The sequence below is a fragment of the Micromys minutus genome, assembly GCF_963924665.1.
Source record: "Micromys minutus genome assembly, chromosome: 7".
Lineage (NCBI taxonomy): Eukaryota > Metazoa > Chordata > Mammalia > Rodentia > Muridae > Micromys > Micromys minutus.
The window spans coordinates 48,657,672-48,718,619 of NC_137976.1; the positions used below are offsets into that span (position 1 = coordinate 48,657,672).

General features: G+C 37.5%; 1 protein-coding gene across 1 annotated transcript; it reads right to left on the reverse strand.

Moving 5' to 3' along the window:
- Nucleotides 1-31,832: 31,832 nt before the first annotated feature.
- Nucleotides 31,833-59,953, reverse strand: BTLA (B and T lymphocyte associated). The gene is made up of 7 exons (XM_080919363.1): nt 59,874-59,953; nt 59,347-59,555; nt 42,620-42,940; nt 40,229-40,264; nt 38,891-39,049; nt 36,955-37,001; nt 31,833-33,412 (listed from the first exon to the last, which is right to left on the reverse strand). Exons 2-7 carry the CDS (start codon nt 59,453-59,455, stop codon nt 33,164-33,166), a joined length of 921 nt encoding a protein of 306 aa, XP_080775489.1. The 5' UTR covers nt 59,456-59,555; nt 59,874-59,953; the 3' UTR covers nt 31,833-33,163.
- Nucleotides 59,954-60,948: the final 995 nt, after the last annotated feature.

Consider the following 60,948-nt stretch of genomic DNA (forward strand, 5'->3'; position numbering starts at 1 on the left):
ATTTCTAACCAGAACACCCACAGCAATCACATATTTCTAAAATCCAGAGAGGGCAATAAAAACCAAAGAATACACACCCAGTAAAACCAAGACTAGATATCAACACCTAAAATCACTTTAAATCATTTAAATTATCCTAACCACAGATGTCTAGACAGGAATGCAAAAATACAGTGATTAACAATCAGGATGCTAAGTCTCATGCAGAACCCAGAAACTCTACTATAGTAGATCCTGAGAAATGTAATATAACTGAAACACAAGACAAGGACTTCAAAATAAGAATTGTAAATATGTTCAAGAACCTTAAAGAGGATATAAATAAATTCCTTAACAAAGTCTGTGAAATGCAAACACTGGAATAAAATAATGAAAACAGTAAAGTGGATATAGAACCATTAAAGAACATCAAAACTGAGCAAAAACTGGAAATGAAAAATTTAGGAAAGTCAAACAAAAACCTCATGGATAAGAATCACCACAAGCTATCAGAGATGAGAGAGAAAATATTGAGTTTTGAAGACAAGATAAAAAGAAATGGAGTTCTCAGTCAAATAAAATGTTAAATTAAAAAAAAAAATCTAGTCACAAAACACCAGGAGACTTGGAACACTTTGAAATGGCCAAATTTATTAGTAATATAAATAGAGGAAGAAGAAAATCAAGTCAAAGGCATGAAAAATATTTTCATCAAAAACATATTAGAAAATTTTCCTAATTTAAAGAAAGAGGTACCAATAAAGGTATAAGAGGCATACAAGACACCAAATAGATAAAATCAGAAAAAAATTATTTCTCTATACACAAAATTATCGAAACTCTAAATATGCAGAAAAAGGGCCATTAAAAGCTTGAAGGGAGAAAAAAGAATAACTTATAAAGCAAGACCCAGTAGACTAAAACCTGACTTCTCAATGGAAAATCTAAAAGACAGAATGTCCTGGATAGATGTTTTAAAAAATCTAAGAGACCACTAATATTAGCCCAGATTACTATACTCTGCAAAAATATCAATTACATTAAGTAGAGAAAGAAAAATATTCTATGGTAAGATTGAATTTAGGCAGAGGCAGAATCTCTCTGCCAGCCCAGCTCTACAGAAGGCACTAGAAGAATAACTTCAATTTGAAAATGTTAACCATATGCAAGAAAATATAAGCAATCCCAAACCAGAAAATCAGAGGTGGCAAGTTGACCCACACAACAACAAAATAACAGCAATCCAGCAATCAATAATCATTCTTCACAGGTAACTCCCAATACTAAGGCCTTGGTTCCCCAATTTAAAAAGAGTAGAAAAACAGATTGAATTAGAAAACAGGATCAATATTTTTTCTGCATTCAAGAAACAGAGTTTAACATCAAGGATAGACATCTCCTCAAGGTAAAAGAATGAAAGACAATATTCTTATCAATATTAAAAAACAAAGAAGCAAGTATAGCAATTCTAATTCTGTCAAACTAGATTTTCAATCAAAATTAATCTGAAGAGAGAACATGCTCCTACTGCATAGTCATCAAAGAAAAACTCCACCAAAGGACACTGCAATTCTTAACATCTAGCACCAGACACATAGGCACCCAAATTGGTAAACTGCTAAACTTAAACAATATATTGACCCTCCCACAGTAATAGTAAGAGACTTCAATACCACACTCTCACTAGTAGATATATCATCAAAGTAAAAATTAAACAAATGCTGGAGCTAACTAACATCATAAGCCAAATATGCTTATGAGGTATTTACAGAACATCATTTCACCCACACACAAAAGAATATATCTTCTTTTTATCGGCTCACAGAACTTTCTCCAAAATTGACCACATACTTGGACACAAAGAAAGTCTGAATCGATATAAGAAAATTTGAATATGCTCTGCAACCAGTGGGATTACTGTGGATCAAAATTGGATATCAACAACAGAAACAACAGAAAGTTTATGAACTCATGGGAATTGAGCAGCTCAATAATTAATGAAAAGATGAGTTAATGAAGAAGCTAAGAAAGAAATGCAAAGCATTTTAGAATTGGATGAAAAGAAAAGCACAGCATATTCAAAAAGGCAACTTTGTACCATTAAAGTTCTTACACTTAAAATAAATTGGAGAGATCCCACATTAACAACTTAATGACATGCCTGAAAGACCTAGAAGAGAAACAATAGCTAAGACCCAGAAGGATATGGCAAGAAATAACCAAACTCAAGGCTGAAATCATAAAAATAGAAACAAACAACCCAAACAATACAAATGATCACTGAAACAAAGCAATGTAAACAAACCTATAACTCCTAGTTGTCTAGAAGTAGTAATGGAAAGTCTCTAAAATGAAAGAAAAGAAGAAAAAAATAGAAGTCCGGGATTTTAGTGTAGAATTCTACCACATTTTCAAAGAATAATGAATGTTAATACTCCTTAAATTATTTCACAAAAAAGAAAAAGAAGAAACATTGCCCAATTTATTTCACAAGGTCACAATTGCTCTGATACCCAAACTGTATAAAGACTAAACAAAGAGAATTGCAAATCAATATTCCTTGTAAGCATACATGCAAAAATTCTCAATAAATTACTGCCAAACCAAATCCAAGATCACATTAAAAAGATGGCCCACCATGAACAAGTGGGCTTCACCTCAGCAATGAAGAGATGGTACAACACATGTAAGTTGATAAATGTATTCTACATCATAAACAGACTGAAGTACAAAAAACGCATTACGTCGTTAGATCTCACTAGATGTAGATAAGGCCATAATAGGGGTGATTTATAGCAAGCTCATAGTTAATATTAAGTTAAACAGAAGTGCAAAGCATTGTTACTAAAATCAAGAACAGGACATGGTTGTCCATTTTCTCCATACCTATTCAATATAGTACATAAAGTTTTACTAAAGCAATAAGACAACTGAAGGAGAACAGGGAGCTTCAAATAAAAATAAAGGAAGTTAAAATATTTTCATTTGCAGATGACATGATTGTATACATAAGTGAGACTAAAAATTCTGCCAGAAAACTCCTATACCTGATAAATGCTTTGAGCAAATTAGTGGGATATAAATGCAATTTATATAAATAAATATAAGTAGCCTTCATACATACAAAAGATAGATGGACTGAGAAAGAAATCAAAGCAATAATACCCATCATTATAGCTGTAGGCTTATATTTTCCAAAACCTACTTTAATAATTGTACTTAAGTGTTGAATCCCCTGTTCTAGTCCACCCCTCACCAGAGGTAGTGGAAAGGAAAGGCCAATAGGGCAAAGAAGGATGTGGCCCTCTTTAGAAATAGTTCTTTGAGATTAATTCAAACTATGTTATCAGAATATCAGTCGTTCAGTTCATATGAATCAGCAGCAGTAGCTCTATCCACTCAAGAACACTATTCACAAATCATCATCAGCCATGCAATCCAGAAGAAACTGTGAGGCTCTGCCAATCAGCCTGAGTTTGCAAAAGTTGCAAGGGGCTTCTGAAATACCATCAGAAATTCTCTGGTACACTTCTCTCTACAAAATTACAAGTGAAGACCAGCAAAGAGTAGCAAGGAGATATCCCATAGTGTCTTCAGTGAAAACCTGAATCTGTAAAGCCCAACCAAGACCAGCAACAAGTAGAAAAGAAAACCAATACCACACAGCATCATCTAGATCCTTTCGAAACATCATATGTGCTCTCAAGCTGACTCTAGTAAAGAATTGTGTTCCCTTTTTTTTTCAGGCAGCTTCCAGAAAAATACCATGTGTTCTCAGAAAGAGGGAGAGAGATGGCGGGGGGGGGACAGACTAAGTTTGGCCAAAAGGTGATAGAAACAGAATTCCAAGAGAAGTAAACAACACACTTCCTTTTGAAATTCCAAAAGCAGAGAAGGGTTGAGACAGGCATGTAGTTAGACAGTATACTGTTTCAAATGTAGAATTCAAAACATGAAAATAGCTTTGCAAGCGTCTAGTCATGAAGAGAAAGGAGAAGAAAAACAAACATATAACTAAAATGCATCCAAAATATGAAAAATTATTTAAGGAAAAGAGTTTGGTTCAACAATGAATTCTAGAAGCATACAGAACTAGCTTCATCATTTTGAAAAGGAAAGGGAAAAGTTACTAAAGAATTTTGAATTTAGTCAAATTATATTCTACATATGAAAGAGATAAACATTCTGATACATCGCAAGTGTTTAAATGTGTGGTTTTTACATTTAAAAAAATGCCAACAGTATCATTCTAGCTGCCAGAGACAGAAATCTAAATCCACACCCAGGAGATGGGTGGTTCAGGGAAAAGGGGAAACAATGAGTAATTAAAAGAATCCCAGAAGCTTTAATATGCTCACAAGTGACTTGAATGCTTATATGTTGTTATGCACCAGTTTTGCTTCATCCCTAATAGAATTTCTGAAGTTCTTGTTTCTAGAGATTTCTAGACAAGTGTTCACCCTTAGGGAGAAATCTATTAAGTAATGAAATGATCCTAATTGCCATCAAGATTGGGAGCCAGGAGCACATGTAAGACCTTCCTAGTTCCTCCTACCCAACAGCTCTGGACACTCTAGCTTCATTGTCTACCTCTTTAACATGTACCAATATTTCCATCAGAAAAGGTCAAGGTCAATTTCTATAAGTCATTCTTCCTTAAGCTCAGGAGTTAGCTTTGTATGGTGTTCGGGCCTTCAGTGTTAAATCTCCTTGACACAAACAGCCACAAGAGTTAAGTTGTCCACTATGTACCCTCTGTATCCTATGTACTTTAGAAGGAATACCAAAGGAGGACAAAATACAGAGTTAGAGTCATCTCAACCATACAAGGCTGAACATTCTGATAGGCCTCAACATGAGAAGACTCTAACCTGACTCCTGTTGTAGCCAAAATCTGATGTGTTTATTAAATAAGCCAATGGCTTATACAGTTTGAAGGAAAATTCTCTTAATCTACTTACAAATTACTTTGAAAAAGAGACAATCTGTTTTTCTCTGTGTTTAAAAGCCTCAAAAAAAAAAAAAAAAAACTCCCTCTCCACTTACTATCCTGAAGAGGCCACCCAGAACTCTCAAGGCCCAGGAAGTGCTGCTGTTTGGGAACAGACACTTAATACCCAAGGCCAGACCTGGCCCAGTTTCTTGAAGACTGTCAGCCTGCCCATAGGTTACTGAGCACCTAGAAGAGTCACAGAAGGGCTCTTACTCATGAGCACCGGGGTGAGTCTACACTCCCTCTCCACCAACTATCCTGAAGAAGGTGCTTGAAAATCTCAGGACCCAGGTAGCTGTACTGCCTGGGAACAGACACTTCCAGCCCAAGAACAGAAAAGGCCCAGTTGCATCAGGACCCAACACTGACATTTGAACTCATAGCCTATCCAGAGAGACAAACACAAGACCAATCTTCCTCTAGAAACCACAAAACCACAAACCCACAGGAGAGACAACCTTCCATCAAAGACAACAAGATCACCTAGCAGCACTGATAACAAGATGGCAAGAGGCAAGCACAAGAATCTAAGAAATAGAAACCAAGAAAATCTGGCAACATCAGAAACCAGTTCTCCCACCACAGCAAATAGTGGATATCCCAACTCACCAGAAGAACAAGATTTATACTTAAAATCATACTTCATGATGATGATGGAGATCCTCAAGAAGTGCATAAATAACACACTTAAAGTATAGGAAAGCCAGGAGAATACATGCAAACAAGTTGATGCCCTTAAAGAGGAAAGAAAAAATTACAAAAAATCACTTAAAGAGCTACAGGAAAGCACAAACAAACAGGTGAAGAAATTGAAAACAAAAATAGAAACAATAAAGAAATTACAAAATGAGACAACCCTGAAGTTGGAAAACCTAGGAGAGACATAGGGAGATATATACACTAGCATAACCAACAGAATACAAGAGATAAAAGAGAGAATCTCAGGGACATAAGACATGGTAGAAAACATTGACACAACAGTCATAGAACATGCAAAAATCAAAAAGTTTCTAACACAAAACATCCAGAATATCAAAGACACAATGGGAAGAGCAAATATAAAGATAATAGATGTAAAAAAACAGCAAAGACTCCGAACTAAAAGGCCCAGTAAATGTCTTCAACAAAATTATAAAAAAAAGCTTCTTTAACTCACCAAACATACAAGAAGCCTACAGACCCCAAATAGATTAGACCAGAAAATAAATTTTTCCTGACACATAATAGTCAAGACAACAAATGTTCAAAACAAAGAAAGAATCCTAAAAGCAGTAAGGGGAAAAGGACAAGTAACATATAAAGGCAGACCAATCTGAATTATACCAGACTTTTCAACAGAGACTATGAAAGCTAGAAGATCCAGGACTGACATCATATAGACCCTAAGAGAAGACAAATATCAACCCAGGTTACTATATTCAGCAAAACTCTAAATTACCATGGGTGGACAAATCAAGATATTCCAGAACAAAAACAAATTTACACAGTATCTCTGCACAAATCCAGCCCTACATAATAGATGGAAAACTCTACTACAAAGGAGGAAACTTCACCATAGGAAAAGAAAGAAATTATTCTTCTTGCAAAAAAACCCAAAGAAGAAAATCACACAAACATAACTCTACTTCTAACAACAAAAATAGCAGGAAACAACAATCACTATTCCTTAATATCTCTTAATATCAATGGACTCCATTACCCAATAAAAAGACATAGACAACCAGACTGGATACATAAACAGGATTCAGCATTTTGTTGCATACAGGAAACTCATCTCAGCAACAAAGACATGCACTACCTCAATGTTGGAAAAAACTTTCCAAGCAAATGGTCCCAATAAACAAGCTGGAGTTGCCATCCTAATATCAAATAAAATAGATTTGCAACAAAAAGTCATCAAAAAAGGCAAGGAAGGACACTTTTACTCATCAAAGGAAAATTCTATCAAGAGAAACTCTCAGTCCTGAAAATCTATGCTCCAAATATAATGACACCAACATTTATAAAAGAAACTCTACTAAAACTCAAAGCATATATTGTACCACACACAATAATAGTGGGAGAATTTAACAACCCACTCTCATCAATGGACAGATCATGAAAGCAGAAACTGAACATAGACACAGTGAAACTAACAGAAGTTATGAACCATATAGATTTAACAAACATCTATAGAACATTTCATCCTAAAACAAAAGAATATACCCTCTTCTCAGAACCTCACAGCACCTTCTCCAAAATTGAACATATAGTTGGTCACAAAACAAGCATCTATAGATATAGGAAAATCGAAATAATTGTGTGCATTCTATCAGATAACCACGGACTAAAACTTGTCTTCAATAACAACAAAAACAACAAAAAGCCTACATAGAGATGGAAGCTAAACAGTGCTGTACTCAATAATAGCTTGTTCAGGAATAAATAAAGAAAAAAATCAAAGACTTATTAGAATTTAATGAAAATGAAGGCACAAAATACCTAAAATTGTGGGATACAATGAAAGTGGTGCTAAGAAGAAAACTCATAGCTCTGAGTACCTCCAAACTTGAAAGAGCATATACAGCTTGCCAACACACTTGAAAGCTCTACAACAAAAATAAGCAGATACACCAAAAATGAGTAGACAGCAAGAAATAATCAAACTCAGGGCAGAAATCAACCAAGTAGAAACAAACAAACAAACAAACAAAAAACTATACGAAGAATCAAAAAAAAATTAAGAGCTGGTCCTCATAGAAAATCAACAAGATTGATAAACCCTTAGCCAGACTAACTAGAAGGCACAGAGAGAGTATCCAAATTAACAAAATCAGAAAAGAAAGGGAAGACATAACAACAGAAACTGAAGAAATTCAAGAAATCATCAGATTCTACTACAAAAGCCTATATTCAACAAAACTGAAAAATCTAAATGAAATGGACAGTTCTCCAGACAGATATCAGGTACCAAAGTGAAATCAGGATCAGATAAACAATCTAAACAGCCCCATAACAACTAAAGAAATAGAAGCAGTCCTCAAAAGTCTCCAAAAAACAAAACAAACAACAACAACAACAACAACAAAAAAAAAAAAAAAAACAGAAAAAAACAGGACCTGATGGGTTTAGTGCAGAATTCTATCAGACTTTCATAGAAGACCTAATACCAATACTCTCCAAACTATTACACAAAATAGAAAAAGAAGGACTACCCAATGCATTCTTTGAAGCCACAATTACACTCATTCCTAAACAACACAAAAACCCTACAAAAAAAGAGAACTTCAGACCAATTTCCCTCATGAACATTGATCCAAAACTACTCAATAAAATTCTTGCAAATAGAACCCAAGAACACATCAAAATGAACATTCACCATGATCAAGTAGGCTTCATCCCAGAGATGCAAGGATGTTTCAATATATGGAAATCCATTAATATAATCCGCTATGTAAATAAATTTAAAGACAAAAACTATATAATCATTTAACTAGATGCTGAGAAAGCATTTGACAAAATTTAATACACCTTTATGTTGCAGTAAATATTAAAAAATAAATTACAGTTTATCTCTTTACCAGCCCTGAGGTTACACTCCTCAGACCCAACCCTGATACTGAGCATCACACATCTCTGGTGCCCAGTCTGAGCCAACACCATGGCCCAACTTGTCCATGCAACTTCCTTCCTTTGGAGGTTTACTACTGCCTGTTCTCTGCCTCTGTCCAGGGGTGTTTCTGTACCCCAAAATCCCACAAACGCAACTCTACAGCCTGATAGCTTTTTATACAGGTTTATATATTCAACTATGAATCTACAAAGTCTCTACACAACAAGATTGCATCAAATAGACAAAGATACAAACTACCCTTCTATATGAGATATTAGACCTGTAAAATCCTTAATGTTCATAGCTTTTTAACACCAATCATTATCACCTGAATTTGGCTGGTCCTTGGGAAGCTCCATGTTGCCAAGACCTTCCTCCTCCATCCTCTGACCACCTCAGACCTCTCAGCCCTCTTTGCCCTCCTCATCCTGCCCAGTCACTGACTTTCCTTTATTTTACTAATTAAAATGGGAAGGTTCAGTTAGAGTCATGTGACAAGGCAGCCCTTCTTGAGGAAGTGGAATTAACACTAAAATACAAACAGCTTCAGGACAATCTACAACTTTATGTTAAAAATGTTGGAAAAGTCAGGAAGTTAAGGCTCATAGTTAAACATAGTAAAAGCAATATACAGCAATCCAGTAGCCAACATTAAACTAAATGGTGAGAAACTCAAACTAATTCAACTAAAATCAGGGATGAAACAAGGCTGCCCACTCTCCCCCTACATAGTACTGAATGTATTAGCCAGAACAATAAGAAAGCAAAAAGAAGTCAAAGGGATACAAATTGGAAAGGAAGAAGTCACAATATCACTATTTGAAGATGATATAATAGTATACTTAAATGACCCCAAAAATTCCACCAGAGAACTTTTACAGCTGATAAACAACTTCAGCAAAGTGTCTGTATATAAAGTTAACTCAAACAAGTCAGTAGGCTCCCATTACACAAAGGATAAACAGGTTGAGAAATAAAATAGGGAATAGACACCTTCATAATAGTCACAAAGAATAGAAGATGTCTTGAGGTGAGCCTAACCAAAGAAGTTAAGGATCTGTATGACAGGAACTTCAAGTCTCTGAAGAAGGTGATTCAAGAAGACCTCAGAAGGTGGAAAGATCTTCAATACTCATGGATTGGAATGATCAACATTGTAAAAATGGATATCTTGCCTAAGGCAATCTACAGATTCAATGCAATCCTCATATAAGTTCCAACTCAATTCTTCATAGAGTTAGAAAGAGCAATTTGAATATTCATTTGGAATAATAATAAAAAACAGGATAGCAAAAACTATTCTCAACAATAAAAACAACTTTTGGGGTTATCACCATCCTGACCCCAAGCTGTATTACAAATCAATTGAGATTAAAAAAAAAATAACTGCATGGACTACATACATAGATAGGCAGGTAGATCAATGGAATAGAATTGAACCCAGAAATAAACCCACACAACTATGGTCACTTGATTTTTGACAAAGAAGGTAAAAATATTCAATGGAAAATGGACAGCCTCTTCAACAAATGCTGTTATTTCAACTGGCAGTCAACATGCAGAAGAATGCAAATCGATACTTTCTTGTCTCCTTTACAAAGCTCAATTCCCAGTGGACAAAATACCTTTGCATAAAACCAAGTACACTGAAACTAAGAACAGAAAATGAGAAATAGCTTAGAAGACATAGGCAGAGAGGGAATTTTACTGAAAAGAACACCATGGCTTATGCTCTAAGATCAAGGATCAACAAATGGAACCTCATGGGTTTGTAAAGCTTCTGTAAAGCTAATAACAAACCAGCAACTAACTGAGTGGGAAAAGATCTTTACCAATCCTACATCTGATAGAGGACTAGTATCTAATATATATAAAGAACTCATGAAGTTAAACTCTAGAGAATCATATAATCCTATTTTAAAATGGTATACAGAGCTAAACAAAGAATCCTCAACTGAGAAACATTGAATGGCTGAGAAGCACCTAAAGAAATGCTCACCATCCCTAGTCATCAGGGAAATGTAAATCAAAACAACCCTGAGACTCCACCTCACACCAGTCAGAATGGCTAAGATCCAAAACTCAGGTAACAGCAGATGCTGGCAAGTATGTGGAAAAAGAGGAACACTCCTCCACTGTTGGTGGGATTGTAAACTGGTATAACCACTCTGGATATTAGTCTGGATGTTCCTCAGAAAATTGGACATAATACTACCTGAGTAACCAGCTATACCACTCCTGGGCATATACTCAAAAGAAGCTTCAACATCTAGCAAGGACACATGCTCCACCACGTTCACAGCAGCCTTATTTATAATAGCCAGAACCTGAAAAGAACCCAGATGTCTTTCAACAAAAGAATGGATATGGAAATTGTGGTACATTTACACAATGGACTACTACTCAGCTATTTAAAAGCAATGAGTTCATGAAATTCCTAGGTAAATTGATGGAACTTGAAGCTATCATCCAGAGTGAGGTAATCCAATCACAAAAGAACACTCATGATATGTACTCAATTATAAGCAGATACTGACTCAAAAAGCTTGAATCTCCAAGAAACCATCCACAGAACTTAGGAAGCTCAAAGGGAAGGAATGCCATAAGGTAGATGCATACATGCATGCACACAAACACACACACACACACACACACACACACACACACACACACACACACTAATAAGTGTAACAAAAATGTTTCAAGAGAAAGCTGAGGACTGAGAGGAGTAGAGAGACATGAGCAAAACATGTTAACAAATTTCTGTCTAACAAAATTTAGGATATTGAGTAAGAATATCCTAATTAAGTAATTAATAGGAACTAGATCAACCAAAGTAGAGAAATTAATCCTGGCAAGTTTACCATCAACATGTAATCAAATCCAGTGCCAGGCAGACATGCCTATGCAAGTGATATTTCATATAAGCAAGAAGAAAAGATCCATACCTTTAAAATAAATTAGGCAGAGCTAGATGCTAGAAGAAACCTTCCACACAAGACAAAGAGATATGGGAAAAGATACCAGGGCCAAGAATATGGGCCAGACTTACCAAACTAAAACAGGAGAAGAAGCCAAGAGACTGGGCCAAGACAACAAGGCGGATCCTCTTCCTGTTAATTCCCAGGAGTAAAAGAGAAGGCTGAAAGAAAAATATTTTGTAACTAAGATGTGTAACCAGGTTGGCCTTTCAAGGCACAGAATTCTGGTGAGCTATTCTCTGTGTTCATGAACTCCTTTCTCAGACTGGAATTAGCTAAGGATGTTTTCTATTCCTCACTAGAACACAATGGGAAATTGTCTCAATATCCAGCTATTCTTGGGTCCATGTGTGCCAAGGCATGATGGGCACCAAGAATGCTTTAAAGTCCATTGTCGAAAGATGAGAAAAAGCAAAAGTATCTCAATCTTTTTTCTTGAGCCAAGACTGTTCTGCCCTTGGCTAAGGATGTATTCTCAGGCTCAAGGTCTGAGTTACCCCAACACTTTTGACCCAAAAGTTTTTCTGTCTAAAAGAAATGCAGGAACAAAGATGGGACCAAGATTGAAGAAATGACCAACCAATAACTGACCCAACTTGAAATCCATCACATGAGCAAACCCCAGTTTCTGATATTAATGATGATACTCTGTTATGCTTGCATACAGGAGCCTAGCATAACTGTCCTCTGAGAGGCTCTGCCTAGCAGCTGACTAAAACAGACATAGGTTCCCATAGCCAAACATTGGACAGAGGTCAGGGACTCATATACAAGAGTTGGGGAAAGGACTGAATGATCTGAAGGAGATGGGAACCCCACAGGAGTACCAAAAGAATCAATTAACCTGGACCCCTGGGAATTCTCAGAGACTAAGCCATCAACCAAAGAACACATACAAGCTGGAATGAGACCCATGGCACATATGTAGCAGGTATTCAGTATAGTCTCTATGTGGGCCCTCTATCAACGGGACTGAAGGCTTTCCTTAAGGCTGTAGTCTGACTGTGGTATCTGTCTCCCAACAGAGCTGACTTGTCTGGTATAGTAGGAGAGGATATGCTTACTCTGACTCAGTGTGCCAGGGTAAGGGGCTACTCAGAAGAGAGGGATCGACACCCTCTCAGAGGAGAAGGGGAGGGAGAATAGAGGGAGGGTCTCTGTGAGTGCAGGACTGGGAGGGACAGCATTTAGGATGTAAATAAATAATAAATACAGTTTTTGAAAAAGTTCTACATTTAATTATACAAGCCAGGCTGGAGAGATGGCTCAGTGGTTAAGTGCACTGACTGCTCTTCCAGAGGTCCTGAGTTCAATTCCCAGCAACCACATGGTGGCTCATAATCATCTGTAATGATATCTGATACTCTCTTCTGGTGTGTCTGAAGACAACTACAGTGTACTTATATAATAAATCATAAAAGCCTCCGTCTGGTCTCTCTGTTCATGGTTGTCATCTGAAGGGACACCACTGAGCATGGGTGTCATCGTATCACACAAACTGATGTCACCAGAAAGCCATTGCCTCCAGACATAGTTTACTCAAGAATTTAAACCAAAGGAGGAGAGAATTCTAAATTATCTGGAGCTTCACTAAGAACATCCTTCCTCTGTAACCCCATGGGAAGAACAAAATGATCAACTAACCAAACTACCACAGCTCCCAAAAACTAAAACACCAACGAATGAGTTTGCATGGAGAGACCTATGGCCCTAGGTGCATATGCAGCAGAGAATAACATTCTATAGCATCAATGGGAAGAGAGGACTTTGGTCCAGCAAAGGATCATTTTCCCAGTGCCAAGGCACTGAGGTGGGAAAGGGTGGTTGGGAGAGGGAGCACCTTCATGGAGGCAATGGGAGAGGGCTTGGGGAGGGGATTGGGGGGGGTATAACATCTGAAATGTAAATACAGATAATATCCAATAAAAGCAAAAACAAACAAACAAAAAGCCCACCCTTCCTGGTACACACATAAACCTGACTCTCCACATGGCTCTTACCCTTGGCTGTAAACATGTTAGCCATGCTAGTCTCAGATCTAAAGGCATGTTCACATTTCTGTTCATTCCCCCATCTGTCAGGAAGCATCATGGGGCTTTCTACATAGAGTACTAGCTCTTTGACCTCGTAAAATCTAGGGGAAAGTCACATTTAATCCCTGGTCACATCAAGTTCTCCCGGCAATACATCCCTAGCCTATTCTATTATAGAGGGAACATTTTTTCAGAGCACAGAACACAGGGAATTATTTTCTAAGCAGAAAGAATCATTGAAAAAAATAATTTTGGTAAACAAACTTTTTTCTGCCAATAAAAAGATACTTTAACCAGAATGTATGAAAAATGCCATGTTTTCATGCCTGAGGTTTTGGATCTCTGAGTGGGTATTTGAACTGGAATCCATTCATAAGGATACTAAAAGGACCAAGTGGTATAAGGCATAAAAAGCCTTAACAGTTTTCCTGAACTTCCACCCTTACAACTATCACTACAAATGACAAAGACTTGCATGTGATTCCTTGCTACAAATTAAGTCACCCAAAGGCAAGTCCTCTCCGAACCGGAGTGTAATACAGGACTTGCCACATCGTACAGTCACATTGTCATCATCGTTATCATCACTGTCATCATCATCTATGATGTTTTCCAAATCTGTCTATCTCTACAGAAGTCACATCTCCCTGTCATAAAACAGAATACTTCCACTCCCACACATACATACATACCCAGTATCCTAAAATTTCTTTTCGGATTCATTTTTCCTATTCTAGAACTTCCCAAAAATGAAATTACCATTGTTATGTCTACAAATCTTCCACATTGACAAATATTTTAGAACTACATCCACATAGTCTTAGGCAGTGGGAATGCACTCCTTTGTGGCCATGTGTGAGTGTAGCATGGTTCTTAAATTCACTTTTGTATTGATATAATTTTCTGTTCTGCATAAAACTGCAACAAAAGTAATATATGTGTTTTCATTGATCCTTTGTAAATGTCTAAGAAAGGAAGTTTTTATAAGATACAGGCATATTTAATTTTATAACAAAATGTGTGTTAATACAGAGACCCTCTCTTCTCTTCCACTGAAATGTCTCTATACAGTTTCTCAGTTGAAGTATTATTTATGGGATGATAACATTTCCCCCATACTCTTAATCTCTACTTTTTTTTTACCACTTTATTTTTAAAAAAAGAGGGATACATATATAGATTTTAAAAGGCATTTTGGGATAACATTATATGAATATTTTTGTCAGTACTTAATTATTTTAGAGGTTTGATAGCATGCATTGAAATCACACTAGTTACCATATGCATGAAGTACATGTAGGAAAGACTTAACATAAAAAAAGATTTCTTGTTGAGTATAGATTAAACATAATGATCTGTGAATACCAAAAAATTGCCACAAGGTTATTATCTTAGCACTTGGATTATTAAATATTTAAGGTCCAGGTGTACCACATGCTGAGAGGGTGCTATACATTTATTTTTTTCCTAAGAAGGACTGAGGCTTTCATTCTTTTTTTTTTTTTTTTTTTTTTTTTTGTCCTTTGTTTTTCTTGAGCTTCATATAGCCTGTGAGTTGTTTCTGGTGTGTTCAAAGATTTCTGATAATGGGATATTAACCCCAGAAAGCTCTGAACACCCCCAGAAAAAACTCACAGACTATGTGAAGTTTAAGAAAACAATATAACAAAGAAAAGAAGAAAAAATTATGCTCAATCCTTACAAACCAAGAAAACTTTGACTAATTCGGGGTTACATCCTGTTTCATATGTACTTTTTGTTCATTGTAACTAGTAAGACCTTAAGGCACACTATCAAACCTTTGGGGGAAAAAAAAGCCAAGCACTAACAAAAATGTATTCGTATACTTTTATGCAAAAAAATGCTTAAAATTTGTTCATTTATCTTTGTTTTTTAAAATAGAGTTGTTCAAAAAAAATAAATTACAATAAGACTAGACACAAACCTTTATATCAGGGCTGGGTGAGGCAACAATGTCAGAGAAAATAGGACCTAAGAGCGGGTAAAAGAATCAGAGACACCCTATTCCTACTGTTAGGAGTCCCACAAAAGCACCACGCTAACCATCATAGCCTATTTACACAGGACCTACCACAGACGCATGAAGACTCCTTGACTGGGGCTTTGGTCACTATGAGCCCTGCTTAGTTGATTCTTTGGGCTGTGTTCTCCTGGTGTTCTGAACCCCTCTGGTTCCTACAGTTCTTCCTTTGCCTCTTCTGTGATGTTCTCCAAGCTCTAGGGGGTTGAACCAGATGAAGATCTCAAATTTTGGTGCATTCTGCACCTAATGTTTGGTTGTGGGTCTCTATATCTGATAACATCAGCAGGCTATGGAAGTCTCTCTGATGATGACTGGTTACTTGCTGATCTATGAATGTAGCAGAATATCATTAAGAATCGTTTTATTGTTTTCTTTTTAATTTTCTTCTTATAGGTCTCTGGGCTGTCCAGCCCCCAGTTTCTGTGGTCATCCAGGCAGTTGGGCATGGGATCTCATTTGGAGAATGGTCCTCAAATTAGACCAATCATTAGTTAGCCATTCCCACAGTTTCTGAGGAAATTTCCCCACACATCTTGCAGGCAAGGTAGATTGTAGGTTGAAGGTTTTATGGCTGGGTTGATGTCCATGTCCCATCATTGGAAGTTGCCTGGTTACAGAAGACGGCCAGTTCAGGCTTCATATCCTCTATTACTAGGAGTCCTTACTAGGGCGGCCCTCACAGAATCCTGGGAGTCTCTACCAAACTGCTTCCACATTGTTCCCCACATGCTCTCCAGTTTCAGTTGTATCTTCTCATACTTCCCCCTGGCCAGCTCACTCCTGTTCCCATTCCCACCCACCACCAGTCTACCCACAAAAGTCTATTTTAGTCTTCTTCCCAGGGAGTCCCATACTTCCTTTGTTTCTTAGCCTTTCTGGATATGTGGGTTGTAGTATGATTATAATTTACTTAATAGCCAATAGCCACTTTTATGCTCATCTTTCTGAGTCTGGGTTACTTTACTCAAGATAATTTTTTTCTAGTTGAATCCATTTTATTGCAAATCATATGATATTAGTTTTTTATCACTCTATTATTTAAATTTACCACACTTTCTTAATCATTCTTCAGTTGAGAGACATCTAAGAAAGCATCTTACAAATGGTGCTGATATAATTGGATGTCTGGATGTAGAAGAATACAAATAGATTCATATTCACCACCCTGTACAAAACTCAAGTCCAAGTGGATCAAATATCTCAACATAAAATCAGATACACTGAACCTAATAGAAGAGACAGTGGCGAATAGCCTTTAATGTAATGAGGTGCAGAAGACAACTTCCTGAATACCACATACCAATACCACAGGCACTAAAATTAACAATTAATAAATGAGACCTTCTGAATCTGTAAAAGCTTCTGTAAGGCAAAAATAAACCATCAATGGGACAAAACCACAGCCTACAGAATGGGAAACGATTTTTCCCAACTCTATATCCGAAAGAGGGCTAATTTCCAAAATGTATAAAAACTTCAAGAAACTAGACTTCAACAAACCAAATAACCCAATTTAAACATAGTATATAGCTCTAAATAAAGAATTTTCAATAGAGGAATCTCAAATGGCTGAGAAACACTCAAAGAAATATTCAACATCCTTAGCCACCAGGTAATGTAAATCAATCTGTTTTGAGATTCCATTTCAGACCTGTCCAAATGGCTAAGATCAATAGCACAAGCAACAGCTCTTTCTGTCAAGGATGTGGAGGAAGGAAAACACTCTTCTGTTGCTGATGGAAATGCAAACATGTACAGCCATTGTGAAAATCAATATGGTGGTTTCACACAAAATCTACCCCAAACCCAGCTCTTTACTCTTGGGAATATACACAAAGGATACTCCATCCTACCACAGGGACACTTGCTCAACAACCTTCATAGTAGCTTTATTCCTAATATCCAGTAACTGAAAATGGCGTAGTTTTCTTTGTGCTTGCCTTCTTTGAAACATTTGAGTTGATACTTTTCACCAGAATTTAGAAGTGATTTTAATGTTATTTCCTCAGGTACATCTTGTCTGCATCAGGTTCACAGGTGTCTTTTTGAGGCTATAATTACACACACATGTATATATATATATATATATATATATATATATATATATATATATATATATATATATATATATACATGTGTGTGTGTGTGTGTGTGTGTGTGTATGTATATATATGTGTGTGTGTGTGTGTGTGTGTGTGTGTGTGTGTGTAAACTATATCGATTAGTTCTTAGGATGATTTGCTTGGTTATACTGTCTTGTTTCATAAATACCCTGTAGCTTCACATTTTGAAAAAAATTAAAGGTCGCTTATCAAAATGATATAAGAGAAATGCTCATGTTCTTTCCTTTAATTTTGTTTTGATTCAGTAGACAAATCTGGGAGTTTCTAGAAAGGAAAAGTCAGAAAGTCCACTTTTGATTCAGAATTGAATTTCAAGTTCTTATTTAAAATGATCAGTTTATGAATTCATTTTTATCACACAGAAAGGCTTTGTTTTCAACCAAACATATGCATGCAGAGTTGCTGCACCTTATATATAAATGTGTCATCCATATTTATTTTGGAGGTAAATGCATGGGCTGGCATATACCTATATGCACATTTATGTGTGCACAAACGTGCTTGTGTGTGCACACATGTAAGTGTGTGTGTGCGTGCATCCAGAGGCTGATGTTGATATCTTCTTTAGTTGCACTACATCCTTCTGTTCTGAGATTAAATCTCACTGAACTTGCAGACTACAGATTTGGTTAGGCCTACTGGCCAACAAGCCTAGGATCTTCCTGTTTCTGCCTCCCCTGTGCTAGGATTGAAGGATACCATCTTTGCACTTGTTTTTAATATAGATTCTAGGGGACTGAACTCAGAATCTCCTGGTTGTGCAGCAAATACAACAGTGACTGAACCATCTCTTAAAATCTTTATGTATTTTTTCTAAACCAAAGTAATAGTTTTACTCTGAAAAATATACACTAAATATCTTTACACTGCATTTTTTAATAATATCAGGCTAATTAATCATTTAAAATAATTATATCTATCTGGTTATGCCACCAACCCTACATGAATTTGAGATTATTTCAGTTTTTTAAATTTTAAGGATTATTTATAAGGTATTGTTATTACATGACTATGCAAAGAATTCCCGATATCAAAGTTTAACTCTACAAGATACATATTTTTAAAAACTTGTTTTCTTCTTTAGTTTTTTCTTTCTTTTTATTAGATACTCTGTATTTACATTTGAGATGTTATCCTTTTACCTCGCCCCACTCCCATCCCCCCTTCCATTTGCCTTCACAAAGATGCACCCGTCCTTATTGTCCTCTCCTCCCAATTGCCTTGGCATTCTTGAATTCTTGACAGTGTCCTTAGCCTTACAGAAGCTGTGCAATTTCAAGAGGTCCTATTTGTCAATTCTTGATCTTAGAGCATAAGCCATTGGTGTTCTGTTCTGTTCTGTTCAGGAAAATTTCCCCTGTGCCTATGTGTTCTAAGCTCTTCTCCACTTTCTCTTCTAATAGTTTCAGTGTATCTGGTTTTATGTGGACGTCTTAGATCCACTTGGACTTGAGCTTTGTACAAGAAGATAGGAAAGGATTGATGCTCATTCTTCTGCATGCTGACTGCAAGTTGAAATAATACCATTTGTTGAAGAGGCTGTCCATTTTCCATTGAATATTTTTTAGATCTTTTGTCAAAGATCAAGTGACCATAGCTGTGTGGGTTCATTTTTGGGTCTTCAATTCTGTTCCATTCATCTACCTGCCTATCTCTGTACCAATACCATGCAGTTTTTTTTTTTTATCACAATTGCTTTGTAATACAGCTTGAGATCAGGGATGGTGATTCCCCCAGAAGTGTTTTTATTTTTAAGAATAAATCTTGCTATTCTAAGTTTTTGGTTCTTCCAGATGAATTTGAAAATTGCTCTTTCCAATTCTGACTTGGAATTTTGATGGGGATTGCATTGAATCTGCAGATTGCTTTTGGCAAGATGGCCATTTTAACAATGCTGATCCTTCCAGTCCATATGCATGGGAGATCTTTCCATCTTCTGAGGTCTTCTTCAATTTCCTTCTTCAGAGTCTTGAAGTTGTCATACAGAGCCTTCTCTTGCTTAGTTAGGGTCACCCCAAGTCATTCTTTGTTACTATTCTTTGTGAATACTGTGAAGGGTGTCAATTCTCTAATTTCTTTCTCAGCTTGTTTATCATTTGAGTAGAGGAAGGTAGTTAATATGTTTTAGATAATTTTACATCCAGTCACTTTGTTGAAGTTGTTTATTAGCTGTAAAAGTGCTCTGGTGGAATTTTAGGGGTTACTTAATTATACTATCATATCATCTGCAAATAGTGATATTTTGACTTCTTCCTTTCCAATGTGAATCTCTTTGACATCTTTCTGTTGTCTAATTGCTCTGGCTAGTACTTCCAGTACTCAATAGTATTGAATAGTATTCCAGTATTGAATAGGTAGGAAGAGACTGGGCAGCTTAGTTTTGTCCCTGGTTTTAATGGGATTAGTTTAAGTTTCTCTCCATTTAGTTAGATGTTGGCTATTGATTTGATGTATATTGCTTTTATTATGTTTAGGTACGGGCCTGGATTCCTGATCTTTCTAAGACTTCTATCATGAAAGGGTGTTGAATTTTGTCAAATGCTTTTTCAGCATCTAGTGAAATGATTGTGTGTTTTTTTTCTTTCAGTTTGTTGATATGGTGGATTATGTTGATAGATTTCAATATATTAAAACATCCCTGCATTCCAGGGATGAAGCCTACTTGATCATGGTGAATGATTTTTTTGATGTGTACTTGGATTCAGTTGGCAAGAATTTTGTTGAGTATTTTTGCATCCATGCTTATGAGGGAAATTGGTCTGAAGTTCTCTTTCTCTGTAGTGTCTTTGTGTGGTTTAGGTATGAGCATAATTGTGGCTTCAAAGAATGAGTTGGGTAGTGTTCCTTCTGTTTCTATTTTGTGAAATAGTTTCGAGAGTATAGGTATTAGGTCTTCTATAAAAGTCTTATATAATTCTGCTTCTATTTCTTTAGGAGTTCTGGGATGGTTTAGATGGTTTATCTAATCATCATTTAACTTTGGTATCTGACATCTGTCTAGAAATTTATCTGTTCCCTCCAGATTTTCCAGTTTTGTTGAGAATAGGCCTTTGTAATAGGATCTGATGATTTTTTTAATTTCCTCAGTTTCTGTTCTGACTCCCCTTTCATTTCTGATTTTGTTAATTTGTATACTCTCTGTGTGTCCTCTAGTTAGTCTGGCTAAGGGTTTATAGATCTTGTTGATTTTCTCAAAGAAAAAACAGTTCTTGATTTTGTTGATTCTTTGTATAATTCTTTTTGTTTCTACTTGGTTGATTTCAGCTCTGAGTTTGATTATTTTCTGTCATCTACTCCTCTTTCATGTATCTGCTTCTTTTTGTTCTAGAGCTTTCAGGTGTACTGTCAAGCTGCTCCTGTATGCTCTCTTCAGTTTCTTTTTGGAGCGACTAAGAGCTATGTGTTTTCCTCTTAGTACTGCTTTCATTGCATCCCATACGTTTGGGTATGTTGTGCTGTCATTTTCATTAAATTCTAGAAAATTTTTAATTTCTTTCCTTATTTCTTCCTTGACCCTTTTTTCATTGAGTAGAGCCTTGTTCAACTTCCGTGTGTATGTGGGCTTTCTATTGCTTTTGTTGTTATTAAAGACAAGCCTTAGTCCATGATGATCTGATAGGATGCATGGGAGTATGTCCATCTTTGTGTATCTTTTGAGGCCTGTTTTTTTAATGACTACATGGTCAGTTTAGGATAAGGTACCATGATGTGCTAAGAAGAAAGTATATTCTTTTGTTTTAAGATAAAATGTCCTGTAGATGTCTGTTAATTCCAGTTGGCTCATAATCTCTGCTAGTTTCACTGGGTCTCTGTTCAGTTTCTGCCTCTATGATCTGTCCATTGATAATAGTAGAGTGTTGAACTCTCCCACTATTATTGTGTGTGGTGTAATATATGCTTTGAGCTTTAGTACAGTTTCTTTTATAAATGTGGGTGCCCTTGTATTTGGAGCATAGATGTTTAAGATTGAGAGTTCTTCTTGGTATATTTTTCCTGTGATGAGTAAAAAGTGTCTTTCCTTATCTTTTTTGATAATTTTGGTTGAAAATTTATTTTATTTGATATTAGAATAGCTACTCCAGCTTGTTTCCTGAGCCCATTTTCTTGGAAAGTTTTTTTTTCACCAGTCTTTTACTCTGAGTTAGTGTCTGTCTTTGTCTCTGTGATGAGTTTCCTGTATGAAGAAGAATGCTGGATCCTTTTATGTATACAGTTTGAACGTCTATGTTTTTTAATTGGGGGATTGAGTCCACTGATCTTATTTGGTTTTCTTGTAAGATTTTTTTTTCATCTACCATCCCTTGTAGGGCTGTATTTGTGTACAGATATTGTGTTAAATTTTTTGTCCTGGAATATCTTAGTTTCTTCATCTAGAGTGATTGATAGTTTTGCTGAATATAGTAAACTTGGCTGGCATTTGTGTTCTCTCAGGGTCTGTATGATGTCTTTCCAGGATCTTCAAGCTTTCATACTCTCTGTTAAGAAGGCTGGTGTCATTCTGCTTGGTCTGCCTTTATATGTTACTTGTGCTTTTTCCCTTACAGCTTTTAGGATTCTTAATTTGTTTTAAATATTCGGTGTTTTTACTATGATGTGTCGGGAGGAGTTTCTTTTCTGATCCAATCAGGCTTCTGTCAGCAAGCACTTTTTGGCAATAGTGACTGGGTTTGGTGGCTGCATATGGAATAGATCCCCAAGTGGGACAGTCTCTAGATGGCCTTTCCTTCAGTTTCTGCTCCACACTTTGTCCCTGCATTTCTTTTAAACAGATACAATTCTGGGTTACGTTTTTGAGGTTGGTAAGTGGCCCCATCCCCCAACCAGGGGCTGTGCCTAACCTCTGGTTATGGTCTCTACAGGTTCTCTCTCCCCTTTGTTGGGTGTTTCAGCTAATCTCATCCCTGTTGGGTCCTGGGATCCTCTTGCTTTCCTGGAATTTTTTGAACTAAATACACATACATATCCATGAAAATGTCTGCCTATGTATCTATGTGTGGATGTGTGTAAACATGTTATATTTTTGATAATATTGTTTGTCAGAGTTTCTGAAAAGCTCAGGAAACTTTCAGCGTAGACTAAGCATATTACAAACAAGGCAGATTTTGTGCTTGTTTATGTTTGAAAGCTGTTAGGCTTTCCATGGAACCATACACCGCAAGACCAAAAATTTTAGAGTTGTCAGCAAATAGAGGGTAAAAATAAACATTCTTAAGAATATGGGGTTTAGCAAATGGGCTACCCTCTGATTTTCCTGAGACCACTGAGTTCATTTTTAGCTTATGTGTGACGGGACTTACCCTTAACCATAAACTTGATTCAGCAGTTTCCCCTTCCTTCTTTGGCATTATTGCTAATCCAACTATATTTATTTGTCCAACACAGTCCTGCTCTTTGCGGGGAGAAGTATAAGAGCTGTCACTTATGCCTGTAAACTGTTTCACCCAGGACTGTGACTGGAAGCATCTACCATCTCTCATTCCACAATACTCCTCTCCAGAAAAGCCTAGAGTGGCTTCATCTTCAGATTTTCATCCTCTCCAGTCCAAAGCTAGGTCTAGGTAGGAAGTACGTTAGGGCCCCACACTCGTGTTATTGGCCTGAGTTCTGGGAAAATGCTTCCATGCCATTTGCTTTGTCTTTAACCACTCTTATCTGGATTACAGATCTCCCATTTAAAGTCTGCCCATTTGCCTCCTCCCAAGCACACCTACTCTAATGGCTATCTTATGATCTGCTCTTTTCTTCCACAATAAGCTGCCAACTTTAATGCAATGCTATACACTTCTCTTGTCAATGACTCCTTTCATTCATTGATGCATCCTGCTGATAAGCAACAATTGCAAATATCACTGATCTTGCACAAGACTCAGCAAATACTCCTGTCAGCTTTAGCATACAGCTCTAAGGCACCACACTGCCCTTAGCTCTTGTGCAACTACAAAGCCAAGAACGACCAAACCCCTTTGATACTTCATAGGGTGTGGTGGTTTGAATATGCTTGGTTCCTGAGAAGTGGCACTATTGGAAAGTGTGGTCTTGTTGGAATAGGTGTGGCCTTGTGGTAGGAAGTGTGTAGGTAAGCTTTGAGGCCTCCTAGAGTTCAGGCCCAACCCACTGCCAAAGAGAGCTTCTTTCTAACTGCATGAGGATGCCAGTCTCCCCTGGTTGCCTTCAGATTAAAATGAAGAACTCTCAGCTCCTCAAGCACCACGTCTGCCTGCATACTGCTGCCATGCTTCCTGCTATGATACTGGACTAAACCTCTGAAACTGTAAGCCAGCCCCAATTAAATGTTTGCCTTATTAAGAGTTGCCTTGGTCACAGCAATAAAAACACTACCTAAGACATGAGGTCTGAAATAAGTTTGCAACTAACTCTTTAAACTTATTAATGATAGGATCATGGGCAAGTTATTTAAACATTGTGTGTCTTGGCTTTCTAACCAGTAGAATGAGCACAGTGATTCCCTATGTGGTATTGTGTCTGTGAGGCTTAAGCTGCATACATAAGTTCTTAGGATAGTGTTTGGTGTGTGCAAAAACAATAGCCAAGTGGTATCTTGTAGACAGTAGAGCGCATAATGCACAATTTTAAGCCATCGAAAGCCCTAAATAGCATCTCAAGTTAATATTCTACTATTGATCAGAATACATGTATTCTATTATTAAAGTTATTCTTCTTAAGCTTAAAAGAAGGTGCACTGAGAATTTGTAGTTAAAATAAACTTTGGAGATCATATTGATTCAAACTTTATATGGAAAACGATCCAAAGAAAATAAAAATTCTTTTGGGTTAGAAAAACAACGTAGTCTATCACAGGAGCTGTTATTTTAACCATTTCCAGTAGTTTGTGGATAGTAAGAAGGCATAAAGGGTTTTTTTGTTGTTCCTATTTGTGGTGGTTTGAATAAAAATGGCCCCCATAGGTCCATAGAGAATGTCACTACTAGGGTGTGGCCTTCTTGCAGTGGGTTTGGCTTTGTTGGAGGAAGTGCACCAGTAGGTGGCAGTCACACATAGTCTCAGTGGCTCACTATTTCTTCCTGCTGCCTGAGGATCCAGATATAGAAAGAACTCCTAGCTCCTCCAGTACCATGTCTACCTGAACAGCACCATGCTTCTCAGCATGCTGGATAATGGGCTGAACCTCTGAAACTATAAGCTAGCACTAATTAAATGTTTCCCTTTATAAGAGTTTTCATGATCACAGTGTCTCTTCATAGCAAGAAAACACAAACTACCACAATAGTTCTGTTAGTTTCTTGGGTTTTGTTTTGTTTTATTTTGTGAGACAGCAGCTTACTCCACAGCAAGGACTAGCCTCAGATTATGATTCTCTTGCTTCTGCCTTTTGAGGACTTGGATTATAGGCCTGCATCACTATTCTAGTCTCCTGAGCCTGTGCTTTTTAATCTCTGTTTACCATTTTACAAGGCTTGATAGAATTCTAGCCATTCCTGCCCAATAAAATTACCAACTACTACATAGTTTCTAAGACTTAGATAATTTCATACCATTTTCATAAATTAAAATGATAGTTATTGTTATGTAGACATTGTGTGTGTACATGTTTATGAATGTGTATATGCATGTGAAGGGCAAAGGCCAATGTCAGGTGTTTCCTGACTTACTCCTAACCTTAATTTTTGAGATGAGTTTTCTCACAAAACCTAGAGCTCAATAATTTGACTAGACTGAATAGCCAATGAGCCCTTGGGATCCCCATTCCTTTCTCCTGAGAGCAGAGAATGTGGGTATGCACTACTGTATCTCACTGCTGCTTTACATGGTACTGGGGGTCAAACTGACACCGACAATATGTGCCATACTTACAGGAGTAACTTCAGGGCCTCCTAACTGTTCAAAGTCTTCAGAACATGTGATTGAGTACTCATACATGAATGGAACATCTATAGCTCCCACTATAGCTTTCAGGGGATATCACGAAAGAGGAGAAAAAGTATAAGGGCTGAAGTGAGGAGTAAACCATTGTGCAATGCAGACTCTAGGTGCAATGTGACCATTGAAGTATTATTTTAAAAATTAGATTTCACTCTCTTTATGGAGGGGAAGGGAATATTCATTCCATAGTATAAATGTGGAGGTCAAAGGGCAAATTGTGGGAATAAATTATTTCTACTTTATGGGTCTCAGAGGTCAATCTCAGGTCATCAAGTCATGTGGCAGGTGACCCTACCCACCAAAGCATTTTGTGGGCACATATCATTTCACTCTTAAACTCACACCAATGTGAGTACCTGCTCAATACTTCCAAAAGATTAGGCCTGTCAGCATTCCACCACAAAGTAAGGAGGAGCACAGGAATTGCCTGAGGACATATAAGCAATGGGTGCCTCTGAAAAGGGAAAGTCATTTTTGTTAATGATGCAGCCACTGGTAAGGTGTCTATGCTCCTGTAAGCAACCTTCCCACCTGTGCTCTTGTTAGTAACACTGTTGAAACTCATTGGGTCACCAAAACAAACAAGGCCAAAAAAAGACATGATAGTAGTAGGGGGACTAGTTGGGGGAATAGTTAGAGAATAAATATCATTAAAATACATTATATACTTTTATCAAAATAGGACAATGGAACAACGAAGTGTGCACAATTAATATATATGCACTAATAGAAATAGAAACAACTTTACAAATTACCCCATGTCCTTAGAAATGGCTATCTCTTATTAGAATTTTCTATCTTTAGTCTAGCTAGAAAAGAAATCATAAATACTACTTCTGTGATTTCCCCCAAAGAAGTGCACTTTTAATTTTACTCCACCAAGTCATTAGTGTAACGTACTGTTCATTCTTATTATTAACTCAAAGAAGCAAGAAATCATCCTTTTAATTTCCAAGTTGCTTTACCTCAGCCACAAAATAAGATATTTGTCTGTAGCCCCCCCCCCCATGTAGGCACACCCTCCAGAAATAGGATATTTAGCTGTCTGCGAGACAGGGCTCTTGCCCCTTTGACCATGTGAACGTTGAGAAAAAACAAACAAACAAACTCTTGCATTAAAGATCAAGAAAGTATGATCCTGTCTTTTTGCCTGTGGCTGCAATCAAAGCATGTAGCCAGCTGGCATGTTTCGAAGGTCTGAAGAGTCATCTCTCTGCAGGTCAGTTCCAAAGTGAAGCAGGATTTAGAAAGGAAATCATGAACTTTTGTCTTTGGCCCTGAGCCATACTCACCGATCCATTTTATTACTGATACTAATAATTTTCCTGATCTGACTCCCCCATTTTTTATTTGGTTAAAAACCTAAAAAGATAGAGGACTGCACTGAATTTGGGTTTCTTCACAATCCTCCAGGCAGTTTTTAGAGAATGAAGATTCTCGTAAACAAAGAAACAAGCTTTACCTTCAAGGAACTTAGGGTTACATGGGGTGTCCGCATGCTCTACATCAACTTATATGACATATTAAGCTGTCAGGCTACATCCTTTATTCAGTTCCCACTCCTCTACCTTTAGGTAGTGTTGTGCAGAAATAGGATCTTGGTCTATGATGTAATCTCAGAAGCCAGCAAACCCGTAGGTGCTAGTATGTGTTCCTCCACTCAGGCAAAGCAATGCACAAAGAATGTTTACTCCTTCTGATTTCTGAACAGGACCTCATTTTGAAAATCAACATCTATAATTTGCTTTTGAGTCTGTAAGCTGATTTCTAGTACAGAACATTCAGTTCTCATATTCTCCAGTTCTTTTTCACATTTCACAAGCTTCTAAACAAATGTTTTTCTTCCTTACTTGCCATTTTTACTTTCTGGGTGGAGTGTTGAGGCTCTTCCTGTATCTACTTAAAACAGAACTTTCCAGATTAGCCTTTCCTATCAATGTACTTTGCTTCTTACTGCACTTGACTGAGAATGAGGAAAGATGGGTTCAAACATGCTAAATGAATTGCAAAATACTCCAAGTGCATACAACATAGTGCATACAACACTTTGGGGTCTTGTTCAAATTCAGATTCCTGTTTAGGTGTGAACTTGTGATTTTATATTACTAACACACTACCAAAAGTTTCTATGTACCTGACATAAAGATCTTTTGAGTAAGAGGAAAGGTGGTTTACTTTACAAATATTCAACATGTTTTAATTATAATACATGCCAAGCACTGGGTTGTGAAACTAATTAGGAATATAACAGTATTTTCCCTAAAAAAGCCCACAGTTGGGAATGGAGAAATGACTCAAGTGTTAAAAGTACCAGATCTTCTTCCAGAGGACTCAGGTTTGATTCCTAGCATCCACATAGCAGCTAACAACTGTCTGGAACTCCAGTTCTGGACAATCTGATGCCCTCTTCTGGATTCTTAAGCATGAGGCAGCAGATGGTGCGCAGACATACATACAGGTCAAACATGAAGTCCCCAGTCCAATGTGGCAGCCAACATAACAAGTAAATTCTATGATCATTATGAACATAAGAAGATGAACTGGAGATTGGGATTAGAAATTTGAAAGTATAACTCACCAAAGAAGATGCAGTGAAGGCAAATGAGCCTCTTAAAGATGGTGAGGACCACAAATTATGATGGGATGTAAGTGTAAACAGCCATAAGACCTTTCCTGTATCTGCTTAAAACAGAGCTTTCCTGATTAGTTTCTCCTATGAATGTACTTTGCTTCCTGCCACACTTGACTGACAGTGTGAAGACATGGGTTCATGGGTTCACATGAGACGCTATCACTGAACACTAGCATGATGAACATTCCAAAACATGACATCTAACGCTGACTAGGAAGTTGGTAGGAATACAAAATGCTACAGCCATCATAGTGCTTATTACAAAGTAAACGCACATCCAGGCCAGCAGTTATCTCCCTTGGCTTTCTTCCAAATGAAATGAGAGCTCATTCCTACACAAAGATTTACACACAAATGTTTGTAGCACTTCATAATTACCAAAAACTTGGAAACAACCGTAAGTTCCTTCAGAAGGAAAATGAATAAACTATAAGATGTCCCAGAAATGAAATGTTATTCATCACTGAGAATAAATAAACTATTCAGCTATGGAAAAACATAAAGAGACATGTTCCTACATCAAAGAAGCCGCTATGAAAAGGATACATAAGATATCACTCCAAATCTTCCAGAAAAGCCAAAGCAAGTGATACAATACATAGATGACCCTTTCTAGGAGTAACGAGAACAGAAGGGTTGATGATGAGGAGCATAAGACAGTGTATGGGAGGCAAAAGAGTAAGGTTATTGTTTATGTTGCCCTAACAATGTGTACAAGTGATTGAACAAGTGAAAATCCCATAAAGGCAACAACACCAAGAATATACCCAAACTAGAGACATAGGTTGGTAATGACATCTCAGCTTTGGTTCTCATTCAGCTAATATTCTCCTATCCTGCAGATTGTCAGGGTGGGAGGTATTGCAGGTAAGAATATTGCAGAAAAGAGTCTATGAAAAATGTTTATGTCTTCTTAATATTTTTCTGTTAAAAGTAATTTTAATTGTTTTAATTATTTATATATATTTTAATGAATTTTTTCATAAAATATATTCTGATCATATTTTCCCCTCCCCAAATTACTCCTCCAAGACTCTCCTTACCTACCCAATTCTTTATATCTTTAGAAAACAAAATGGAATAAAACATTTTAGAAAAGAACCTCAAGAAACAAACAAACACATACACTCACAAACACACAAACCCACTAAAAAAATCATTAACTATAATATACAAGCAAAAGACCAGTAAAGTTTAAAAAAATTCTGAAACAAAGCATTATGAGGTAAAGTCTACAAAAATGCCAGAGTTTATTTTGTACTGTTCATGGGAAAAAAATATAGAAACTCACAGCCAGATTCTAATGTATAGTGCGGGGAATCTTAAAACATTTGGTGCTAAATGGCACGTCTTCAGCAAATCCCCATCCTCAGGGCTCAAGGAACCCTGCTGAAATGGGAGGCAGAACTTTGTAAGAGGCAGAGAGGATAGAGGATAAGGAAACACGCCCCACCCTCTTTTTCCAGTTTACTTCTTTAAAAAGAAAATACTAATGTAATTCCTTTACATCTGGACCTCACCAGCTTCACCCCCCCTCCTCTCCTCCCACCCCCTCCGTCCCTCTCACCTCCCCTCATCCTCCCATTCTCCCATCCTCTCTTTCTCCTCAGAACAGGGGAGGCACCTATGGATAACAACCACCTTGACCTATCAAGTTGAACTAGGACTAGGCACATCTTCTCCTATTGCAGCTCGGGAAGACAAAATAAAGCCTTCTAGACACTGTAGAGCAGACACGTATGATCTCAGAGACTGAAGCAGCATGCACAGGAGTTCTAGGTCTGCACAAGATGAGGTTCTAGAGCTGAAAGTTGTAGACACAAGCCCCATCCTTAATCCTGAAGCTATCTCCAATTAATTACCACTCACTTTTCTCCAATGGAGTCTCACTGGATCCTCAAACTACTCTTAAGGGCAGACCCCACTCCCAGCAGTATATGACCACCAAAACATGAACTCAATGGCAACTTTGTTTGTCAGGGCATTTTTTAAAAACTTACAGGCCCTTTCTATTTATATTATGGCTGCTGGTTCTGTGTTTGCATGGGATTCCTCTCTCTCTCTCTCTTTCTCTCTCTCTCTCTCTCTCTCTCTCTCTCTCTCTCTCTCTGTGTGTGTGTGAACATATGTGTCATTGAATATATGCGTGTACCTTGTGCTTGTTTGTTCTGTCCTATTCTGGTTTGGTTCTGTCTTATTATTCTTTAAATGCCTATTGGTTTTCTAAGTAGAGACAGAAGGGGTATGGATCTGGATGGGGGAGTTGAGGAAGGGAAAACCGTAATCAGAATGTATTGTATAAAATATACTTCAATAAAAGAAAAATCCAAGAAAAGAAAATGATCAATAAATTGCCGTTTAGTCATGCGGATTCTGGAATACTTACCTTTATACCATAAATCTGGGCTTTCCTCAGCCGTGGTCAGAGAAGCTTCCAATGGTGATAGGTGTGGCCAATGCAGAGACTTACAGCAGGTCAAAGGATCAAGAACACAAGAAGGAGTGTTGTAAAATACTAGCTTCTGGCCATGACAAGAGTCTGGTCCTCATGAACTTACAGCAGCTGGGGCTACTTGTATAAGACCTATGCAAGACAGATGCCATCAATGTCCCTCATGGATGGAGAAGGGACTTATTACTGCTCCTGCCTAGGGAGCTATTGGCAGTTGATGTCTGGGGGAGGGTGGAGAAGGAATCTTCTCCAGTGCTTCAGCTACTGGAAAGTTGGCATTTCCTCAATCCCAGGTAAATTTTAACAGCTTTACTGTCTTACTGGGAGCAATTGACAATGAAAGTTCAAGGAAATCATAAATTATCTACCACCTGTGAGCTAAGTAACCATGAAAATAATACTGGAACAAATTTATTTGAGGAGATACACATATGTCCTAAGCAGGACTAAGAGCATACATGGCATGTGACTGACAAACAAGGTACAGACAGAATTGATCTTTCATTGCGGTGAAATCCCGAGCAGTGTCTTCCATTGTGAAATATATTAAGAGCATGCTTAGCAAGTGAGGATGCTTGTACGAGCATGAGGCCTGAGTTTGGGTTCTCCGTATCCTTGTCAAAAGACGGGCATGAGCAAATAGAACCCTACCAATGTGGGGGTCAGGGACCGGAGGATCCACCACTGGCTTGCTGCCTGCTAGCCTAGCTCCAGGTTTAACAAGAGACCTTCCTTTAACAGAATGAAGTGGAGAGCAATAGAAAAGGGCACCTGGCTTTCTCTTCTGGCTCCTGCATACACCACACACACACACACACACACATACACACACACACACACACACACACACACACCATACACACACATACATGCATACCCAAATATACATGCACACACAAAGTTTTTTTAAAAAAACGTATTTTAAACAGAATAGACAGAAGTATTTTTTTTTAAAGCCAGAGACAATTCTGAAAGAATTGTTTAAGTTGGCTGTTGATCTGATAAGAGAGAGAGAGTAGTACTCACTTCCCCCCCCCCCCCGCACTTCCTGTTTCTATTTTGAAACAGCTATTCTAGGGTCTTTTTTGCATAAATTCCCACAAATGCTTCTGCCTGAACAATCTTAACTAGAATTGGTTGCAACAGTATCTGAAAACATTGTTGTCCCAAATTCAGGGAACTGAAACCTGTGGTGAGCAGTAGGTGAAAAAGCTATGTAGTAAGGCCTTTTCATTTGCTGTTTGTGGATACATTCTCAACTCCCCCTTATTCATGCTTTGCCCCTTCTAACCAAACTAAAAATAAAGCTGGAATATGACTGATTGCTCTGGTCTCACTTCTGGATGTCACATCTTACATTTGCATGCTATCACACACACGCACAGGCACACCCACATATATGCATGCAGTTACATAAAGCACATTAACTCATTCGACAGCTCGTGTGTTTGCTTCAATGGCTTCCAACTCATGCCCAGTCTGCTGTATACTAAGACTATGACATTATTGAGTTTCAGGGTCTGAGAACTCAAGCTTCAAGATGATGGATAAAATTATGAGCTATTTTTAAGCAATTAGACTCAGTCTGGAAATTCAGAACACCTGAAAATCATAATCATCTTCTTGAGCAGCTGCAATGTCAGAATTTAAACCTGAATGATCTCCATACGCCATGCTTTATTACATATAATTCATCCTGATTCACTTCATAAGAATCAACAAACAGACGTTAATGAATTATGCCAAGCCCTACTGATCAACTCAATACTCCAGACTCTCCTTTCATAAATTGTTCGTTGAGTTTGCTTTCAGGTAAAGCAAAAGGTGGGTTAAAAGTTCGATCTCAATTAATAATATTTATAGCCGTGAACTCTTTTTCTATATTAGTTAAGCAGCATTGAATCACATTCATACGCATTACTCTATTTGATCCAAACACTTACACTTTGATTGCAAATGCACCCACTATATATTGATGAATCCTTTACTATGTTACTTTCTCAATCAAGCCAGGTGAAGATGAGCATCTCATTGGTGGGGATAATGAACATTGGCCCCACATCTATTTGGCATATTCTTTATCTATATCATACTAATTACCCTTTCTAATCTTTTACTGAATTGAGACCAATATAATTTTTCTTTACATTAAGAAAAATTATAAAACATTATCTATAGCTTGACATGGGAGATGGTCTTATTATGACAGACTGAGAAGATACAATCATTTTTGTATTTATGATTAGTCACATTGGACCATTCTATTTCTAGAATGTGAAGTGAGCAGATCCAAATAACATGCTTCTATTTCCCTGTAAGACACAGCACCAGCACAAGGCATCTTAATTGAGAATTCCCAGGTTGAAGGCTGACACTGAAGGTCCAGACAGAGGTATGACATGCAGTGCCCGCCGCCTGGGTCTGTGGCAGTTTTAACTTCTCACACAAATGGATGAATATTCTGTGGGTGCTTCCTGCATGTTGCTTGCCTGTCTTGGGTTCTTTCCAATAATACAGTGGTTCAGAGAAGCGTAAACAATGCCCTGGTTGTTTCTCTCCAATTGTGAGCTAATTGTTGATTCAGATTCTTTCTGCATATTGAACCAGGGATCATTTTCATAAATTCCAGTTTCTAATGTCAGTGTTTGGGAATGTCTCCTGGAACTCCCTGGAATATCAACCTATAAGAGAAAAGAGATGTATCACACAAGGCTGTGACAAAACATAGTTATTATTGGACTATGAGGGAAAGGCTACATTGTGTCATGCATATTGAGAGAGACCATTTATTGCAAGCAACATCTTTCCATGAGCTCTGCATTAGCTCCTGCTTCCTGACCTGCTTGAGTTCCAGTCCTGACTTCCTTTGGTGATAAACAGCAATGTGGAAGCATACATTGTATAAACCCTTTGCTGCCCAACTTGCTTCTTTGTCATGATGTTTGTGCAGGAATAGAAACCCTGACTAAGACAAATTGGTACCAGCTGTGGCTGGACTTGGTAATGTGTAAGAGTCACCCAGGTGGTACTGGTTTTGAAGGAATGAAGGAGTTATAAAGAACAGCTGAGGCTCAGCACTGTGAGAGGCCATGGAAGGACATTGGCAAAGGTGCAGACACAGTTGCAATTAATGCCCCAGGATCGAAGGGGTCATACAAAGGAGTTGAAGCTTGGCACCATGAAGAAAGTATATAAGAAGCTACTGGTGAAGCCTTGTTGCAGCAGAAGACAGAATGTTTTGGAGATTCCAGTACCATATGAACACAAAAGACAGCAGTGACAGTGGAAAATAGGCAGATGGGGCCTAGAATACAAGATGTGTACTATAAAGGGCAGAGCTGGAAAAGTAACCCAAGTCCTTGGAGGAGCCCAGAAGATTATGAGTGGATCCCAGACAGACATGGGATAGTTAGAGTTTGATTTTAATTTTGATTGTGACTGTGCCCTGATATTTTTCCCTCTTGAAAGAAGAAAGTATTTTAGTGGAGCCCACAGTTAAGAAACTTTGAATTGAAAAAGAGACATTGAATTTTAAAAGAGATTGGATATTTTAAAGGGATTAAAATTTTAAGATGTAAGATTTTGAAAAGACTATGGGACTCTTAAGGTTATTTAGATCTTCATATCTACATTTTCATTAAACTTTGTATTATCAAAAGGTGAAAGTTTTGGCTTTGGATTACTTGTTTATTCATTCGTTTTTGTTTTTAATGTTATGTCCAGGTTCATATGAATGTTAGGCAGGCATTTGACCACTAAGCTCCGAAGGCCAAACAGCTGATGGTTTATGCTTTATCTGGGTCATTGGAGGTCACAGTACCTACATCCAATGCTCATTCAGTGGAAAAAAATCATAGTCCAAGTCCAATGAAAACTTCAGGGATTTATAATATATTTGGCATATGGAATGTACCCAGGATGAAGTACCTAGGAAAAAGACCTGAGACCTCTCCAGGAGACCAGGAACAGGAAACATTGTGGGTCATCCAAGACATGTTATTATGTTATGAGAACTAAATTGTAAAAAGGAGACCAATTTTGAAAGAACAAAAATTCTATGAGGTTCTAAAATATTATCCTAGTTGTTATTTCTAACCAGCATACTTTTATTGGGTAGTTTATGTATTTACATTTCATATGTTATCCCCTTTCCGAGTTTCTCCTTCCATCCTTCTCCCCCTGCTTCTATGAAGATGCTGCCCTTCCCACCCACCTAATCCTGTCTCAAGACCTTGGCATTTTCCTACACTGGGGAAATGAGCCTTCACAGGAATGGTGTCAGAGACCTAAATCATATGAGCAAGAGGGAAATTTGTAGAAACTAAAGTGAATCCTGATGGTTTCTTTTCCTGTCTCTTTTCAGTTACTTATTTGCTATTCCTGGTTATAAACAGAGTGCAGATGGTAAAAATGCTGATGTTGTATTAATAGTAAGAGTTTTAACTTTCATGTGCAGAAGTTGGGGGATGTGGAACTTTTGTGGGGGTAGATGAAAACTTAAGGGTTCTTTGGAAAGTTTGAATGGTGTTTTGTTGGGGCAAACATGAAAAAATGTAAAAGACTAAGACAGACTGGTAAAGAAACATTTAGCTGAAGCAGACACAGGATAAAAGATGTTCTGCTAAAGTAAGCACATAAAAAGTCATGTAATGAAAATTGTTCACTAACAACACATACACACACACACACACACACACACACACACACACATGCCCACCTTATATTGTGTAGTTGAGCTACATTTGTAGGGACTCCATAGAAACTTACCAAAAATCTCCTGGTGGTGTGTTATAGTTCCTTGTCACTTCTGCAGACTTGGGCTGATTTGACAAGACACGTGCGGAAGCAAGACACGTGCTGAACAAAGACATGTGCTGAGACAAGACCCGTAGAAGACACACAATGTTCCAAGGGTTTAAATAGAATGTAACAGACAGTAAAGGGGCTGAGCTTGGCTTGCTTATAGAACTAGCTATGTAATACTGTGGTTCTCATGTCTTCACTGATCTTTGCTTCCCTGAAAGAGGCATAGCTGAGACCTTCTGGCATTCCTCCTGGTCTCTCCAGCCAACTTGAGCTGAGGCTGAGGCCTAGCTGTCTCTGTTAGGTAGTGTCATCAATGTTGCTAACCTGACTCTACAAAAAAGGACTGCTGGTGTGTCTGCATGGTGTTTGTGAGTGGACTGAGCTGTTGCTGTTAGCCTGTGAACTGAATTGTTAATTTCTAGACACCATTAACAGGAGTTGTTCTAAAATACCTTTTAAACAGGTCTATTTCCCCAATCTGTTCTTTCCCATTACCTCTGTTGAGTGATGGGCTAAAAGGGAGATTAAAGTATTTGAGAACTATCATTAAAAATGAGTTTAAAAATTAAAGATAGATATATGTGTGGATAACTGTGTTATGTCTGAGTGGACTTTACTATACAACCACTTTTGTCACTTAGAATAGCTGTTATCTACTTGTGGGTAAAGACTCTTTGGCAAAACTATACTTCCAAAAATATTGATGTTACAGTTCATAACAGTAGCAAAATTACAGTTATGATGTAGCAGTGAAAATAATTATATTGGGGGTCATGTTAAGGTTTGCCCTGACATGAGTAACTGAATTAAATAGTCACAGCATTAGGAAGGTTAAGAACCACTGCTCTAAAGGGAATAGTCTGAAATAAGATCAGAACTCTGAACTTTTCCGTTTTGTTAATTTTTATGTAGCATGTAGTAATTACACATAATAATGTTTTAATATGGTATACTTGTACAATGCAGATTTGTTTATGTTTATCTTCTAGTGTGCTCTCTTGTTCCCTTCACAACTCTCCCCAACCTTTCCTCTTCCCAACTAATTCCCATTCTATTTTGATGGATGTTTCCCTAATGGATTTCATTTTGGTTACTTACAGTAGTATAGGTGAGGGTTTATTTACTGTGACTACACTGGAAATAGCTCTCAATCCCCATGAGTTATTAACTGCCCTGTTGGTTTCTCCTTATTCCATAACAAGATGTTTATGGCCCTATCTAATACAAGTATTATGCAGGCAATCAGAGCTGATGTAAAAATTCTTGTGTGTGTGTGTGTCTGTGTATGTGTGTGTGTGTGTGTGTGTGTGTGTGTGTGTGTGTGTGTGTGTGTGTGTGATGTCATATAAATTTGCTGGAAAAATACATGTGGTATAATATAAAAATGTGTTTGCCTTAACAGATATTTTAAACATACCAAGTTATTTTTCCTTCCTGTTAAGTCAGGAGGCTTCTTTTCTTTCCCTGAAAAATTGGGGGGAGAAAAAAAGTAATCAAAATGTGTTAAGAAAGCAAGGTGAACTATCTACCTCCTATGCCAACCACAGAGCATGTCAGAAGTCACACTCTTAGCTCTTCCTTGCAAACTGTTTTGGCTAGCATGTAACACATGCATCTCAGTGTGTGTACATACACATGCCCACTTCACATCACAGTTTTCATATCCAAGAGGAAGGAGTGGAACCTAGTTTTGTTTTGGTTTGGTTTGTTTTTTTGTGCTCGCTGCATATTTCACGATAAACCAATGCTAAAAGTGCTTCTGTTGGCTCTGCAATATATGAGACATATATCCTTTTCCCCCAAGTCTCAGGTGATACTGAGGAAAGACTGTAAGAGCCAGAGGTTGAAGAAAACTGGAGGAAAAACTATCTTCTGGATATGACTACACTGCTGTACCAATTAACTCCCAGCACCTGTTACTTCTTGTAAGATTAAGCCAGCCAGTAACCTAGAACATAAGCTCTGTAACCCTTATCTGATGACAGATGATGTCTCCTAGGGAACAGAAAGTTGGTTTTTTTAAGTGTATAATCTCTGGTACTATAAATTCAATCTCCCAATAAATCTCCTCAACCATATGCACATGAGCAATACAAATTGAACTCAGCAGATTATAATATATTTTAAAAGAATATGCAATTGGGGAGGGGGCATATGAGATTCAGGAGGGATTAGAGAAAATGAGCAGGGTGAGTAATATCAAAATACACTGTATGCATGAATGGAGTTCTCAACAAGTAAAACATAAAAATTTCACAAGTGTTCCTGTCACATACATGCTCCCAGTTTCCTTTGGATATGATGGCCCATAAAGATTATCTCAGTTTCTTGTTTGACATCCAGAGAGAGGTTCTAGCAGCCCTAGAATATATGAAGCTACAGAAACACCATGGAAGGAGCTTTATGGTTACAGATGCAGAGGGAAATTCCTTAGACCTATAAGACAGCTCTGGGATCCAGAAAAACTTAGCTCTAGGGGCCAGAAGCACTTTGGGTCAGACAAAGCCTTTTCTTGTAATAGTCAAATAAGGGTTGCTTTGTCTGGCTCAGTTTCTATAACTGCATTGTGTCTGGTATTGTAGAAAAGGGGAGGGGAAATGGAGAAGCACAGGAAAGTCGAGAACACAGATGGACCAGATTCACATGCCTCTCTTGCTGGTTTAACTGCTCAGTGATGACAAAGAAGACATGACTACAAAAGGAAAATCCAACTGTTTTCAAAATATCACATCTCTGACCATACGCTTAGAGGGGCTACCAGGAAGTAGGGCAACATTTGAATTATAAATAAATAAAAATTATATCACATCTCTCATTACAGACAAGTCACATTCCCAAAGGTGGTGCTATTGAGTAAAAATATGACTCAATCATGTATTTATGATAGCAATAGAAACTACGTACATGTAAGACTTTCTTCTGGGGACATTAATTCTTTATTTAAATAGTGTGTATAACATTGGAATCATGAGGCATAGCTGTGGAAAGGGCTCAAACCAAATAACTCAAATTAGACATGTTGTTTCAAGAGAGTACTTCAGCCTGTACTTTGACTTGGATAAAATTTAGGTGAACACCTTCTTGTACAGTTAAGATTGATGTGTATGGAATGAGAAAGTTCCAGCCTGGAGTATGCTTAGCCATAACCCTAGGTTAGCACTGTGGTGTGGTGAGTATGCTTCCCCACACTTAGTGAGAGCCTAAATCCATCCACTGTGTTTTCTACCAGAAGCCAGTTGTTCCCTAGGAATTCTTATCCAGAAAGAAAACAATAACCAGTTAAAAATCTATTGAACCTAGAAAGAAGAACCCCAAATGTGTGACACATGGGGCAAAGGAAGATTGCAACCCACCTTGGGTTCTTTTCAGAAAGCAATGCAGGCAGGTGCAGGCAAGGAGCAGAAGCAATGCCCCCAAAGGAAGCAAGGGGTAAAGCAGCCAGGTCCTGCCTGGTCTCTCTTCCATGGAGAATGATCCTGAGGTATTGGTGACTTCTGGGATGTCAGATGCTGCTGAACACAGTTAAAAAGTCTGAGAAACATTAGAGTTGGCAACATCCCTTGTATTGTTGTGATTTTAATGATGGAATGTGCAGGCTAAGCCCTAATTTCTTTTTTTGGTGGTCCCAGGACCTTCAACCTCCTATTTCTAATCTTTTGTGACCTCACATTATTCTTGGATGAGTCATTTGAAGAAAGATCTCCATGACAGTTCTAACAAACTACACTGCCAGGCCATTTCGTTTATATATTTATTTCAGTACCTCAGGAAGCCATTTTCTTTATATCATTTTATAACTTGAGAGGAATGTTATGGCTCCAAAAATTGCCCCAAATCAGATAGCTTAGGATGATGGTTAGGACTCACAGCAGACAGCTTTCTGATGCTGTACTTTTGCTTCCTTGCATAAGTTATTACCTCCAAACAATAAATACTTTCATTTCTACCAAGGATGCTTTGCTTGACATCTAGGCAGAGCTCATTTCAGCCTGTCAGTGTTAACAGACACTGAGCTGCTGTGTGATCAAGGTTGGCTGAAGCTTAGTCTTTTATCCACAACTCAGTGAATAAAAGATAGTGGGGTTTGTTTTCAATGAGATAAAACAAACTGGAATGCATAACGCAGGCTACTGAAGTTTTTGTCAACCAGAAAATTTCTCATCCCTAGAAATGTGGTAGTTTTTAGAGCCATTTCTGGTATTACAAGGTGATGATCTACATCTAGTGAAGGGAGCCCAGGGGCTTGATAGACACCTCGACTCACACAGGATACCCTCCACTACCATAGCACAGAAATCAAACAATTCAACTATCTATGAATTTTGTGAAACTGCTTTTAATGTGTGTGTATTCTGAGCTATGATGTAAGGTATACTTTTTCATTTGGGGTACTTGTTAACACAGTATCAAAAGCAGGGAGGTTAAGTATTGGATTTCATGAGTTACTTCCCCTTAGATCTTTTCTTTGAGCATAAAAACGATCAGGGGAAATAGGAGGAGGGAATATAGTTTAGTGATACAGAATCGTGGCAAATGTACTGCAGCTGCTCTTTAGGTTGGCAAGCAGCCAAAGGCAAACAGCTGTCTTGGGGAAGGCAGTTGAATGGCAAACAATAATCTAATAATCTAATACAAACAAACTCATTTAAGTAGACCTTATTCCCATTAATTTTGATTGATTTGATACTTACTTATTAGAGGGTGTTCTGAATAGGTTTGAGTCCTTTCTGAAATAGAAAACAAGCTGAACTATTAAAATGGCTTGAGAAAATACAAAGGCGGTACTCAAAGTACCGTATATATCAACGGTCTATAGTATAAGTGCATGGAGGGTAATCCCAGAGGCTTCCTGGAGGACTTGGGCAATAAGCTGGGCTTGAAAGGAAATGTATAGTGGTGACAGATATAAAAAATGAATATTCCAAAATGATGACAATGGTGTAGAAAGGATGGTGATAGACATGTGATAAGGTTGGGCCTGAGGAGATGGGTCAATGTGTGATCTTGAAGACCTGCATTGAATCTTCAGTACCCACCTAAGAGACAGAACAGAACCACTCCTGTTTCTAATCCAGTGCTGAAGTAGCAGTAACTGGAGCATCATGGGGCAATCACTAGCCAGTCTAACCATTCTGTTGAGTCCCAAGTTCACTGAGAGTCTTGGTCTCAAAAAAGTAAGAGGAAGAACAAGTGAGAAAGACACCAGATGTCAGCCTCTGATCTTCATATATGCCTGTGTACAGACATGTATATGTACACATGAGCAAACATGTACATAGATGAGGCAATGGAAAGTGGGCTGAGGTCCATCATAGTCTACATCCCAACTTTAGGCCAGACAAGACTACATACTGAAACCCTGTCTCAAAACACAAGCAAAGCAAAACAAAAATAAACAAAAATGTAATTGAAGGGCTATAGAGGTGGCTCAGTGGTTAAGAGCATTGTCTGCTATTCCAGAGGACCCAGGTTCAATTCCAAGAGCTCACACAAAGGTCAAAAACACCTATAACTCCAATTCCACTAAGCCCAGGCATACACATGGTACATAGACATATATTCTGGCTAAAACACTCACATTAAGAAAATAAAAATATGTAAAAAATTGATTTATCACATATAGAATTTTATTCTAGACTATCAATTCTACTATGTTGATCTCCCCACAGTATTTAATAGCTATATTTTAATAATAAGTTTTGAAATAGTGAGGCCTTCCAACTCTCTTCTTTATCATGATTATTTTGGCGACTTAGGTCTATTACTATATGATGTTAATTTTAGAACTGGCTTTTATATCTCTTTTAAAAGGTTTCAGGAGTATGAGTTAATGGAGATGATATTAGATCTTGGGGAGTGTCATCTCCAAACTGATGACAATAGAGTATTTTTACATCTTCTTTAACTTCTTTATTTGTTGATTCATGCTTTAATGGTTCTGTCTATATGTCTGTTGCTTATAAGTACCTTGTACTTTTTGATTTGTTACAAATTTAATTGTTTACTTACCTAACAACCTTTTGAGATTATCCATCACTAGCACATAGAACCCATTAATTCTTATGTGTTGACACATTTTCCTAAAACTTTGCTGAACTCATGAATTAACTCATTACTAGTTTCATGCATATTTATACATTTTTTCTAAATATAAGGTCATTCTATCCAAAATGAAAGAAACTCTTACCCCCATTCAATTTTCAGTACCTTTCATTTCTTTTTCTTGCCAAGTTTTTCTGGCTGGAGCTTCCAGCTCAGTGATGAATGGAAGTTCCCACTTTTAGGGAACCAGTCTCTCACTGGGGAGTATGATATGGGTAACAGATGTCCATAAACTGATTTTTCTTTACTCTCTTTAATTCCTGCCTTTTCATTTTTACTTGTCCATGTTTTGCTTACTTTGAGGGTCCCCAACTTACTGCCTGCCTGTCTTGTCTTCTCTACTAAAACCAACTGAAAGATTGGGGGAATGGAAGTACCTGGAAAATTCCATGAAACTCAACAAGGAATCAAATCATGAAGTTATTTGTTCTGTGAACAAACTATGAACTAGTACTATTAAAAACTGTGTACCTGTCAGAGCACCCAAACATAACTTATACAAATTCTAATCAACAACTATCAACAACATAAAAAATATTATGAAAAAAGAAAACAATACTTCTGATCTATTTTTGAACTTGTCAACATTCTAAAGGCAAAACACTCAGGAACTTCACCTGGTATGTTTACTCATGGTTTTAATCCAACCACTCACTTGGCAGGGGTAGACAAATCTTTGTGAGTTCAAGACCAACCTGGTCTACAAAGTGAGTTCCAGCACTTCAAGGGCTGTTATACAGGCAAACCCTGTCTCCCAAGAAACCAGTGACTTCCATTATTTTTCCTCTCCTGTTCTTGACCTCACAGTCCTCTCCCTTATTTTATGTGCTCATGACTGTCCTAATCTGGGAGATGTGGTGGACTCTGGATGAGGCACTAGTGTTCCAACTTCTAACTGAAGCACCTGAAGTCTGAATCACCTCTTTCACAGAAACATTTCATTTAGAAAAGCTGTAGGTGGTCTGGGGTAGATCACTTACCTGTCACTTGGATGGCTACTGCGTGGCTATTAACAACCTCAGAATTAGAGGTTGTAGAACAGCTATAGAACCCGCCATCACTGAGATGTATTGCTTGAAAATGGAGAACGAAAACTGAAACCTTAGGATTTTCTTCCCAACTGGTGTGTAGATGGGGTCCAACCTCAAGGGGTTCACAGCTTGTTCCATTGTGTTTGCACCAAGTCACATTCGGTCTATGAACACAGTACGTCACAGGACATTCGATTTTAAATTGCTCTCCTGTCCAGGCAGAGTATTTAGAATTCCTCTTAATATTAAGTTGCACCCTACACTCTTCACCTAAAACACAAAAGCAAAACTGGAATCAGTGTTCTCTCTTAGAACCACAGATACCACTCAATAATTTCTACCAAAGTTTTTCTCACACATAATTCCAAAATTTTCTTCAATTTTTTTTCTTTTTCTATACTTTACCTTCAGTGTCCCAGTGTGATACAAAGCTGGCACATAATAACTATTTGCCTTAAAAATAAATTATTTTACTTGGTGATGGTAGTGCATACCTTTAATCCCAGCACTCTGGAGGCAGAGGCAGGCAGATCTCTGAGTTAAAGGCCAGCCTGTTCTATAGAGTGAGTTCTAGGACAGGCAGAGAAACACTGCCTCAAAAAAAAAAGGAACAAATTACATTCTTTCCAAAAATATATTATTATAAATTCTGTTATTCAGATGAGGTTAAATAAGAGAATGCCCATGACTATTTGCTAATAAATAAGAAAACTGAGACTTTAAAGTCACAATGAGACCTTTACTGTGTGATTTACTAGCATTGTTTTGTTTGCATTACTTTTTAGCTAGTAATCACATTTTTGAATACCAGTATTCCAACAGTATATTAAGTGAGATAAGGAATTATTTTACTTCCCTATAATACTATAATACCTAACAATTATTAGCAACCTTATCCTACAATTTCCATCCTAAATAATCATATAGAAGTTTAGGATATAGAAGTCCAAGAGCCTTTGATGCCCTAAGAAAACGAACATGTTTAACTTCTAATAAGGACTGTAAGACTATATCCTACATCTTTTGGATACAAACCAATTACTTTAATTAAGCTAAGACCTTATCTAGATTGAAAGGAGTTAAACCTACAATATTTTAGTCAACAGCAAAATACCCTATTTCTGGCTTCAATCTACTTCTGCCTATCAGAAAAGAGGCCAGAGAAGCCTTTGTAGAGGGAGTTTCTACACATTCAAATTTGCAATCCGATATGATTGTCACCTTTAGGTTATTTGGTCAAAAGGGGACTCAACCCCTGTGTTTAGATTTACAGTCTAATGCTTACTCAGCCATTTTACCTATGTTCATAAATCGTTGACTATTTCCAACCAATCATAAAGATACTGAAACCCTATATTTACTATTTGGAGCCTGAGCAGGAACAGTAAGAACAGCATTTAGTATTTCAATCTGAGCTGAACTAGGACAGTCAGGCACACTTCTAGGTGATGACAAAATTAATAGTGTTATTGTTACCACCTACATATTTGTTATAATTTTCTTTGTAGTAATACCAATAATAATTGGAGGCTTCAGAAATTGACTTATCCCACTAATAATTAGAGCCCCCAATATAGCATTCCCACATAAATAATATAAGCTTTTGACTTTTTTCCCCATCATTCTTTCTCCTCCTCACATCACTGATAGTAGAAGCAGGAGCAGGGACAGGATGAATAGTATATCCACCCCTAGCTGGTAACTTAGCCCATGCCAGAGCATCAGTAGACCCAACAATTTTCTCTTTACATCTAGATCGTGTGTCATCTATTTTAGGGACTATCAATTTTATTACTACCATTATTGAGCTATCCAGTGATAGCTCAACATCAAACACCAATATTTGTCTTATCTGTACTATTACAGCTGTTCTCCTGCTCTTAGTATTAGCTGTTGGAATTACACCACTATTAACTGATGAAAACGTAAATACAACTTTCTTTGACCCTGCAGGAAGTGGAGACCCTATCCTTTACCCACACCTATTTTGATTCTTTGGACATGCAGAAGTCTATATCCTTATTCCTCCAGGATTTGGGATTGCCTCGCATGTAATTACTTACTACTCTGAGAAAAAATGAGCCATTCAGATACATAAGAATGAGTTATAATATCTATTGGTTTCTTAGGATTCACTGTATGAACACATCACATGTTTACAATAGGTTTAGATGTAGATACATGAACTTATGTTACATCTGCTACTATAATTATCTCAATTCCTACTGGTGTATTCATCTGACTTACAACCTTACATGGCAGCAATGTTAAATGATCACCAGCTATACTATGAGCCCTAGACTTCATTTTTCTATTTACAGCTGTAGGAATAGCTGGAACTGTACTATCTAACTCCTCACTTGACATTGTACTTCACGATACATATTATGTAGTAGCTCATTTCCACTATGTGCTATCTACAGGAGCAGTGTTTGCTATTATAGTTGGATTTATTCAGTGATTCCCACTATTCTCAGGCTATACGCTAAATGATACATGGGCTAAACCCATTTCACTATCATATTTGTATGAGTTAACATAACATTCTTCCCTCAACATTTCCTAGGCTTATCAGAAATACCTCGACGTTATTCTGATTACCCAGATGCCTACACTACATAAAATGTAGTCTCATCTATAGGATCATTTATTTCACTAACAGCTATACTCATTATAATTTTCATAATCTGAAAGGCATTCACCTCTAGACAAGAAATATTATCAGTTTCCTATTCTTCAATTAACCTAGAGTGGCGTCAGTTGTCTTCCACCTTATACATTCGAAGAACCCTCTTATATACAAGTAAGATAAGAAAGGAAGAATTCAATCCCCCTAAAAATGGTTTCAAGCCAATATCATAATTTCTATGTCTTTCTCAAAGAGATATTATTAAATTAATTACATAAGTTTGTTAAAGTTAAATTATAGACTTAAATTGATATATCTTACATGGCTTATTTCTCTCTCTTTCTTTCTTTTTAGCTTTGTTTTATTTAGAATTGAATTTTCAATGTTTTTCTTTATTCTTCTTTAATATACAACCACAGTTTCCTCTCCCTCCACCCCTTCTACTTCCACACCTCTCTCCCAGATTCATTCCTCTTCACTTTCCCTTCAGAAAGGAGCAGGTGGGTGTGGCCCATTGTTCTACCCGAGGTCACTGAGTTATTTAGCCTCCAGTTTCTGGCCATCCAGGTGAGCGATCTCATGGTACAACTAACTAACTCCTTCAAGATAGAACAATCTCAGAGCTCCCATAAGTTCTGAGATTGCCTTAGCACATCTTGCAGGCAAGACAGATTATAGGTCATTGGTTTTATGAATGGGTTGTGTCCCAATCTCGACACTGGAAACTTTGCCTGGCAATTTTTAGCAATCCTAGAGCCAACATCAAATTAAAGGGAGAGAAACATAAAGCATTCCACTAAAATCAGGAAGGAGACAAGGCTGCTCCACTCTCTTCATATCTATTAAGTATAGTACTTGAAGTTTTAGCGAGAGCAATAAGACAACTGAAGGAGATCAAAGAAATACAAATTGGAAAGGAAGAAGTGAAAGAATCATTATTTGCAGATGCTTTTCAATGACCTCAATACTGTCTTACAGTCTTTTCTGTGAATCTGTCTGAGAATAGCCACCTGCAGGATATAATACCATCACAAGGTAGGACATGCTTTGATGACAGCCTACGTTTGCACAGTTTACAAAACAGAAAGAGAAACAGCACCAGGCATCTTCAGAAATTTCTGCATACCAGACAGATATTTTGGAAATATGCCTCCTTTTGTTTAGGTGAAGCAAGCTTTTCTCCTGGAAATGTGTAACCCAGTGACTTTTAAACCTTGAATGGGTAACTGGCAAGAGTTTATAAAAATGGCTACCCAAGCCGGGAGCGGCAGCTCCTCTGTACAATACTAGTACTTAAGAGGCTGGAGCAGAAGAATTATTGCTAGTTTAGGACAACCTGAATCACATAGAAATTTTCAGGCCAACCTGTGCTATATATCAAGACACTGTCTTAAAAAGAAATACAAAGCAAACAGACAAAAAACCCAAATATAAATACAAACAACCTGTAGCATTCTAAAGCAATTTAAATTTTCTATGTCATTGAATAAGTTATGCTATCATTAACTTACAAATTATGTTTAATCATTAACTTATTATTATCCACCTTGTAACATCAATATATAAAGCAAACCTGAACCAACACACATGGAAAAAGTTTTCTTTAAGCAAAAAATTAGACAATATAAAATGACAAATTTATCTCACTTTACACATAACTCTTACAATTTCATTTTTATTTGATAATTGACCTATAATTGTGTTATATGAAAAACAAAAAGTCATAAAACTTAAAATGATGCTTAATTACACCCCTTTCTTGAGACAAACAAGTGCACAATTTGATCTACAAGCGGCTCATTGTACCAGCACGAGTCTTAAAGTATTTCAAGTTTTTTCCTCCACCTTTATGATTCTTTCCTGTGTTCTTTTGATGCTTGTTGTTTTGATTTGAATTTTTAAAACAGGGTCTCACTGTAGCTCTGGTAATCTTGGAATTCACTATATAGAGCAGGCTAACCTCTGACTCACAGAGATCCACCTGCCTCCGATGCTTTGTACTGGGATGAAAGGCATGTGCCACCATGCCTGGCTTTTTCTTGGTTGTGAACTATTCTTTTCATGCCAACAGACCTACTCTGGCTCCTTACTAACTTTCATCCTTGAGTACTTTTTCTGAAGATATTTATGAATCATGAGGTGTAATGATGCCTAAATGAGATTAAAGTCAAAGCTTCCACTACAATTGAAGAATGCCCGGGGCCTTTTTAAAAATACTTCCTAATGCTTAATAAATTCTCGCTGTAACTTTCCCAGATCTTGTCAACTCTTGCATAGAATAACTGAAATGTAATTGAATTTTCAGGAGTCAAGTGGAGACTAGGAGCCTGTAGAGAACTTGTAGCATCTCTGATTACTTATTTAAAACTAGATTGAATTCTCAAACAACTTCACTTTAGGACTTCCTAGTTGAGTTGCCTCAGATTTTCTAGAATAAACTTGAAAGCAAGTAAAAAGGTAAGTTATGAGGGCAGAGTTTTCAAAAACTTGAAGAGAAAGGGTAAGGACCCTGACCAAAAGGAAGTGCCTGACAATACAGTACCCAATGTGGTCAGATTCATGGCAAAAGGGAAGGAAGCCAGGGGTAGAAAGGCCAAGTGAAACCCTGCCTCCAAAGTCTGTTCCTCTCCCAGGTTAAGAGACCTCAGCCAGCTCACATCCTTTTTCATTTTCATGAGTGCTTCTGAACAAGGTGGTTGTGGACAAATATCTATTGTCTTCAGTGAGGTACTTACAGCCCAATTCATGAAACAGTTATGTAATAAGAAGTACTTTTTTCTAAATAAATAAATCTACTATGTACTACTCTGTTTCCCTTCAAATGTATCTAAGCTTGAAAGCAAGGTAGAGAGGAGCCTTGTATATTCGGTGTTAGAGGCTATAGGGATTGGGAATGAGCTGTGCCTTTGGGGAATTTTCCTTCGTATGGAAAAGAAACATGCATCACGATGGGAGAATGCCACTGTCCCCATGTGAAGCAGTTAGCATGGGCAGCAGGGATGCTTTCTTGGAGGCTGGGCTGCCCTTTGGTGAATGAACCAGTCTTGACCGTCAGAGCAGAGACAGGTGAGGCTCTAGAGACTGAGAAAGTGAAAAAGTAAAGAGCTTTCTGTTAGTTCAAAAGCCTCCCAGAAGATTCAGGTAACTGATAGACAGCAGGATTATAGTTTTCTTGAAGTGACACAGATCACTGGTTATTTAAGAATGAATAGAATAAGCAAAATTGGGGGACACTAAAACTTTTTCTATCCACAGAGGGAAAAAATGTAATGTCCAACTTGAGTAGACATATAAAAGATATAAAATTGGTGAACATGGGAACATTTACTTAACATAGCCATTTCCAATAATAGTGCAGTGTGCCTACTTAGAGAAGACATTCAATCTTATTGACCCTCAGTTTCTCTGTCTCCATTACCCTCCTGCTCAACCAAAGAACTGCTACCTCATGCTAATAGCACAGTTGAATATACTGCCTGTGTTTAGTATTCTGTGACTACATGCTTGAGAGGAGCTCATGAATCACATTCAGAAAAGAGGTAGTGACCAGATCTGACTACATCACTGACCAGGAACAGGATGATAGAAACATGGTGACTTCTGAGTATTCTATTCCACGGGATGAGGGTGACTGACCATCACATGAGCTGGAACAGAACTTTTTCTTGAATGTTAAAATGCATATAAGATGAACGTTTTTACATAATTAGAAATCAAGATCAATCTTTCTGTGTGCAAATAAAACTGGGTGTTTCTTATTTTTATCCTCAAAGCCTGAAATTGATAGTGGGTCAAGAATGATCCCTGAGTCAGATGTCACAGTTCTAATTTTCTATCTGAGAAACACATTGATAATTCCCTTCTGCCTGCCTCAAAATATACCAGTCAACTGTGTGATACTCAAGACACATTCAGCTACCTGTGACAACAGTGTCTTTTTAAGCAGCCACTTTCTAAAGAGGGCATAATCACAGCTCTGACTTCTCTGGCAATTCCTACTCACTTTGTCCTTGGCATCACTGTTCCTGCTGCTTTTCTTAAACATTCATATTTGATAGAAAAAAAAATTGATGTTGAATACATTGAAAACATTCACAGTAAGACAAGAAAAAAATGGCAACCACCCCCAGGATTTCATATACCAGTATATCTCTTTGTGAGCCTCTAGAAATGGAGAAGTCTTTTTAAAAGGTTTCCAAAAGCTACTTGCGTGTTTTATTCTATATGAACAATATACATAGATTCATAACCAGGTAGAGTATATCAAATGTGAAATCTGGGATGCATTATTTTGAGCAACTACTATCTCCATATGAAAAATACACTTTCAGAAATCACAATAGGAGACAAACAATAAAATGGCCAGAAGTACTAAAATAAATTCAACAAACAAAATTGTTTTAGGAATATGTGTTATCCCAGAGAATATATGGACATTGGCCTAAATCAAACTCTAGTGTCCCTGAACACTGTAAGACTACTCAGTACAAAGTGAGTAGAAGAAGTTGAATTCACATGTGCTCAGGGCCAGCTCTACAGTTTGGGTAGGTCTATGAGTTAATTTTCTTGTAGAATAAAATTTCTGAGGATGATAAACATTATAGACATATTAATTTACAAATTACATGCATATTATTAAAACTCAAGATAACATATTAATTAGTTAGAACTTAAGCCAAAAATATTTTGGGGGTAATGTTTTAGCATGGACATAGTTCAGAACTTCTAATACACGGTGATAGTCAAGAGTAGATAGTATGAATACTGTGCCTTCTTAGTGTCAACACTCCAAAGATGTAGACATCTCACTGCCTATGATTATTTATGAACTTGATGGTTTCTAACAGAATTTTACAATTAGACTTTTTTTTAAACCTTAGACATGATATAATCTCCTATCTTTCATATCTTCAAGAAGGGAAAAACATCTCTGGTTGAGTTGCTCAGTAAAGATTTCATGTAAAGAAGAATCTGAGCCCAAACCCACTTGGAAAAAAATTAGTTCTCTTGTTATTACAATTAATACAATCTGCACTTCTTAAAAATACCTTATGTTACTCTGTGATTACTCTATGTTGCCTTGATTATACCTATTATTTTAAAACAAATTCTAACTGAAAGTCACCAAGCTTCCATTGAAAAATTCTTACAAATAAAAACGCCAAAAATTATTTCAATTATTTAATAAAATCAGTGAAAAGAAATAAATAAAGATTAAGTTACAATGCTAGAGATGAACATAGAAATGGAAACTATTTTAGAAAAATAAATTATTATCAATGGCATATTAATACTTTCATTATACTAGCCAAGAATCTCCTTAGCTTGTATCATGGGATATTGTGATACATAAATAACAAAGAAATACTTCCGAAATATGCTAAAGGGGCTACAAATTTAGAAAAGTCTTCATAATCAGGAGAGAACAGATGGTCTCTAGATAACATTCAATAATATAGTCTAGTCTGCTTACCTTCAAGGGTAGGGATACTCAAGTGCAGAGATTTACACTCATTGAGAAAGGAAAAGAGCTGCATCCTTCCTAGAAAACTGGCATGTAGGAATCTTTTGAGGTAGTAGCCTAAATGTAGGAATCCTTTGAAATAGTGTCCTACATCCAGCCCAGACAAGTCCATGAACAGCCTTGTAATTGCACATTAGCAATCCCAAGAGATCAGGGCAGACATTTGAGAAAATTATAGGCACTGCATCTAAAAATCAAAAAAAAAAAAAAAAATCATCTTTCCATCATAAGCTAGCTGGCACAGTAGCAAAATTAGAAACACAGTAAGTTGAGACTGTGCTGGGGAATCTGCACTCCACTCAAAAACCACCCATTTAATGGTTTTCAGTTTTGGTTAAATGTATTACTTTATGGGAAATGAGCCTATTCCATAAGTCATATATACCCATAAATTGTAGGAATGCCTATTCTCTCTCTCTCTCTCTCTCTCTCTCTCTCTCTCTCTCTCTCTCTCTCTCTCTCTCTCTCTCTCTCTCTGTGTGTGTGTGTGTGTGTGTGTGTAAAACAGAAGTGTAAAAGAACTGTTGGAAGCAACCTTGTGTCTTGGTGTCAAGAATAAAGAATTCAATGAAAGCTAAGGCTGCTGTCAAATGTATCTGGAAAAAGTTAACTCCAAGTGGAACACAAGGTATGAATTCATACAACACCACTTAAAACACAGCAGGGGTCATGAGATTAGAAAAATGGTAGGATTATCCTAGTCACCTATTATTTTCCCAATTAAAGCAGGTATATCTTTATAGTCATAGATGAAATATTTACATTTGCTCTCATATAGTGTTTTGTTTTTCTTTTTAAAGATGGTTTCTTCTAGGTCCAGAATTTCTTACGGTTACTATGACATTTGAGGGAAAAATTTTTAAAGTACCTCTTAAATTAAGTTGTACATGATTATCAGAGACAATAAGTTAAGTCAGACATCTCTTACTTTTTCCAACAATTTTGAAATTTTGCAGGTTTAAAATACCATAGTAACTTTTTTTTTCTTCTAGAGATACTTAAAGTGTAACAAGCAAAGATCTTGAGGGGTGATGAAGAGAGCAGATGTGCAGTTTAATCCTTGATTGGCAGATAATTCCAGAAACTCATCTAACTTATTCATACTAGTTTCTCTAACAAGGTCACCAAATCTGCCTTATCAGAGTGTCATACACACTTCCCAGGTTTAGCACAAAAGCAGGCAAATGGAGAGATGACAAATAATTCTTAAGTTCTTACTATGTGCTAAGCATGTATACAAGTGATCTTTGGCTTATGGTAACATCATGTTCTAATAAACACATCATAATTTTAAAAATATATTTTAAGTCAAATTGCATTTAGTAAACCTAGTCTATCAAGTACCATATATTAACCTACCCTACTTTAAGCTATTCAAAATAAATTATCCTACAGTTAGTCACAATAAACCTATTTCATAGGTACCTCATGTAATTTTAGAGAATAGTTAACCAAAAAAAAATGCTTGTTACATGGTATACTTGATTTTCTTAGTGATTACACAGTTGTGTAGGGTGACAGCATTGCAGAAGACTATCATAACATATATTAATAATGGAAAATATAAAAAATTTGGAGTGTATTTTCTACTGAATTCCTATCACTTGGTACCATTGTAAAATCTGATGGTTTGTAAGTTGACTAATCCTAATTAAGAAACCATACATATATTGTTTCAATATATTACCACTGATTTTATAAGGTAGTTACTAGCACTGTCTTTTTATTTAAATTGGGTAAACTGAATTTGAGAATAAATAAGCCACCTGCCATAGGTCACCATAAATTAAAAGAAAGACTTGAAACTTGAACCCAGGTCCACTGCTTACCCCAAAGCACAGGCTGTGATCCAAAGACTTATTGTGAATGAGAATATGTAGAAAAAGTTCTTATCGCTACACTCAGATTATACTTAGAAATAATAAATACCAGGTATTGCTATTTTTATCATAATATAGATATATAAAATTGACAAGTAAATAATTGTCAAAAGCTAAAAAAGCCACTGAGTGTCAGGGATAAAATAGGAACCCACCCAAAAATTCCACCAGAGAACTTCTACAGCTGATAAACAACTTCAGCAAACTGGCAGGATATAAAATTAACTCAAACAAATCAGTAGCCTTTCTCTACCCAAAGGACAAACATGCTGAGAAAGAAATTAGGGAAAAGATACCCTTCATAATAGTCACAAACAATATGAAATACCTTGGTGTGACTCTAAGCAAGTGAAGGACCTGTATGACAAGAACTTCAAATCTCTGAAGAAGGAAATTGAAGATCTCAGAAAATGGAAGGATCTCCCATGCTCATGGATTGGAAGGATCAACATTTTAAAAATGGCCATCTTACCAAAAGCAATCTACAGATTCAATGCAATCCCCATCAAAAATCCAACCCAATTCTTCATAGAGTTGGAAAGAGCAATTTGAAAATTCATCTGGAATAACAAAAGACCTAGAATAGTGAAATCCATCCTCAACAACAAGAAAACATCTGCGAAAATCACCATCCCTGACCTCAAGCTATATTACAAGGCAATTGTGTTAAAAACCCCATTGTACTAGTACAGAGATAGGCAGGTTGATCAATGGAACAGAATAGAAGATCTAGAAATGAACCATAGCACATATGGTTACTTGATTTTTGGCAAAGGAGCTAAAAACATTCAATGGAAAAAGATAGCCTCTTCAACAAATGGTGTTGGCTCAACTGCCACTCAGCATGCAGAAGACTGAAAATAGACCCTTTCATATCTCCTTGTACAAAGCTCAAGTGCAAGTGTATCAAAGATCTCCACATTAAACCAGGTACACTGAAACTATTACAAGAGAAAGTAGAGAAAACCTCAGAACACATAGGCACAGAGGAAATTTTCCTGAACAGAACACCAATGGCTTGTGCGCTAAGACCAAGGATTGAGAAATGGGACTTAATGAGATTGCAAAGTTTTTGTAAGGCTAAGGACACTGTCAAGAAAATAAAATGGCAGCCAACAGAATAGGAAAAGATCTTTACCAACCCCACATCTGATAGAGGTCTAATATCCAATATATACAAAGAATTCAAGAAGTTAGACACCAGAGAATCAAACAATCCTATTAAAAAATGGGGTACAGAGCTAAACAAAAAGTTCTCTATTGAGGAATATTGAATGGCTGAGAATCATCTTAAGGAAGTGCTCGACATCCCTAGTCATCAGAGAAATGCAAATCAAAACAGCCCTGAGATTCCACCTCACTCCAGTCAGAATGACTAAGATCAAAAACTCAGATGACAGCAGATGCTGGTGAGGATGCAGAGAAAGAGGAACACTTCTCCACTGTTGGTGGGGTTTGTAAGCTGGTACAACCACTCTGGAAATCTGTCTGGTGGTTTCTCAGAAAACTGGACATAGTCCTACCTGAAGACCCAGTTATTCTACTCTGGGCATATACCCCAAAGATGCTCCAACATACAATAAGGAGACATGCACCACAATGTTCATAGCAGCCCTATTTATAATAGCCAGAAGCTGGAAAGAACCCAGATGCCCTTCAGTAGATGAATAAATACAAAATTGTGATATATTTAAACAATGGAGTACTTCTCAGCTATTAAAAACAATGACTTTATGAAATTCCTAGGAAAAATGCTTGCATCTAGAGAATATCATCCTGAGTGAGGTAACCCAGTCACAAAAGAACAGACATAATATTCAGTCACTGATAACTGAATACTAGCCCCAGAAAGCTCTGAATACCCCAGAAACAACTCACAGGCCATATGAAGCTCAAGAAAACAAAGGCCAAAAAGTGAAAGCCTCAATCCTTCTAAGGAACAAAAATAAGTGTATAGCACCCTCTCCGAGTGTGCTTCTCCTGGACCTTAAATCATTAATAATCCAAGAGCTAATTTTTGGTATTCAAAAATCATTATGTTTAATCTATACACACCAAGAAAACTCTAACATTTTCCATGTTATGTTATGTTCTACATGTACTTTATGCTTATGGTAACTAGTAGATCTCAATGCATACACTATCAAACTTCTAAAAGAATTAAGTAATGACAAAAATATATTCATATAGTGTTGTGCCAAAATGCCTTTTAAAATCTGTACATGCATATCTCTTCTTCTTAATAAACTTGAAAGAGAAAAAAATTAAAAGAAATAGGAATCCAAGGTCTTCCCCAAGTGCATGTTTTGGAAAATTAATCCTAATTGCTTTCATGGGATTAACAGCAGTGTGTAATGAATGAGATCTATGACCAGGAAAAAAATATGGAGATGGAAAAGGGACATGTGTAAAGTTGTAATTTCTTTATATACATAGAAAATGTTATGGAATTACACTTACCAACAAGGCTTGACTGACACAGGCAAAACTACAAACTAGAAGGCTTTGTCTTTGGCTGTTTTAAAGTTGGCTCTTGATCTTCATTGTGTGTCTACTAGGTGAAAGCTTTCTCCTTATGCTTCTGCCCTAGTGTTCACTGCCTTTGCCCCCAGGCCAGAGGCTTCACATGCATTCCACTTCATGGAATTCCCTGTCCATTCTATGTGTCAAGGGTGTGGTTCAGGCTGTTAGCTTGGTAGATATTGGAGATATAATTATCTCCAGTGAATAACATAAGGTCTTAAACTCCAAGGAATAATGATTCATACTGATAAAGCTCCAGAACACTTCTGGTCAGGGGAACACTGACTACCTGTTTGTCACAGGTGGGTCTTGACTTCCAAAGATGCCAGGTCCTCTACCTTGATCACCAAGCTTTCAGAAAGGAAAGCCAACCTTAACAGCTGTTGACAGTAGAGCTGGTGAGCTGCTCTCCCATTCTATCAGACACCAGCACGAGTTTTTCCAAGTGTTGTCACGGGAAAGGCATTTCCTTGTACTGCTCAGTAAAAGTGTGTTAAGTCAGAACGGTACAGGGAAGTTCACTTTCACTTCCCTTCCACAAATTTTCTCACATTCCCAGTATAGTCTGCTACAGAGATGGCACACTGAGCTTCTCTGGATCTCAAGTCCCACAGTATGGCTGACTATATCTCTGTGGTTAAAAAACTGACAGCTGCTCCCCAGTGTTCACTTTCCTTTTCTAGTATTACAAACAAAAATGAAAGCAGCCTCCGCCATCCGACTTAAAGCTGCATACCTCGGTTTCTCCTACTGATGACTTCCAATTATGGACTATTTATGATGGATGTGAACTCCAAGTCGTTCATTACATGAAAACAGCAGTTAGGGGAGAGGCAAAAAATATCAATGAGACGTACCAGCTCAACTTGATTTTGTCTTTCAGCCATCATGAGGAGCAGTGGTTTATACTGTATTTCCATCAGGAGAGAAATGATATTCTTGAAACTAGGGTGAGAGGGAGTTTTTCTCTGCATTTTCCCACTCTCGAGAAACACAAAAGCACACTTTCTGAGCATTTCATATTATCGTAACTGTGGGAAATATTTTTAAACCATCCTTAAATAAATTGAGAATATAGTGTTATAAAGAATTCCATAGTTATTAAAAGGCATGGGAATTCTTTAGGATATAAAGGCTGTGTCATTAGTATAATTTTAAGGAATTTATATACCACTGGTTTTGTTCAGAAAATTAATTTTTATAAAAGATTACCTATTATATTCTTTTTGTGAAGGGAGGGGACAGCAGGGGACTGGGGATAGAGTCTAAGCCCTCGTGTATGTTAGGTAGTGCTCTACCATTGAATCAACCTTCTGATACCCACCAAATGCTTCTTTCTCAACCTATATTCTTTTAAAATATATTTTGTTACATTTACTTAGTACATATATGCAAATGTGAGTATGTGTGAGAGAGAGAGAGAGAGAGAGTGAGAGAGGGTGGGGGGAGAGAGGGAGGGAGGAAGACAGAGAGACAGAGAGAGGGACAGAGAGAGAGAGAGAGAGACAGAGACAGAGAAAGAGAGAGAAAGTTTGGTTCTCTCCCTTTACCATGTCATTCCTAGGGTTTGAATGCAAGTTATCAGATTTGGCAGCAAGCACCTCTATTCACTGGCCACAGTACCAACACCCAATATATGTTAGTAATTCAATATAAGTAGTACTGTAATCCACCATAACAACTGCTGATAAGGCACATGACCTGTGTTTATCTAAATCTTTCCATTTCATTCATATATATATGTAAAACATTTGGGGGTAAAAATTTCAAACAAAATATTAATGACATGAAGACATGAATAACAAAGAATAGAGAGAAGTAAAAAGTTTTAGTCACAACACAGTGGCTACAGCTAATTGTTTTAAAATTAAGATCTGGGTAAATTTTATAATAAGTATATATGGTCATAGGCAAGTTAGTTCAACTGATCTAAACATTCTACAATATATGCCTGTATTATATATAATCTTACTTCATAAATATCTATAGTATTTGACAATTTTTAAAAGATAAAATAAAAAATGTTTAAAACCAGAGCTACTTAAGGTATTGATGTTAAATCTAAGTTCTCATTTAATTGGATTTTGCCAGAAGTACTGAGGGAAAAAGTCTATTAGCAAAGATCACCATTAACATTTATCAGGCTTTAACTACATTCTCTTTAGCATAGCCAGGCACTGCAGGCATAACAAAAGGCCAACTATTAGGGATAATTATATGTTTTTAAGTGAAGAAAGCCAAGAAAAGAAAAGAAACTTAAGTGACTTCATAATGTAAGTGGCAGAGAGAGTAGATAATCCAATGCTGATAACCAAGTTTCTGTACATAAATACTAGATTATAGCGCACAGAGTGGAGGAATGTGATGCAGAGTACAACCCAACTGTGATGCAAAATTAAAAGAATTTTCTTTGTTTCACAGAGTCCAGTCTACAATGTATCCCTTGGAATTAAATAGGTTCCATTAGTATTTGACTCCACTGTCACTCAGGGATGGCTGATAATAAACAAGGCCTTGGGCGACTGAGGAAAGGTTCTCCTCTGCTCCCGGCTTGGTGGTCTAGTGACATCAGAGCTGAATTCTAAACTTCACAGTTCTAGATTTCAAGGTGACATTCCACGGGACCTCAGTGGTCATATTTTTCAATTCAACACAAATGTGCCCAGTTGCTACATGTGTTAAGGTGGAAGATAATATTTTAAAATGTGTTTGAGCCCAAAATTAACTGAGCAATAAAAAACTTCCATTAATCATTCACAGACCTTTCCCCTCTACAGTGCTTGGTTCTTGTGCAAGTAGCAAGAGCCTTGAAGATGCAGAGGGATTACAAGTTTAGCTAACACAAAGGCTTTGTGGGGATGAGTCAGGAAGAGGTCCATAATAACTCAAGAGTCCCAACCAAGCATTACAGGCAGTATCTTCATGAACAATGGAGAATTATTTCCTATGTTCAGTTGGCAACCATTTACAAATCATCCTGTCCAACAAAACTGAAGCAACAAGAGTACTCTGCTCTTTAGCCTTAGCGAAACACCACTCAGTATTCTCCTATACACCCCACAGTATTCTCCTGTGCACCCCACAGTATTCCCCTGTAAACCCCACAGTATTCTCCTGTATACCCCACAGTATTCCCCTATACACCTCACAGGATTCTCCTGTACACCCCACAGTATTCCCCTATACACCTCACAGGATTCTCCTGTACACCCCACAGTATTCCCCTGTACACCCCACAGTATTCTCCTGTACACCCCACAGTATTCCCCTGTAAACCCCACAGTATTCTCCTGTACACCCCACAGTATTTTGTACACCCCAGAGTATTCTCCCATACATACCACAATATTCTCCCGTACACCCCACAGTATCCCCCTGTATACCTCACAGTATTCCCCTGTATACCTCACAGTATTCCCCTGTACACCCCACAGTATTCCCCTGTATACCCCAGAGTATTCTTTATACCCCAGAGTATTCTCCTGGACACCCCACAGTATTCCCCTGTACATCCCAGAGTATTCTCCCATACATACCACAATATTCTCCCATACACCCTAAAGTATTCTCCTATACACCTCACAGGATTCTCCTGTACACCCCACAGTATTCTGTACACCCCACAGTAGTATTCTCCTAGTATGCCCCACAGAAACAAGGAGGGTTTTTATTTAGATGGAACATTATTTGAGACTAACCATGGCCACAGCTATAAACGCAAATATCCAACAGCTTTTCCACCCCAGTAAGGACCACAGCATTCTGCTGACATCTGTCTAGCAAGAATACAACATGTATTTTCCATTAGCACAGCAGCCACAGAGGTTTTTTGAATAGTGACAAATCTGTACTTAAGTGTTTGCAACATCTGCTCACAACTCTTCATCAGAACCTGGTTTTAGGAAACTTAGCTTAAGTTATGGATCAATTTTTGCTCTGTCAGCAGGTGAATAGCAGTACCTAACTTCACTTACATCCTGTAGCATTTTCTAGAAGCAAAAGGGACTCACTACTGAGTTACACCCTAGACATGAACATCCACAAAGCAAGCTCAGTAGGGAAAACTATCACTGATAAGAACCCTGAGGAAGAAAACCAGTTTTCTTGGTAGGTCCCTTACCAATCCCCTTAGTAGGTTCCTTACCGAGGATGCTCCAGAGAGCCAGATGGAGGATGAAGAATTCCCTGAATAGCCGAGGAGTCACAAGCATGGCAGGCAGTGTCTTCATTCCCAACACATGACAGATAAGGAAAGTCCTCAAGCAGAAGGATTCTTCTTCCTCCCTAGAGATCTTCAGAGCTGGATCATATTCTTCACCCTAGCAGAATCTTAGAAAAAATACATTAATTACTTAAAAGAAAATAAAATCAGGAGACCTGGTGGGAGAGGACAGTATTCACAGCCTGAAGGATCTGTGAAAGCAAGAGGCCCTGCTGTGGTTTTGCTTCTGATCCGATCTGCTGTTCTCTTTCAAGCCCTCTGATGTACAAAGAGCTGGCTCCTTGCTTCCGCTCTGCCACCATTCTTGCATAACCTTGAGGTTTCTCTCAAAGTGAACAATTAAACTTTTTAAAAATCTAAATTGTTACTGCCTTTAGGTTTAGATTTTGATCAAATCAGGGCCAGGGAATTCATACTAAAAGTACCTATGGTAAGTATACGTTTCCCCTTTTCATAGCTTGTGATTATGAGACTTCTTCACAGTGTAATGTATCTTTTGTCCTCCCCCAATGCTGCCAGCATGGCCCAGTAAGATGAGACGTTTCTTGTCATGAAACCAATGAAGACTTGGCTGACGTTGTGGAGAAAATGACTGGCAGTGTACATTTCATCAACAGAAGAGGGAGGGGCCTCCTCCTTCAATCTGTAGATTCTATCAACAGAACATGCTTTCCATTAGTGCTGGCTACATGTTCTTCCTACATTTTAAAGTTCTAAGCAAAAAAAAAAAAAAAAAAATGAGATCTTGAATACCAATTAAAGAAAACTTTTATTTTCCGTATGCTTTACATGGTTGTTGTCTAGAAGAAGCAGTAAAGTAAGGACTGGAAAAAGTTCAAAATTGGATACCTCAGGGTTGCTGAGGGGCTGTGGGCTCACAGCCCACATTTAATCACTAGTTTGTAACAACAGAAACTTGGTAATTCCCAATGAAGAGGTGGCACCTGTGCATTTTCACTCATTGCATGAAATTGAGAGATTTTCCCCCCCTCGGAGGCTGATGATATCTTTCCGAAGCCAAACTCCAGTTAGTGTGTGTTGTATTATATAATAAAGAAAAAGAAGCCATAGATATGTTTGGTGGAGTCATAGTAATGGTGTAGGGGAAGGGGTGCCTCTTTGGACCCATGCTGAGGCATCCCTTCCCCCTGTAGTAAGGGCAACAGGACAATGGTATAATATAGAATAGGGTTTGTTTAGGGCATGGGCAGGGGATTTGAGAAAGTAGAGAGGGAGAAAGGCAGAGAGAGGGAGAAGAGGGGAGGAGGGGGCAGGGACAGGGAGAGGGAAGGAGGAGATGGAGAGGGAGAGGAATAGAGGTCCAGCATGAGCATGTGGAGAGGTGGAGGAGGGAATGGGGCGAGAAGGGACAAATAGGGAAGAGAAGTAGAGAGTCAAAGAAGAGAATGAGGAGGGGATAAACAGCCCCTTTCATAGTGAGTCAGACACATCTGGCTATTGCCAGATTAACTGTAGGACGGAGCCTATAAGAAAAGCCAA

What these genes read in the sequence shown, in the direction of transcription:
- BTLA (XM_080919363.1), bottom strand. Translation starts at nt 59,455, where the DNA reads ATGAAGACACTGCCTGCCATGCTTGTGACTCCTCGGCTATTCAGGGAA. An exon ending in GGAACCTACTAAGGGGATTG is followed by an intron (nt 42,941 to 59,346) that starts GTAAGGGACCTA and finishes TTTGTGTTTTAG; the next exon opens with GTGAAGAGTGTAGGGTGCAA. An exon ending in TTCAGAACACCCTCTAATAA is followed by an intron (nt 39,050 to 40,228) that starts GTAAGTATCAAA and finishes AACTGTGTTCAG; the next exon opens with CAGCATCTGACATCCCAGAA.